The sequence below is a fragment of the Perognathus longimembris genome, chromosome 3, assembly GCF_023159225.1.
Source record: "Perognathus longimembris pacificus isolate PPM17 chromosome 3, ASM2315922v1, whole genome shotgun sequence".
Classification (NCBI taxonomy): Eukaryota; Metazoa; Chordata; class Mammalia; order Rodentia; family Heteromyidae; genus Perognathus; species Perognathus longimembris.
Window position 1 is genome coordinate 120431688 of NC_063163.1, and position 72089 is coordinate 120503776.

At 43.4% G+C, this 72089-nt stretch overlaps 3 protein-coding genes across 3 annotated transcripts; all 3 read left to right on the forward strand.

The window, feature by feature from the left end:
- Positions 1-3428: 3428 nt before the first annotated feature.
- LOC125348066 (olfactory receptor 145-like) lies at positions 3429-4361 on the forward strand. Its single transcript, XM_048341011.1, has one exon. The coding sequence runs from the start codon at positions 3429-3431 to the stop codon at positions 4359-4361; it is 933 nt and encodes a 310-aa protein (XP_048196968.1).
- A 4729-nt stretch (positions 4362-9090) lies between these two features.
- On the forward strand, positions 9091-10044 carry LOC125347825 (olfactory receptor 143-like). The gene has a single exon (XM_048340780.1). The coding sequence runs from the start codon at positions 9112-9114 to the stop codon at positions 10042-10044; it is 933 nt and encodes a 310-aa protein (XP_048196737.1). The 5' UTR covers positions 9091-9111.
- Positions 10045-42317: 32273 nt separating this feature from the next.
- Positions 42318-50242, forward strand: Mmp13 (matrix metallopeptidase 13). Its single transcript, XM_048341013.1, has 10 exons — positions 42318-42452; positions 42539-42780; positions 43587-43735; positions 43901-44026; positions 44422-44583; positions 45734-45851; positions 46752-46885; positions 47925-48084; positions 49286-49389; positions 50028-50242. The coding sequence occupies exons 1-10, from the start codon at positions 42333-42335 to the stop codon at positions 50126-50128; spliced, it is 1416 nt and encodes a 471-aa protein (XP_048196970.1). The 5' UTR covers positions 42318-42332; the 3' UTR covers positions 50129-50242.
- The last annotated feature ends 21847 nt before the right edge of the window (positions 50243-72089 follow it).

Genomic DNA, 72089 nt, shown 5'->3' on the forward strand with positions numbered 1-72089 from the left:
GGAGGAGGTGACAAGTTGAACTCACTGCCTTACATATGAAACTGTAACCCCTCTGAACTTTACTTTGACCATAAAGGGGAAAAAGTGGAAATACGCACTCTAGGGGACATGGCCATGTTGCACGCACAGGGTTGCAGATGGCCATGTAGCGGTTGTAGGCCATCGGTGTCAGCACATAGCACTCCAAAGTAGAAAAAAAGCTTAAGAAGGAAAGCTGGGCCACACAGACTTCTTTCCTGTGAAGTTCACCGGCTGTTTCCTGATTCTTGTCTAAAAGCTGAAGGCAATGGAGAGGAATGTTTGCCGCTCTGATTTCTTTGGCTTTTGCTTCTTGGTTGTATTTTAATATTTATTGTTTTTATTTTCTCTGTTACCTCAAGACTACTACAGGTATTGAAGTACATAGGATACGTGGCGAATGGGGATAAAAGGAGTGAATAAGATGAAAGTACATTGTATGCATTTATGGCAATGGCATGGTGATCTCTCTACTACATGTAATTAATATGAACAAAGTAGTTGATAGTTATTGGTGTCCTTTGTTTTTTCATTTCTGGAGATCCCAATGTCAAGGAAAACCAGTAATGATGGGGAAGAAAAGTACCACAGCTTTCTACCCTGATAACTGGAAAGTCATTAATCAGTGTGTATGAAGAGGCCTCCATCGGTACTTTCTAGCTGTAACACTTGGAAAAGGCATGACATCAATAACACTTCGCTCCTTTCAAAAGCTTGTATACAAAATTGTAAGGCGTATCCATCTCCAAAGATGGAAAGATGGGATAACTAGATACCATGTCACCTCAGAAGTCCTAGTGATCAATCTACAGGATACGATCTACAGAATATGACCCTGAGTCCACCCAATGCTATGGTGGTGCAAGTCTCATTCTCTATGGCAGGTAGTATTCGTTTTCTGAACTTGAAATATAGCAACATTAATTTATTACTACTTATAATAATATTTCTTGAAGCACTGGCTTCATAAATGTGTCCCACTTAAGGGCCCAACAGGACAATCAGGTATGAACTTCTAGTAACTTAAAAATGAACTCTATGAGGAATACAGCCCATTAGAAGTGATTGTGGTGATATCTCTGGAGAGAAAAATATCTGATGTGAGTTGCTGCCCTACTTGAGAACATTTCACATGAAGAAATGAAGGGGTGAGAACCAAAGAAGATAAATAAAACAACAGATTTCCCTCACGAGCTCATGATGATAAGGATAGGAGTGTAATATTGCTTTGAGCATAAAGGATGTACAATCCCTAATGAGAACGGAATATATGAGTAGAATATTGATCCCCAAGGAACTACAGATTCAGGAAGGTATCCTGTGTGTACAGGATCAATTCATTTTTATACCTGGAGTCTGTTCACTGGAATGAGACTGAGAAAGCTTCTACCTTGCATAGAGGCCAGAGCATTATGTCATTAAGCTCAAATAAAACTTCTGGTGTCTCATCAAGTGGTATAGGTGATAACAACAGCTGTTTGTTTTTCACTGCTGCTTTAGAAGACTCAGTAATTATTACAATTTATCAACTGTTGTGAATAATTATTCTAAAGTTATCATGCTACAATGATGACAAATCACCAAGATTTTCTCTCCTAAGAAGGGTAAGTTTTGAAGTCTCTTTATTAATCATCTTCACTTCACTAAGTTACAATTTGCATGTAAAAATGAATTCATGAGGTATGAAATTTGTTCTTGGGGTCAATATAGACATCATGAAATCACCCAACTGTGAAACCAAGCAAAAAAATGCACGTTTAACTTGGTGTATGAATTTGTAGTGTACTCGATTGGAGTGTAACCCAGTGGAAATGATTTTGGTAATATCTCGAGAGAAAATACCTGGCGTGAGTTTCTGTCCCACTTGAAGAGTTCACACGAAGCAAAGAAAGAGGTTTAGGCAGTACATGTGCATATGTAAGATACATACATTTTACAGAGATAACTTAATATGTACCCTGTTAATAAATACCAAGTAAACAATACAGTGATTTTTTTAAACAATACTATATTCGTATTCCAGATCTCCATAAATTATTCATGTGGTTTTTTGGGGGTCTTTTTTTACATTTTAGTCCAAATTCCCTGTCTTTTTCTCCTGTTGGCCCTGGACTTCTTATGCAAATACAATTCTTATGTAAATAAGAGTTCTTCTTATGTAATTATAACTCCTCAATGGATATCACATGAGCAATCATGCAGTGTTGCTTGTCCAGTGTCTTATTTCCTAGACTTAGAAGAATGTCTTCAGTGCCCTGGGGATATGTCATTGTATTTATTTCACTGTTGTGTGTCACTACCAGCACCTGGACTCTGGATCTTGCATCCTCACTTGGGTTTCTTGCTTACAACTGGTGCTCTGCCACTTGAACCATGCCTCCCGTCTAGCACTTTTTGCTAGTTTATTGGGTATACCTCTCAGATATTGCTGCCCCGACTGGCAGTCTCAAACTGCAAGATTCTGGGTCTCAGCCTCCTGAAGAGCTAGGATTACAGGCACAAGCCACCAGTTCCTAGCTTTCTTTATATTTTATGCAACCCTATGATTCAAACAAAATTGATAGAACAATCTCTTTGAAAGGTGAGCAGATGCTGTTCACAGATTGAGTGGGTTCCTGTGTGTCAGTGATATAATCAGTCGAGTCTGTCACCATGGACAGCTCTCCGGTGGATAGCACTTCCTGTGACTTGGGCCACCCATTCAACCATTGCCACATTCGACTTCTTTTGTTTTAAATAAGACTGTTCATGTTTCCTACCCCACCCGAGTACGATCATAATGGGAAGTTATCCTGAGGTAGGTGGGTTCTGCCTCCAAATTCACTAGAGAAAAGAAGGCTGCAGCAAGGCAGCAATGCCTCCACGCACGCCTGCTCTGCTCTAGCCACTTCTGGTTTCCAGCTTTCCCAACAGTCATGTTTGCATGTGTCAGCAGTAGCTCTTAACTGTTGTTTTTAAGAGTCTACTGGGAAGGCCAGGGGCTGCTAGTTCGCATTTGCAATCCTTGGACTCAGCAGGCTGAGATTGGAGGACTGTAATTCAAAGCCAGCCAGGGCAGGAACATCTGTGCAACTCTATCTCCAGTTAATCACCAAAAAGCCAGAAGTGGAACTGTGGCTCAAATGGTGGAGAACTAGCCTTGAGTAAAAAGCTCAGGGACAGCGCCCAGGCCCTGAGTTCAAACTACAGTACTGGTGCGTGTGTGCGCACACGCGCACACACACAATTTTACCAAGAGGAAAGCGTTTTTGACTGTTATAGTGGCAGCATAGAAGCAAGTGGTCTGGGTTAGGCAAGTTACCTCCTGGCATCTCAGTGCAGATCACACATGGCTATGTGGTTGAAAGACCTTGAGTCATGTGACCCCAACATGCCACTTTCCCTGTACCCACAGATGACCTCACGGAAGAATGAGTCCTGCAAACGGCTCTCTGGTGACCGAATTCATTCTGATGGGCCTGACAGACCAGCCTGACCTCCAGATGCCCCTCTTCTTCCTGTTTCTAGGCATGTACACGGTCACTGCGCTGGGAAATTTAGGTTTGATCATGCTAGTTGTGTTGACACCACACCTTCACACCCCCATGTACTTTTTCCTTTTTAACTTATCCTTCATAGACCTCTGCTACTCTTCGGTAATTACACCCAAAATGCTTGCGAACTTCATATTGAGGAAGAATGTTATTTCTTACAAGGGCTGCATGACACAGCTCTACTTTTTTTGTTTCTTTGCCATTTCTGAATGTTACGTGCTGACATCCATGGCGTATGATCGCTATGTGGCCATCTGCAATCCCCTCCTGTACAGCACCACCATGTCTCCGAAAGTCTGCTCCTACCTTGTACTTGCTTCCTACCTGGTGGCATTTTTTTGTGCCATGGCTCACACTGGGTGTGTCCTGAGACTGACTTTCTGTGATGCAAACACCATTCACCACTTTTTCTGTGATCTCCTTCCTTTGCTACAACTCTCCTGTACCAACACCTATGTCAACCAGATAGAGATTTTCATTGTCGGGGGCAAAGACATCGTTGTACCCAGTCTCGTCATCTTTACCTCTTATGGTTTCATCCTCTCCAGCATCCTCAAAATCAGGTCCACGGAGGGCAGGTCCAAAGCCTTCAGCACCTGCAGCTCCCACATCCTTGCCATCTCTCTATTCTTTGGATCCTGTGCCTTTGTGTATCTCAAACCCTCCACTACTGGGCCCATGAATGAATCAAAAATCTCTTCTGTGTTCTATACCATTGTGGTACCCATGATGAACCCCTTAATCTACAGCTTGAGGAACAAAGATGTCAAACTTGCCTTGAGTAAAACCCTGAGTAGGAGAAAGTTTTGACTGAAGCGGTATCACTCTCTGTAGCTATAGAAATGAGAGGTTCTTGTTCAACTAATATGCTTCTAATGGAAATAATAAGATTAAGAAAAAAATTTATTTCCACGGTCATCATCAAATTATCCTTAAAAACTATTCTTTCACTGCTTTAATAAAGAAATACCAGTTTGGGGCTGGGGCTATGGCCTAGTGGCAAGAGTGCCTGCCTCATATACATGAGGCCCTGGGTTCGATTCCCCAGCACCACATATACAGAAGATGGCCAGAAGGGGCGCTGTGGCTCAAGTGGCAGAGTGCTAGCCTTGAGCAAAAAGAAGCCAGGGACAGTGCTCAGGCCCGGAGTCCAAGGCCCAGGACTGGCAAAAAAAAAAAAAAAAAAGAAATACCAGTTCGACTACAGCATTGAGCAAGATCGCCATTTGATGCTTTTAATGAAGTGTGAATCAAACTCTGCCTTTGCCTTTACATCTCCACTCACCAAGCAGGAAAATGCCACCTTCAAATGCCAGTGTTTCATAGTTCAGATGTTTCTGCATAGATTATTCAATGCAACCCATCTTGTACTATAAACACAATGTATTAAAATTTCTTCTGTGAGCTGTGTTCTATTTGTCTTGTAGAAATCAAACAGCACCAGCTATTGTGTGTGTGTGTGTGTACGTGCGCAGAGAGAGAAAAAGAGCATGATTCTAAAGCTCAAATAAATTTATCTAGTTAAGTCTCACAAAAGCTCAAATACAGTGACTAAACTCATCTTCTATGAACAGCTGTGGAACCACAGTGAAAGATGTAGACAGATTTGTGGGGAGAGATTAGCAGACAATATCAGGAGACAATCTAATGGGCAGTAGTCAAAACTCAAGTGAGATAGAAGCCATGTAGAAAGTAGTATACTAGGAAATGGAAACACATGACTTGTAAGGTAAGTTAGAAATAAATTTATAAGATTTCCCTGGATATAACCTTGTCTTGTGATATTGGATTATAAGTAAGCAAGGGCAGGAGGATCCTAAAACAAGTTAGTCACTCCTGTTTTTCTTGGTTTCCAGATGCTGTTTTCATTTGAGTTTTAAGAAATTAAAATGATATATCTCTGCTAGAAAAGCAGAGAGAATTTGAAAGGTATACTTGGTGAATAAAACACATTGCCATAAAGACTTTTTGAGAGTAAAATCATGATTGATTTTCTTTTTAGAAAGCAGTAAAAAAAAAAAAAAACTGGCAAGCTAAAAATTTATAATCTGTTGCCAAGAGTCAATTTACTTTTTTTCTAACATAACTGTAAATATATGCACTATTCTAAACTCATTCTAAGATTTGGCACTGTTTAATAAAAGTGGTTTTCTGGCTTATTTGCGCACATGTACACACACATATAGTATATAAATATATATATATATATACATAGTATATATAGTGTATGGATATATATTCTTTTTAAATTAATTTATTAATTAATTGTCAAAGTGATGTACAGAGGGGTTACTATTTCATATGTAAGGAAGGCCTAAGTACATTTCTTATCAAAGTTGTTACCTCCTCTCTCATTTTTTTCTCCCACCTTCCATATATATATATATGTATATGTATATATATATATATATATATATTCTTGATTTCTAGTTTAAAGTGATCATTTGTTCCCCATCTGGTCTCCAATGTCAACATCCTTGATTTCTACTAACTGGAATTTACTTACATCAAGGAGTTGAACGTGGTTATTGTTCCTTTGTTTCCCTTTCATATAAAGTTATTCTTCATAAATTTTTGTTCTTATTTAAGAAAATATATTCAAAAAATAATATTTATGATTTTAGAAATTTCAGGTTGGGTTCAGTCTTATGGGTTTCATTTCTATTAAAGTCAACAAGAGTGGATGATACCCAATCACTTTTCTTTAACCACAAAATTCAAAGCAAGTCTGTCTCATTTTCATATGAAATTCAGCTTCCTTGAAAATCTAGTTCCATACTTTTAGTCATTTTTAAAGCAAGCTACAAAATGTGATGTGCTTACCCTAAGACATGAACCACTCACTGACCCAACTTTCAGAGGCACAATCCGTTATATTCTATCCATGGTAGGCATCGGCATTTTTGAAGTTACATACTGTCAAAAATGTACAACTAAAACGTTTGTTTTAGGAAAAATGACGGCAGATTTGTTAATGACCCTTTCTAGAATGCATTTCTGTCTTTGGAATACACAACACCCATATGTTATGTAACTATCTCCTTAAAGTATGAGAAGAACTTTCATTTTTTGAAGACATAGCAATACTAGCAAAAAATGCTAATCTACTTCCCCCAAATTCAGACCCTGATACTCTTATTTTAATATAAATGATTTACATTTGAATTCTCATATGTCTGACATGCTCTCTCTCCCTCAACTTTCTTGCCCTGGTGCCCCTGTCCCTGAGGTATTCATTGTGAACACTAACATGGTCTCCAGTTCTGCCACCCCAATACCTTACATCTTTACCATCATTCACATTCATCACAGAAAATCCCCTCAAATAAGATGAAAAACACTCTGTACCTGTCACTTTTATTCTTATATCACTGCTTCTTCACTCTATGGGGACTAGGGTATTTGTACATCTTAAATCTTTCCCCAAACACGTGGACCAGAGAAAAGTTTCTACATGATAGTGATGCCCACCTTTGATCCTCTGATCTACAGTGGGCTAAACAAGGAAGTCAATGTGGTACTAGGAAAGTTGTGACTACAGATTGGAGCAAAGTCCCATTTAATTAGAAGCATTAATAATGAAAGGAAATTGAAGGACCAGAAAGCATACCAGGGTTGTTGCACTGATGTATTTAAAGATTGGGGGGGGGGGGGGTGGTGAGGGGAGGAGAATTAACCAAAAGACAAAGAAAATGACCTCTTATTGTTAAGAGTCTAAAGGAGATAACACTTTTAAACCCAAGTGCAACAAACGTTGGTTTTCCAAATGTCATAAAAGAAGCACTCAGGGCATAAAAGTACAAATGGATCTCAGAACATAAATACTAGGAAACAAAACCAGGTTTTGTCAGAAGGGAGTGAGGTCAAGAGGAGCAGGGGCAGACGATGGGAGACAGGAAGGGTAAGAGAACGCAGTCGTGAAATTCAATGTGCCTATATGAAAATGGCACCCAGTAGCTTGAAGAGCGAAGTGAGGCTGGAATTGATGAGGGAGGAGGGAGGTGGCGACATGGATCAAGATGCGCTGTATTCATAAACTGACATGTTGGGTTGAAGCCCTTGTTTTTGTTTTTTTTTTGCCAGTCCTGGGCCTTGGACTCAGGGCCTGAGCACTGTCCCTGGCTTCTTCCTGCTCAAGGCTAGCACTCTGCCACTTGAGTCACAGCACCGCTTCTGGCCGTTTTCTGTATATGTGGTGCTGGGGAATCGAACCTAGGGCCTCGTGCATCCGAGGCAGGCACTCTTGCCACTAGGCTATATCCCCAGCCCCGGGTTGAAGCCCTTTTGTACGACTACTTAAAGATAATAAAAAAGTAAATAAAAAATATAAAAATAACATTCTAGAATTACAAAAACTGAACAAATGCAAATGCATACAAAGAGAAATGGGTCAGAGCGTATTTCTTTCCCATACTTTGGATTTTTTCCCAAGGTCTGGATTTAAAAATACCGTCTCCATATTTAAAAATAAATGTAATTCCACAAACAACAGCAAAAAAAAAGAAAAGAAAACAAAAATATATTTACAGTGGCACCAAACCCCACACATCTAAGCATAAATAATATAAAAGCTATGTAAGACAAAACCAAAACAATTCCAGCTGGTTCTGTGGGGGAGGGGGGCTAAAGGAGAAGGATGGAAGGGGTGAGTCTACTCAAGATGCACTGGAAACATTCAGGGAAATGTCATAATGAATGCCTGGACTTCCCTCTTGCGGAGCCACATTGGTGATGATGAGGAAGGTGACAAACGCAGCTCGTGCTGCTCTGTGCTGGGAATTGAGGATCCCAGTGGGAAATGAGGAACCGAGCACAGCGTAAGTCCCAGGAGGTTAATTTCTACTCTCAAAGGGGCCAGCTAACCTGGGAGGCGCTCATAAAGGAGACAGCCATGTTCCTCATTACAGCCCACGTTCCCAGAATGGTGGGGCATGCCATCCATCCTCTTCTCCAGCGAGACGGTGCTCTAGAGGTCCCTGTTCCTTTCTTGCACGTGAAGAGAGAGTCCTGGAGATACGATTGCCCCTCCAGCATGTCAGCAGCAGGTATGCTCTTAGTGTGTTGTCTTATTGTCTTATTGGTATGTTCTTAGTCATCATCATCAGAAAATAAAACAAAACAAAACCCTTGGGCACCTCAGGACAGTAAAGGAGGCTCTAGAATCTCAGCGACAGCAAGGCTCCCACGAGAACAAAGGTGAGCATCAAATAATCTTTGCCTTGATAATTTTCCTTCAAAATCAACGTTAATGTAAGCTAGAGTTTCTAGAGAACACCACTAACTTTTTTTTTTTCCATTTTAACCCTTAGTAAAAATGAAGGATCAGGGAAGGGTGATGCTCAAAGACCTGGGGTGTTATATCCACTCTTTTTCTGGACAGAGACACAAGGCATAGGGAGAGGAATAAATGGAAATTCCTCACGAATCTACATGGAAGGCCTTGTTGGCTGTTGACTAAGTGTGGGAATCAGCAACTCCGGCTCTTCCCCTGGGGTCAAAACGAAGACCTCATGGTCAATGTCGCCTTCACTGGCTCCTCCAGATCCCATCTCCAAAGCAAATGGCTGTGGAAAACGACTCTTCAGTGACAGAGTTCATTCTTAAGGGACTGACAGACCACCCCGGGCTCCAACTGCCCCTATTCTTCTTATTCTTGCTGAACTACATGGTAACCGTGGTGGGAAACTTGAGCTTACTGAGCCTTATTTGCCTGGACTCGCACCTTCACAACCCCATGTACTTCCTCCTTTTTAATCTGTCCTGCATCGATTTCTGCTATTCATTTGTCTTTACCCCCAAAATGCTGATGGGCTTCATGTCAGCGAGGAACACCATCTCCTACCCCGGGTGTATGACCCAGCTGTTCTTCTTCTGCTTTTTCGTCAATTCGGAGTGCTACGTGCTGACGGCCATGGCGTATGACCGCTACGCGGCCATCTGCCAGCCCCTGCAGTACACGGTGCTCATGTCCCCCAGGACCTGTGCTGTGCTGATGGCGGGGTCCCACCTGCTGGGGTTATCTGGCGCCATGGCTCACACGGGGTGCATGGTCAGGCTCCACTTTTGCAATTCCAGCCCCATCGACCACTACATGTGTGACATCTTCCCCCTCCTCCAGCTCTCCTGCAGCAGCACCTACGTCGACGAGCTCATGACTTCCGTTGTGGTTGGTACGATTGTCATTTTATCCAGTCTGGTCATCTTGATCTCCTATGCCTTGATTCTCTATAATGTTATCCACATGTCCTCAGGGAAGGGCTGGTCCAAAGCACTGGGCACCTGTGGCTCTCACATTGTCACAGTTGGCCTCTTCTATGGCTCCGGAATCCTCACTTACGTTAGGCCAACATCTACCGAGTCGGTGGGCCATGGGAAATTTTTCTCCGTGTTTCATACCCTTGTGGTACCCATGCTGAACCCCCTCATTTATAGCCTGAGGAACAAGGATGTCCAACTTGCTCTGAAGAGAACCCTGAGGAAGATCACAGGATGAGTGAAGGGTGGAGCCGGGCTGCCTGTCTGGAGTCTCCATCACTTGAGCCTTCTCTCCTCTCCTCCCATGATCCTCTTCAACACGTCCTCCCTATTCTGCTCTTCTCTTCATCTGTCTACACCCTGGTAGCATTTCTACTCAGACATCTTGTTCTTCTCACCATTCAATGTGGCTGTACAAGACTACAGAGGGTCTTAAGACTCGGTGTCAGTCTCAAGTTGGCTCTGACCTGATCTTTAGTCTCTCCTCTCTACTTGATGGAGAGCTTAGAAAGAAAGCTGTTCATATCTGAAGATAGCAGAAGCTGCTTTGTCTTGCTTGTTTCTTTCCTTCAGTGCTAGACAAGGACGTGAGTACTTTCAGAAAAGTTCACTTATTTATTGCTGTTCTAAAGGAAGTTCTTAAGTCCTATTTCAGTTTTATTTTTAAAATTGCCATGAAGCAAGAAAAAGAAAAGTAGGTTGTATAATGTTGGTGTTTTTATACTCAATATATTTTGAGGTGATTATAAATTTGGTGCAAATCACGTGCAAGGCAGGAACACACTTGAGAGGGGAGGGAAGTGGTGTGTGGAGTGATTGCGCACATCCACTTGGTGACCACAGGCCATTGTCAGCATGAAATATTCAGAAACCAGAGAGCAAAAGCCTGCTAGGACTGGTCATACATCCCACATGAGAGATGACTTTCTTCTTCAGTAGAAGAAAAAGAATGGGTGAAATCACAATAGGACAACAGATATCTATGAAGGACAAATTAAAGAGGAAAAAGTACATGGGGTCATGAAAGTGTGAATTCATGTAATTAGGATTGTCATAGCCAAATTTCCCAAGGAAGTAAGTGTATGATGCCCGTCTCTATCTCTATACACATTTGTATCTATATTACCAAAACAGAAAGAATGGGACGTGGCAGAGAAGACCAGTCTGTTAAACCCACCAGAATCAATTCAGCCACAAAAGAGCCATTTGTGAGACCTATCCTTTTGTAAGAGAATCTTGTGGACACAGGAAAAGGGGTGTCATGAGCGAGCAGCCTGGACTTTCCTAGCAAACATTAACCCCCAAGTCTCAGGTCCATGCTGCCAATGTCTGAAACTCTAATTCATCTGGTGCACAAGACCAGTTTCAACACTAGAGGGCAGGCTCGCTTCCAGATTGTGAATTTTGGTAAGTGAATTAATTTAACCAGGTACAGTATTGACATTAAACACCAATTAATGCACTTGTTTCTCAAATGCCAAGTCTGCCGTCTAAGTTTTTATTTTCAATTAATTTCTAGTATGTCTGGGACCGGCAGGGGATATTAATTACATTTATATATAAAGTCCAAAGAAATATAGTCTACAACTGTTTATTCAGATCTGATGCTGAATCAAACAAACACATAGGAAGGTAAGAGAGTCTGAAGCCAGTTAGAAAAGAATCCTGGACACAAAAAGTATCTCCAGGGAATGTAATGAGCTTCTATGTTCTGGACACTGTGATAACAGTGAAGGCTCACAAATTTTAAAAAGTCAGATCTACCCCGACTACCATATGAGGCATCCGGGCACTTACTACGCCGTGTCGTGTCTAAATGCCCCTTTCCCTTTGATCATGGAAATCTTGACTCGTTTCTCTTTGGTGCCTCCCAGGACTCATCAGAAAACCGATTCGTTTGAGTAAATAAATGAAAAGTGCACTGAATCAGAAAGTTACAAAAATCTACTTTTATACTTTGTCTTTTATCGGAAGACACTGAACCAAGATCCAGATGAAACAGAGATAAAGATAGGGGTTTATAGAGAGGAGTGATGAAGAAAGTCAATGCTACTGACAATTGCTGTAAGTGCCAACGGTTGTGGTTGTCTAGTTTGTTTTGGTAATTGGGAAGAAGTCACAAAGAAACCAGGAAGGTTAATGAAAAACAAGCAGTTCATTCAAATGTTGCCCATCTGCAAATAGAATGGAAAAACAGCAAAACAGGAAGTACTTCAGAAATGTAAGCAAATACTTACATTGTTACCTTACTGGAAAATCCCCATGCTCTCCTTCAACCAAGTAAAGAGTAATTACATGGAAACAATGACAACTGGAAAGAGCCAAACCTAAGACCCAGACTAGTCACTACCCAGCCTCCCTGTGGCTTAACATGAATTTAGAAAAGCACTCCATTATTCAAATAGAAACAGGCAAGGAAAATTTTAATAATAGCTTAACATCAACGAGAGGTCAAGCAAACTAACATTTTAATCAATCAATGCACCCAAAGAAAAGAAAAAAACAACACTGTACACTTCCGGAAGAATGTTGGGTCCCACGTTTTCATAGCACTGAGGTCCACGTGAGAATTTGCGTCTCACCTGTGGAGTGATTGTGGTCTGTTAATTAATCAGCGTGTTCACGTGCCCTTTACCCTCTGTGAACTCTTACTGTTGAGACGTTTAGAAGCTGATCTTCACAGCAGCTGCACTAAAATTCTCATCCATAGCCTATAGGGTTCTTCACCCCAGGTGTTTGTGATCTGTGTGACTGCCATTCTAACAGGATAATTCTAACAATAATTAAGATTGTTTTGATTTGCACTCACTTCATAGCTAAAGCAGTTACACATATTTTCATGGGTTTATTAACCCTTGTACTTGTTTTGAGAGCTGCTTCATTTTTTTGAGCTCTTTATATATTCTGGACATTAATTCTTTGTCTAATGAATAACTGGAAACCATTTCCTCACTTTCCTACCTCTTACTTCTGGAAATCGTTTGATGTGCAGAAGTGTTTTAGTTTGAAGTAATCACATAGGTCAATTTGAAGAGTTTCCTGAGCCCAATTCCAGCAGTCTTATTGGGAAAGTTGTTGCTTATGCCTGTACTTTCTAGTGTCTGGCCCCTCTTGTCACTGAAGACCCTCCTTTCATCTAGAGAGTCATGCATTGCTGGGAACAGTGTCCGTTATTTGTGATAGCACTGCTTCTGGCTGATAGAGTCCACAGCTGGCGTCCTTAGTGTCCCAAAGTCTCAGCCTCTGCTTCCTCTGGCTGCATTTCATTTCCCCCCTAGCTATGTCTTTCTTTATCTGGACCAAAGTTGAATAGAACAGACTAATAATTTATGCTGGGTAATACCTTATGTTCCAAGATCTTGCTTTATAAAAATCTGAAAGGCGACACTATTCAACAAGAAATATACTCATTACCTGACTTATGTAACCATGACCCCTCTGTACATCACCTTTACAATAACAATAAAATATTTCTTAGTGAATATCCACATTATCTTTCCTTTTGTGTGTTGGAACAATTGAACAGTTATCTCTCTGCCAGTAAATAAAAATAAAATTACAATCTTAGCAAAAATCTGAAAGAAGCCAGGTGCTGGTGGCTCACACCTGTAATCCTAGCTACTCAGGAGGCTGAGATCAGAAGTTCAAAGCCAGCCCAGGCAGGAATGTCCCATGAGACTCTTATCTCCAATAAACCATTCAAAAACCAGAAGTGGCACTGGGGCTCAAGTGGTAGACTGCTAGCCTTGAGCACAAAAAGGTTCACAGACAGCACCCATGCCCCCAGTTCAAGCCCCACAACTGACCAAAAAAAAAAAAAAAAAACTAAAAGAAAGAAACAAAATAACACAAAACCCTTCAGGCCAATATAATCACATTGTACTCTAATTCCATTGACTAATCAGTGGGTCAGTGCTCCTGAAAGGCAGAATCGTTTTTCTTCTGGAGGATTTGTAACAATCTGGGTGATCACTAAAGATGCAAGTAAAGACTTTTCTGGGTAAATATTATCTCTGATAATATATATGGCTAGCCCCATTTCCTCTAGAAGGCCTAGTCAAATGGATGCATTGTGAACTTTGTCTTATTTACCATTGGCGTTTATTGGTGAGTCACAGTATGTTTCTTCATAGGACAGGGCAGATTTGGCTTTGGCTAGATTTCTGGGAATGGAACTAAATGAGGCCACTGGTCAACATTTGTGTTTACATCACTATGTTAGGCCTCTGGGATTCTAAGACACTGACATCATCCTCTTGTTTGCTGAAACCATATGCACAATCCTCTGCTACTTCCTGTATTTCATTAACTAGTAATATTTTCTGGGGTGGAAAATATATGCCATTCTCTTAATAGCTCCTTTGAATTGGGTTGTGTCCCTGCAAAACTCATATATCGAAGCCTTAACTCTCTGTATGATATTATAGTAGAGTTGATGGTTCAGACCCTGATGCCATGGAAATGATTCATATATCAAAAGAAGCAAAAGAAGAACGACATGAGAGGGCTCAAAAATGTCAATTTCACTATAATCCTCAGGAGGCTGAGATCTGAGGATCGCAGTTCAAAGCCAGCCCGGGCAGGAAAGTCCGTGAAACTATTATCTCCAGTAACCTACTCAGAAAAAGCCAGAAGTGGCACCTGTGGTTCAAGTGGTAGAACCCCAGCCTTGATCACAAAGAGCTTGGGGACAGCGCCCAGGCCCTGAGTTCAAGCCCCAGTACTGGGGGGAAAAAAGTCAATGTCAAAACCTAATACAATCTACAGTAAGCAAAACAGCATGATTATGGCAATAAGATTAGACTATAGACAATGGAAGGGGATAGACTGGAATGAAGCCACGCGTCTCTACTCAATTGCCTTTTGCCCAAGCAACAAGTCCATCCGGCAGAAAAGGAGTGGTGTCTTCAACAGGGGGTGCCAGGACCCCGGTGTTGAGCAGCGGTGGGATAGGTGGGCATCGTCTTTGTTCCCGACCTTAGACAAGGGACCGCTTTCAGCCATCTGCCACTGGTGCGGTGTGAGCTGTGGAGTTTTACACGTGCCCTTTACCGTGCCAAGGAAATTACCTCCATAGTTAGTCTTCCAAGAAGTTTTTGGCATAAAAGGAGGTTGGATTCTTTCGAAAGCCATTCCTGTCAACGAAGATGACCGTGTGCTCCGTGTGTTTTTTTTCCCTCTGTTCTGTTACATGTAACATGTTACATGGATTCCCTTCCTTCTTCTCCTCCATCCTTCCCTTCTCATTCTGCGCTTGGTGCTGACTCACAGATCAGGTGGCTCACTTGGGGTGCTGTGAGCCTGAAGGAATCCTTCCATTTCCCGCCCAGGTGGTCGACCAGGGACCATCTTAGCAGACAGCACCCCAAGTGAGGGAAGGGCAAACCATTCTGCCACTGCCGTGGAAACGGCTGGCCTTCTAACCTCCAAGGTCATTATTGTGCTTTGGGGGTTCAGCCTGGGGCCTCCCTCACCACCCCCCCCCCATGTCTTCTTTCTGGATTAGAAGTGGTATTTTATTTGGGCCGCAATGAACAGACTCCTTTTTGTGTTTTCTCGGCCAAGCGTGAAACCACTCCCGGCTCTGCTGTTCCCGGGAAGTCCAGGGAAGTTCAGGCAAGGCACCGCAGGGCTGTCAGCTCCCGGGTCACCCAGCCACCGGGCTGGACGGCAGCGGCCCCCTCGGCCCCCTCGGCCCCCTCGGCCCCGGGCCCTGCAGCTGGGGCGGCCGTGGGGAGGCCTTGTCCTCCTTGCTTCAGGGACAGAGTTATTTCTACCAGCGTGGCTTCCCCTCGTGATCTTTTTTTGTTTTTCTTCCTAATTAATGGTGGACTCTCTTTTCTCATGGAAACATAACGCCTTGTTTCGGGTTATACATTTGTTACCTTGGAAATCCTGAGGTTCAGGGCCAATCATCTTGCTAGGATGAGGAGATGCGAAACGGATGTCGTTCTCATCCAGTTCTCATACACAACAGGCGCATGCCAAGAGACTGCAACAGCAGTGTGACAATGTGATAAATAGCAAAATGGACAAGGTATGCAACGGCAACCCAAATTTAAAATAAAAAAATGAAGAGGCAGACGGATGAAGAGAAAAGGGGGAGAATGCAGACAAGAACTCAATGCATATCCTACAAAGTTAAGAAGGATGAAGGAAGGGGTGGGGGGAAGGATGGGGGAGGGTAACATTGACCAAGGTGCATGGTATTCATAAACTGCTTTGTTCAATGGCTTTATACAACTACTTAAAGATAATAACACAAAACAAAAACAGTAAATTGTTGCATCTGTAAATTAACTTGGAGTGAGGAGAAATAGTCAACAGTTCTGTCAAAACAGCAGGGTGTGTTGGACACACAGAGAAGAGGAGGCCAAGGCGAAGATTGACATAATAACCAAACTAGAGATCAGTTAAGACAAAGAGGTAACAGGAGCTAGTGGTTAAGGGATTCCGAGGTTGATACAAAAGAAGCTAAATTCCCCAAGGAGGCTTGGAGATGGCCGGAAGAGCACTGTAAAAGCGAGACCAAGAGACTAATGCAATGGCCACGGCTCCATCAGCACAGTCCAGAGCACCCATGATCTTTTCTGAGACCTGTGAACAACTTCGTGAATTTTAAAGAAAATACTAAAAATCTAGAAACAAACATTGACTGATTTCATCAAAATGTATGTAGTATCAATTTAATTATCAATTATAACACTGACAAAAGTCGGATTGCATGAAGAAAGTATTCATGGGCTCATTTTTCTCACTTCAAGAGTTGCACAGATTGCAAAATTATTGCTGAGAAATCACAAGCAACTGAAAATTGTTATTCTAAGTGAAAAATCTCAAAAGGAAAGAGGAAAAAAAAGAAAAATCCCTTGTAGGTGGGAGGAAGTGTATTTTGTGGAGTCAGGTGTAATTCTCACGAGTTACGTGGAGTGGGAGGGAATCTTGAAAGTTAGAAGGCTTCCATGCTCAAAGAACTGCCTTACCCTCTGGCAGAAGAGCCTTTTAGGCTAGCGATATTTTGAATTCAGTTTCCTGGTGAGACTGTGTAGTTCAACTTTATTGGTATTCTCTTTCTAAGGCATCATCTAGAAACATAGTTATAGGAAACACATGTCACGTGTCAATTTTTCTCTTTCTCAGTGGTGTCCTCTTCCCTTCTCCATATTTGACTATCTTTCTACCATTTTCTATGCTGGACTGCATTTCACTTGATGTCAGCAGTGCAGAAACAGGCCAACCAGGTGTTGCTCCTTTAGGATGCTCTTCTGCACTAGAGGGATACTCTAACCTAGAAACTCCGTAAGGAACAGGTTCCATGTCCCAGAACCCACTGCACACCTCCCCCTCCACCTTTTTGTCTCTGACCTGTAGCAAGCCTTTTCAGTTATCTTTTGCATTTGGAGTGCTGAAGATAGAAAACAGAAGCCCATGAAGTCTGTCTCCATGTGTCAAGAGAGATATGGAATGTGTGTGTGTGTGTGTGTGCACACTTGTATCAATACTGGGGTGTGAACTCAGGGCTTCGTGCTACCTCTTAGCTTTTTCACTCAAGGATGGCACTCTGCCATGTGAGCCACAACTCCACTGCCATTCATGAAACTTTGAAAGTGCATTCTGGGGTTGTATGAGTAGTAGATTTCCTGTCTATACTCAAAGATTGGTGTCATCGTCATTCCCTAGGACTAAAAAGACAGGCATGGTATGAGCTTAGTGAGCAGGAAACTCATTGGAACTTTTCCAGCAGGGAAATTCTGAGATTTCAGGTGGGTCATGCAATCAATCTCCTTCCTCTAATGTTTCTCTTAATCGCCAGCTGGTTATGTCTCCTGTCTAAAACTGCCGTAGTAGACCCCAGACTGTATCACATGTGACATTTGAGCACTTGAACTACATCTAGACTAAATCAAGATATTCTGCAGGTGTAAAAGTAATACACTAAAAAACAAAATGGACGTTAAATACCACATCGTGACCTGTCGCAAGCTTAGAATTGTCTATGTGAATCTCAGCAGATCGTATTTGATTTCTGCTGGGCAGACTTGCCCTAGGCAGTGCCCAGCACTGTCCCTGCCCCCCCCCCGCCAGCTTTTCAGTTCTTGGCTCTAAATGTTCTCTACATACGTTGAATTCACAGAACACCTAAAATTATTTTTACTTCAGGAAGCTCAGAATCTCACGAGAGCGACCGGTGCGTTTCAAGTTCTCAAGTGTACGCTTGAGTCATTAGCATCTGGCACCAAGTCTGACCTAATGTCTGTCTCTGAAAACAAACACGAAGCAATTGGAGCATAGTTTGAGCCCTTTCAAGCTAACGGGGTGTAAGGAAAATCAGCCCCAGGTGAGCTCAGCATTTCATTTCAGGGGAATTCCTGGTGTACATAGAATTCTCATGCATTTTTCTACTAAAGGTATGGGCCATAATTTCTCTCACTGCCTTTCAAGACTGTAAGGCCTTTGCCTGCTATCCTAAGAAGAGAAAGCAAAAGAATAAATAGAAAGGAAAGAAAAAAGAAAAAATAGAGGCAAAACACCAGTCACTTGATGATATATAGTGGATCAATGAATTTTAACCCTTAAAGCATTACCAATATCAGAAACACACCATGAATTTGGAAATTTTCTATGCCATCATCATACTCACTGCCAATACTCAAATTCCCAATGACCTGATTTATATGGGGGTAGGAAGTGACATAGCATCTCAAAATAATTAGTTCTAATATTAATGTAATATTAGCTCTAATACATGGAAGAGGTTGGAATGTAGGCCACTGGTAGCATACACATAGCATAGATTTGTTCCCTAGTACCACATAACACATACACATACACCCATGCACACACACACACACACACACACACACACACACACGATTTTTTAAAATGTACAGCATATTCAATTTCTGAACTAATTTCCTGGCAACCTTTTAGATTTGCTGTTGCAATTTCAGACACATTTTGTTGATCTAGAAGATTCCCCCAGTTTGAGCTGTCTCTTTGGAAGGTAAGGAACACAAAGTCATTCTCCTGTAATGGAAAGACTGAGCCACATTCTTTTGCATAAAAGCAGAAATGCATTTGCTTCTTTGGATGGTGACAGTCAGACCACTTCATTCCCTTCACAAAAATCTTCATATTCGCTTCTTTAGATCAAGCCATACTTGGTTTCACAACTGTGAGAGAAAATGTTCATTGGATCCACTCCAAAGTGAGAAACCCCAGGACTAGAGTGTAGAGAAGCCCCCCTTGCATTCTGGCGGAGGAATTACGGCATCATGGAGTCCTTGCTCTATTCCTATGGAGGAATCACTGCATCCCGAAGCCCTGATTTCCACCGTGGTCCACTTCCCACTTCCTGACCCTCAGGACCAGCTAATTTGGGGAGGAGTAATTCTGTGCAGTGTCCCTTATTCTGCGGATGTCCCCCGAGTCCTCCTCAGTCCTCTGTGCTGAGCTGAGCTGGGACTCCACAAAGCTACACATCCACGCATGGATTCTGCAACTTCCCCCTCGGGAGGGAAGAGCACAGCTTCCCAACAGCGGTGGGAACTCTGTGGCCAGGAAATCATTCATCTTGTCAGGAACCAGCATAGAGGTTTGGCCCACCGGATGGTGAATGGATGGAGAATTCCATTTGGGGGAGATTTCCGGCTAAAGCTCGAGTTCCCTTCAATAAAGATCAGTGTTGCGTAGTAATAATTCGTTGACACAAAGACCAAGCGTGAACGGATAATGGTGCAGTTTCCCCCTAATGCTCCAAGAAGCTTCTAGGGATAGCTGGCAAGCTGTCCGATGGTTCCCAGCAGCACGCAAACAGGAAGGAAGCATCCGCCGCACTGGCCCAGGGAGCAAGGCACCGGCATCACCCAGGAAAACAACAACTGCAAGGATTCTTCTCACTAAGCAGAGAGGGAGGTGGAGGAAAGCTTCTGGAAGCATTTCCTTTGGGAAATGCTTCCTCAATTTTCCCAACCTTGGAGATTTTAAGAGAAATGTTTTATGTGGTCATTAGCTTCCGCATATAAAATACAGTGACATCCTCTTGAAGCATCTGTTGGGATGTCTGGGAAGTGGACAGTGGTTTGTTGCCTCAATTCTTTGAAATATGTAAGCCAAGCTGGCCAGCACCTGTCTGGGTTCTCAGGGGTCACTGATGGACTATTCCTTATTCTCCTCTCTGGTTTCCATTCCTACTTATCCCATAAAGACATTTATTTGGGACAGGGTCTCCATCCCAGGCTAATCTGGTGTTCATGACCCTCCTGTTTCCATCTCCCCTGTCCTGAAATTACAGATATGCACCACCACACCTGATCATGTTATAAAAGTCTAAGGGTTCCTATGTGCTTCTGTATTGAGTGAATAAATTGGAAAGAAGACAAGGGCTACGTTTGGTAAACCAGTTGGAAGCTTCTTTAATTTATAATCTAGGCTAGAGAAACAATGGAGACATAGTAGCAATGACACTATGTATTCTAAGATAGACCATTGCCCCAATTCTCTGATCTTCAATAACAAGCAAATTAGGAAGTGCAATTGAATTTGTTCTCAATAGCCAAGCAAATTTTCCTTCCCTATTTTAAAAACATTTCTAATGATACCGAAGAATTGTTTTTAACAACAAATAGGAGCCCCTTTCTCTATCTCTGATTATCAAGACAAGGGACAGTCAGTAGTATTACTGTCATACTGACAGAGTAGATATGGCTTTGGCATTCTGTTGACCTGCTCGCCCTGCCTTTACCTATAGCTGACTAGTCTCATTCAGGCGAGCAACTCAAAGGCTCTTTGTATTCCTGCTTGGGGGTGGTGTGGTGATGAAATACAATGTGCATAGTACCTGCCACATCGTATGTGCATGCTTACCGTTTCTGTCCACTTCCCAAAATAGCCTTCCAGCTTTGGTGAGAAATATTTTCTATAAGCACATGGGAAAGTGGAAATCATAACTCTAACTTTTGTCACTTTTATAATGATAGCAAATGCACTTCAGAAACAGGAAGAAATGAAATCATTTATTTTCATGATGTACTTTCCTAGGAAAATGTTTAGGGTTTGATAGGAACTCTCTTGTCTAGTTTAGTGTGAAAATATATAATTTGACTGATGATTTTAAGTGGAAACAGCCATACTGTTTCCTTAAAGACTCAGAAATGGAGTTATCTCTAAAAACAGAATTCATAAAGATCTCTTTCCTGAATACTAAGATTTCATAAAGGTGAAATAAAGTTAAAGGGACTTGTGGTACATTTGGAAAATTAGACTAAGTCATTTTATATTCTGGGAATAAATTAAGGAAATATGCCAGCCATCACTTTTAAAGAGCCAGCCACAAAACACAAAAAACCTCAACAATTTCCCCTTACATTTAGGCTCATACCACATTTAGACCTCTGTCTTCCTTGGTCCCCCAATACCTACACTCGATGCGGGCTCTGAGGAAATGTGGCTTTTATGTCCCTAAACATTTTTATTTGGCTCTGGTGGTTTTTAGATTGTCATGCCGAAACAACTTCTTATTCTTTTTCAGAATTTCCTGTGAGATAGCTATATTTCTATCTACTCAGATACCAAATTAGTGAATGAAATCAATTAATTAGCTAATAAATTAATTGTTTTGTCCAGGCATTTTGGTCTGTATACACTATGGAAATGTATTGTATTGTGCCCAGTTACTCCTTTTGGAATGAGTTGCTCACTACCTGGTCCTTTCTTGACTGATTGGACTCACTCTCTTTGGGGAAGGTACTTCCCACTGCTTCTAGAATGTGCTACTGATCCAGCACACGTGATTCACCTCCCCTTTCAGTTTAGTCATTTTCTCAACCATAGCCTAGCCTGGATTTTTTCCCTCCTGTCTCTTCATGCTAGTTCCCTTTTTAACTTCAAAGAACTCCTGGAAATTCCACAAGACCTGCCAGGCTACCCTGCCCCTGATAATCTCCTTAGAGTGCATGCCCCGACATTAAAAGTGATTTCACTAAGGCTTCTTGTCACATCAAGAAATAGACAAAGTGCCTAGCACCGAATTTGGCTCTAGAATATAGCTTGGAGATTATCTAGTGCGGTCTCTTCATTTTCCAGACAAAACAGGCTCAGAAATCGACCTTCACTTGGGATCAGAGCCCCTCGCCCAGCGGCCTTCCCGACACCTGCTGAGCTAGGCCGTTTCCTCCCCCAGTCCAGCTTTTAAAATATAGCCATGGCTTATTAGACTTTCTAGCCTGGTGGTCCCCTGGTTCTCCTAACTCCTGGAAACTTCCGCTCTTCCTCCCGAGGGTCGCACAAATGGCGGTTTCAGCCTTATTCCTATTTGTTACAAGAAGAAAGGAAACCATCAACATCAGGTTGGCCACGGATGCAAGGAGTCAGCATGGATGGACTACTTGGTGGAAAGGATGTTCACGAACCAGGGAAGGCTTGGTTCTTGCTTTCAGAGAACAAGAAAATTAGAGGCAGACAGGTCTAAGGCCCAGCAATAAAATATAATTAAGTACCCAGACTCGATGTGACCTGGAGTGCAGCAGCTGGATGGAAAAAGAGGAGCTAAGCCTAGGAGTGACTGATCAGGGAAGATGTCTACTGACAGGAACCAAGTCAAGCTCTGGAGTTTCATGTGCTATAGAAGAGGAGAGTTCCTACTTCAGAGAGAGTCCAGGCTGGGTAGAATTTTCTGGTAGCATTTTCTGGTGGCACAAGGCAAAGCATGACATCACCGTTCATTTTTCTCATATACTGCAATGAATAGCTTTTACTTCCTCCCACATTCTTCTACTTCTTTACATGCTTATCTAAACAGCTACCACACCCTCTCCTCGACAGGTACTTTGCCTCCTTCCCACATCCACTGTCCACTACTGCTTCCTGCATTCGGGTTTTCATCTATTATTATTATTATTATTATTATTATTATTATTATTCTGGAGATAATGGAGAGACAGCAAAGCAGAAAATGGTTCAGATGGAGAGAGGACAGGTGATGATGCCAACATGACCTAAGTGATGGAAGTTAGACGCACAATGGACCATCTCTTATTCCCACTCTAAGGTCAGAATGCATTGCCTGCACCATAGGACCTACACTGCACCAGATGAAGCAAACTCTGCCGATTCATGGCTTGCTCACCTCACCCTCTGCCTCTTATCCTCCCACATTCCTTGCTATTGCTTACCCCTGAACCAAAACCCAGGCCCTTTTCCCAAATCACACGCCACCCATACATGCATGTACACATATGTGTGTGCACCCACACCATCCATGTGTAAACCAAGTAGTTTACAAGCTTAAGATGAGAACAGTTTAGCTAGCGTTACTAAGGGTTTCCTAGAAATACCAACTTAAGACTTCCTGTTCTCTTTATTTCAGCTCCCAATGCTTATTATCTACCATAATCTCAATTCTGGATCAACAAGGCATTTTCTCTTGCCCTGCACAGAGCAATGTTCCCCACACTCGGGCCACAAAGCGGCCCGTGCTTCAACCCCCAAGAGGAATGCTGGTGAAGGGCATTTTCTCCCTCTTCCTATGTCAGGAAGAACAGACCACCCCATAACCTTGAGGTTATTGCTTTACAGATAGAGTTACAAGTGGAAAGACACATCCGGCGTTGGTCTAAATTGCACTGGCTTGCTGTGCTTGGAAACCCTTATCTTTAAATCCATGTATTTGGAAACTGCAACCGGGAATGGGTTAGAGGCTGCTTATCTTCTGGGGGAGACGCTCCTACCAGCAGACAATTGGGGTTTGTGTCCAGCATCAGGAGATACAGGAAGAAGAACACGTGAACTAACATGAGAGGCAGATTTCTTCGAAGAGCTTGGTACCCAAGTTGAGCTTGAAAGTTATCTAGGAGAAGCAGTCAGACAGAGTGGCACTAGGAGAGGCGAGGAGGAGTGGGGAAGCCAGCATGTGCAAGGAAGGACCGGAGAACCTGGAAGGCATCGGGTCTCTGAGAGCCTGGTTTGCAGGGGTGACATCTTGGAGATAATGGAGAGACAGCGAAACAGGCAAAGCCGGGGGATGGTATGCTCAGATCCATAATTTAGGAAGATGAGGTTCAGTCAGGGTCTGTGGTGTGGAGGCTCAGCTTGGGACAGGGTGGGGGACTAGTGCCGTTGGCAGATTGCAGTGGACAACACAGAGCAGTGCTGAGGAGGTACGAGGGACCAGGATTAGTGACAAGATGAACGCAGGGGTTGATGAAGAAGGATAGATCATTATGACTTGAGAGATCAGAGCATGCTAGGTCCTCAGTACCCAGGAACCCCGGTGCTCCCAGAGTCTCATAACTGAGAAGGAAGATGTTGAATGGTTTGGAACGTGCAGAATCTTCGCTGCCCTTGAGCCATTCTCCTACAGATGGAGAAAATGCGGCTTCGTTCTCTCATTTCCTTCAGGTCGGTTTTGAACTCAGGGCCTTACGCTTGCTTGGAGGGAGCTCTACCACGTGAGCCATCCCTTGTTATTTTTGAATTCGTTTTCCAGATAGCACCTTGCTAGCTATTTTCCCTGAACTTCCCTTTAACTTCAATCCTCCCATTTCTGTCTTTCAAGGAGCTGGGCTTGAACGTGTGTCCTAGCGTAGCCAGCCTTCCTTCAGGTCTTTACTAAACCATCAGGCTCTCCACGAGGCCTTCTCTGCACAACCCTGCCCCCAGCAGCCGCGGTGGCTTCCCGCCGTCCGTCCGCGTTTCCTCCATAGCCTACCTCACCATCTAGCACACTTGTTTATTTTTGTCTATTCTAAAATGTAACCTCCTTGAGGCTATGAACATTTTATCTATTATGTGTCTTACTTTATCCTTAGGACCTACAAAAATGACTAGCTCACTGTGGGCTTTCGTTAACTAGCTGAGGAAGGAGTGAGAGAATGGCGCATGAAGACAGCAGGATCCATGAGCCTTTGGGAGGGAGCTCCCAGGCTGCCTGCAGAGGAACTCCTGTCACTCAAGCCAGCCCGTCCCGCTTGCTTCCCTGTCTGCTTACTTTCACAATTTCACAACGACTGTGGTTCTGATTCCTGGCAACATCAAAACCTCTGGGAGTCTAGCCTATAGTTTTCTACCACACAAACAGGCACCCTGGTCAACTTTTGGTGACCATTTTTCTACAGCTGTACAAATTGGAGTTAAGTAAATAAATTTGTTTAAATCTCCCACTTGTTTGGAACCTGAGTGGTTGCTCTCCAGATTTTTCTGTCACCAGCCGTGAAAGAGAACGTGTGGAATTAAAATGTGAAAACGATGTTCTGATCTGAAAGGTGATGTGATCTCTCTTTACTTTTGCTTGATTCTCTCATGTTCCAGAAGTTAAATTGCCTTTTCCAAAATGAATACCTGCGCATGGGCGCTGGGTTCCAGTCCCTCCTGGGCAGCCTGGGACCCTCGGGGCCTTGTGCCTGGACTCTGTGATCCTCCAGAGCCTTTGCCTGGACTGTGGTCACCCATTTCTACCCGGAGTCCTTCCTCCAGGCTCCATCCAGCTGAGTCACACCCATTCCTGACACGTCTGTGATTACCACACACGCTTCCTTGTTCACTGGCCGGGGAATCGTCTGTATACATGTTAGGCTTTCTGAGTAGAAGGTGAATCCTTGGAAGGCCGGAAGGACTATAGTACAAACTTACTTAAAAGTGTCCTCTCTGGGCTGGGGATATGGCCTAGTGGCAAGAGTGCTTGCCTTGTATACATGAGGCCCTGGGTTCGATTCCCCAGCACCACATATGCAGAAAACGGCCAGAAGTGGCGCTGTGGCTCAAGTGGCAGAGTGCTAGCCTTGAGCAAGAAGCAGCCAGGGACAGTGCTCAGGCCCTGAGTCCAAGGCCCAGGACTGGCAAAAAAAAAAAAAAAAAGTGTCCTCTCTGAGCTCACCCGATTTGCTTAAATTGCCGTCTCCTGCCAGTACAGGAAGCAGGGGAGTCCGAATAAATCTATTTTCAAATTGGCCACGTCAGCATCTCGATCACTATTATTTTAGTTACCAGGAAAGCTGAACAGCACATAAGCATGCCGGGCCCCTGTCTGGGATTCGTGTTGGTAACTGAGAGTACTCCAGCCTAGACTGTCACCCAGCCTGCTCCCGGCAGAAGTGCATTCTTGAGCATCCAAAAAGTTGAGTTTGCTTACATTATGAGGTCACGCATTTGGCCTTGTTTTTATTCTCATTCCACTCGGAGCAGAGAGAGGAGAGGCAGGCCCGAAGTAAGCACATCTACTTCTAAGACCCCTGCTGTCCCTCCACTGGCTCATGCCAAGTTCCAGAATACAGAACACGGGGAAGGGAGAGAAAGCCATGCGGCTCTCATGCAATGTCGGCTTGGCAGTCCAGTCTTCATCCAGGGCCAGGAGCTGGGAGACTGTGGGAACACCGTGAAGGAAGAGGAAGAGGACCAGTGGTGGGCAGCAAGCAGAAACATTGCCAGACCCGCTTTCAACATGTCTAAACTCCCCCCCCCCCTATATCTGTTTTTAAGGAGCTCTTCAGACACATTTGTGCATATGGATGTTTATTCCAACCGTGTTTATATGAGTCACTTCCAGAGTGCCGTTTTGGTCAAGTGGGAAAGACAAGAGTCAGGGCTCAGTGGTGAGTGGAGAGGAAATGGAGGAAGTGAAGTTGAGGAGAGAAGTGTGGCAGAGGTTTAACAGCAGCAGCGAAGACCCCCAGTCAGCCAGTGTGTCTGTGGGGGCAGAGCCGGAGCCAGGTGGACGGAAACGGGGTTTGGAGGTGTAAGGGGGGAGGAGGAGGGGGAGGAACGGATGAAACTGGGCTCTAGGGACCAGGAATGAGGAACTGGGTTTTATTTTGAGTGGCATAGGAAAGAGTTGAAGGACTGTGTTTAGTTTGTTCTCCATTCTTGCATTTTGAAACAGAGTCTCACTATGGATCTCAGGCTGGTCTTGAACTTGTGATCCTACTGCCTCAGCCTGTCGAGCCGCTAGGACTACAAGTGTTGGCTACCATAGTGTCCTTAGTTGGAGTTTACCTAGAAATTAAGATGATCTGATTTTCTGTTGAAAAATATTTTCTTGGACTAATTTCTTTTCTTTTTAATTTAGGCCGGAGACTGGGACTTGAACTCAGTTACCTGATGTTTTTGTTCACTGGCTGCCTGCCACTCTACAAACTCAGCCATACCTTCAACCCTTGCTTGGGCTAACTTTAGAGAAATAAATTTTAGCAGAAAAAGGGAAATCAGTGTGGACAGGTTATTACAAAAGACTGAATATTCAACAGTGTTTGGTTTCACTACAGCTGCAATCTCCCCTCCCCCCAATTGCCCTAATATTGCAATGAACATAAGATATAAATGTTCACTTTTTAGGTTACTCATTCCAGAGACAATTTCTGCATTAAAATAATGGGATAAAAGAGACAATCACTATTTTCCTTTAAAGGTAGTTTATAGCAACACTCATTCATCACAACAGTTAAACGATGGGAGTGACCTAGTGACCTATCAATGGATGAATAAATTAATAAGCCATGGTACTTGTATACCGTGGAATATTACTCAGCCCTAACAAAGAACAACGTACTGACACTGCCTCAAGAGGATGAACTTTAAAACATTATTCTAAGTTTTTTCTTTTTTTTTTTTTATAGCCAACCAGGGAAGATGTTATGTTGTGCGACTTTGGTCACGTGAGCTGGCCAGAATGGATAAAGCCACGGTGAAGGAGCACAGGGCTGCCAGGACTGGCAGAGGGGAGGCTTTCCTGGAACTTGGGGTGGGTGTGGTTGTGCAGCATTGTGAATTTGTGGGATGTCATAGCCATGCACATTGAAACGCTTAATTTTACCCGAGTCTTCTCTCAGTAAAGAGTGTTTCTGAAGCGGCCTGTGCACCCCGTGACTTTAAGAACCCATACCTGCAGTCTTTCCAGGAGCGCCTGTCCACAGTGCGCTGTCCCCAGCCGTTTCCGCGCTCCAGCGAGTCCTGGTAATCCCCGCTCATTGGTAATTTAGCCACATTTCTTTTGTCTAAAAAAACCCAACTTTCTATTTTTTCCCCCTTTTTCCTATTTACCTTTTGAGACCTTACACTTCTGTTAAAGAACCTTTGCTTCTTCAGTTGTCTCCAAGCAAAACACCTGCCTGCAGAACGCCAACCCCGAATTCGAAATGAGCTACAGCAAGTTCGTGTGACAGGCGGGGCGGTCCTGGGGGGGGGTCTTGGGGCAGCTCCCCATGCCTGTGGGTCTCACGCAATTCTCCCTCCCTTCCTCCCCACACATTGCCCAGGACATCACTCAGCTTTTCCCGAGCATATTCACTTCTTTTTCAAGTTCTCCAAATAACTCGTGAATGGCAAACACGGGCTCTGGGATCCGGCTGCCCCTCCTCTTGGCCGTTTGGCCGCCCTAATAATCCCCAATCTACCTATGTGGGCTGCGTCCCGATGAGCGTTACCATGAGAATGTGCAAGAAACATCTTCCCAAGGAGACCTGGACGACTTCTAGGACCACGTGACCAAACAACCACGCCCATCCTGAGGGGCTCCTGTAGTTGGTGGGTGTCCCCCTGAACCCCTCTCTCTCTAGCCATTGCGCTTGGGTTAATGAACTCGATCCTTGTGATAGCTGCTTTCCCTCTGGTTTGCTTTTCTGTGCCATGGCTGCCTTTGTCTCGGAGAATGATGGCTATCGAAAGCCAGCTTCCTTGCTGCCCCTAGCACTGAAAACGGGAGCTGGCAATCCCCAATGTTCTCATGACCTTGTACAAAAGCTTGTACAAAAAAAAAAAACACTTCACTGTAGCCAAAAACAAGAGCTGAAAACAAACTAGTCAAAGAGCAGCAACAGGAAAGGATGGGATTTGCATAAGTCTTGGCTGAAAAGAAAAATGCCAGCAATGTAAATGAAGACCGCTGTGGTTTTGCTTCCCAAAAGGTCCACAGGAGAAACCGGAAAGCCAGCAAACCACTTCTCACGGTCTATAATTTGGGAGAGAAGAGGACTTGATTTCACAGTGTTTGGACACCTTTACTCAATTATATTAGAAGCACATTAAAAAAAAATTCTGGGAAAGCTAGCATTCTTCTAAAATGAAATGAAAGATTATGCCCAAACATGAACCAAACAGTAATAATAACAATTAATAATAAATCATCTAAGGCTTATTATGGAAAGAAATATCACAACCACGAAAACATACTGTCCATTCTGCCAGTGCTTGGGAGCAGAATAAAGAGACACAGTACTTGACTTGTTCCTTAGTGCCTTACCCTGCCATCGCTGGGACCGGGAACAGAAGTGATGTCAGCCAGCCAGGGGGCATTTAGCTGAGCTCTTTCCAAGGCCTCTCGAAAGTCAAGCTGACCCAACCAACCCCATAGCTCTGTGCATATCCTGGAGAGGACATGTTGTGTCAAGACAGAAGAGTAAATTGAAATCCCAGAACACCTGAGATAGACAAGTTATGAAATTTTCTCCTTCCTGGTTTTTACTTATGTAAGTTGAAGACACTGGCTTCCTGTTTAGGATACTGTAAACACGAATGGAAATTAAATACGCAAAGTGCTTCTGCCTGCCATCCGCACTCACAAAGCAATACTTAAACGTACACACCAATATTAGGCTGACCTATTTGAACATGTCGACAGTGAGCATTTTTGGCATACAAAAATGGCAGTTTCATCTGGCATGACCTCATCTGCATATAGAGAATTGTGGGTAGCTGTGCAAATTAAAGAGGCATCGCTTTTCTGAGTTAAAGAAAAGACACGATGTTCACGACACATGGAAGGACATTCTGTGAGTGACGGCGGGAGACACCAGAGGACACGCAGACCATACAGTAGAAAAAGAGGTGAACTGTCAGCACAGTCTCCGTGTGCCTGTCCCCCGTGCACAGGGGAAAGGGGACAACACGGGACTCGACCACGGCACAAAGCCCACGTACACTGTTCTTCACAAAGAGTCATCTAAGAGCTAAATGAAAATGAAAAGCCCAACTTTCCAAAGCCTAAGAGAAATTCCTCTTTGGTGGTACGGTGGCTGATACACCTGTAACCCCAGAACTTAAGAGGTCGAGAAAGGAGGATTATGAGATCTTGGCTCAAAATAACAACAATGACAGCAGCAGCAACAAAATACACCTTGATATCTTGGGGTTTTTTTTTTTCTTCTTTTTCTTTGAATTCTGAGGTACTGTCTAATGATGATGCATGCCAGTTCCAGGATATGAGTCAGATTATTTTCTTCCTTAGCTTTTTTCCCCCTATCATAATGGAATGGACTAACCCTGAGAGGTGCAAGATTGCAGTTGTTTTTCAGTTTTTCAGGCTTGGAATGAGCAATGCTTTATCAATCTTCCCCACCCCACCCCCAGTAGTCTCCTGGAAATGATTTCCACCCCCTGGTTTTGTCTCTGAGGAATGGTTCAGAACTTGACTTTTCAAATAATTGATTTTCCTACCTGGTGGCTAGATGGGCCCCTCCTTTGTCCAGTGAGGAGACAACTTGACCATAATAAGGACTGGGTCAAAGTAGTGAGGACTCGGGTCAGGAGTCATTTATCTATGACAACAGCAGGTCTAGGATGAGGTCAGCCCAGTGTAGTGGCTGTATTGGATTCTTACCTTTGGCTTAAAAAGAAAGAAAGAAAAATACAAACACGTGGCTTCCCAGGTTGTGATGGGGGAAGGGTAGCTAGGGAGATGAACTCTAGGGTGGTTGAGATTCCTATGTTGGTTAAATGCATGAATTCTTCTGGAACTGAGTTCGGGGAAAGCTTTCAGTAGTCCCGCAGAGAAATTCTGCCAGGCTTCCTAACAAACTACAGGCTCAGGGTGCTGCTCAATTTCTGCATGATTAAATTACACATTGTGGTAGAGGCGACAGAGAAGAGGCCCTCAGAGCGGGACATTTCACCCCACAGTGCACGCGTGCCAATTTTACTTGGTAGCTTCACCGTGGCTTCCAGGAACCAAAAGACATATTATTTTACGCTGCTTCTCTAATGTGACACCAATTTCTTCAAAGTACAAACAGCTAAATGTTTGGCTCAGTACTGATTTTCTAATGGGCCTTCTAATGGGATCTTGTTGAACCTTTAATTATTTTTGATTGTTGTTCATCTCTGGGGTTTTCTTGTTTTCCTACATGACTTATTGAAATTTATTTTATGAAGAATGAGATCTCAGGAGCAATCTCTACTTAGGCTCGGGATTTGTTCTGCTCAGGGTCTGAGTACTTTGTGCTCTTGTGTCTTTCATTATCTGAAGGTGGGAATGGACTCGAATTCACTCTTGATTATTTCTGCTGCCCTAGATTAAAATGGGGTAAGAGAAATCGCTGCCTTGTCCAAAGGGCTCTGTCAATTGGTTCTTCTGCTTCTTGCATGCCTCCTAAAACCTTACCCTTTTACTTGTATAACTGATGCTCAGTAAATCTTCACCAACCCTCAACAATAACAAAGTAGCAGTAATGGAAACTGACATTAGTTACTCAGCAGCTGTTCAGTGTCTGCTAAGGTGCTGTCACTTCACTAATTCTCTTTTTCTCAGATTGGCAGGAAGAGTGAACACATTCTGTTTCCGGTTAACAGGTGAGGAGATGGTCATTCAGCAAGGTCGCCGAGTCACACTGGTTTTTAAGCCATACCATGAAAACCAGAGGTCTGCATCTCCAATATCACTGCTGGATTTAGCATTGTACGAACTAAAATGTTTCTGTCTTATATGGTTTCCAAAGAAATAAGCAGTCATTACTTTCTGTTGTTGCGATCTACAGGTATTTTTGTGAGTGGTTTTGGAAATCCCAGGGTGTGATTCATAGCTTCAAAATCAATTTCAAAGCTTTTCCTGAAGATATGCCGCCCCCACCTCCCTGCCCAAGGACAGGCTTTGTAAACTCTTCCTAACGTTTGTATTTTTATTCAATATAAGCCACAAATATTGTCTAGGATTGAAGCCAGGGAACATGACTCATGGTATCTAGTGACTCTTTGCACCTTAAAACCTTATCAACTCTAGAAATAGATTAAAAAAAAACTGTTTTGATAAATGGATGCATTAATGTTACTAATAAAAATCATCCATTTAGATGGATAAGATGTTAACTGAACAAGGCTTATTATAATTTAAATTTGATCTGGGTTTGAGTAATTTTTCTGTTTCATCTCTCAAGTCAGTTTTTTGTTTGTTTGTTTGTTTTTTGGCCAGTCCTGGGCCTTGGAGTCAGGGCCTGAGCTCTGTCCCTGGCTTCCTTTTGCTCAAGGCTAGCACTCTGCCACTTGAGCCACAGCGCCACTTCTGGCCGTTTTCTGTATATGTGGTGCTGGGGAATCGAACCCAGGGCCTCATGTATACGAGGCAAGCACTCTTGCCACTAGGCCATATCCCCAGCCCCTCAAGTCAGTTTTTGAATACAGAAAAATTAAGTGAAAGTGTTACAGTGAGTGTGTTGCTTTTTTAAGCTAAATATACTCGTTGTAATTATTTAGGCTCATAGGACAGTCTGGAGACTGTCCCAAACTTCCTCCTGATTAACTACATCCTGCTTGAGAAATACCTGGTGCCATATTGTGCCATACTCTTTTTCCTGAACAGCAGTGTGAATACAGCACAAAGGTAATTTCATGCATATTGGAAAGCAAAGAGCAGATCAGTGCTCGGTATAGCAGGTTCCTGGGTTAGTGTGAACAGCTGTGAGCGGGGAGTTACAGATACACAAGGTCCCATCATTTCTCTTCTTACCTCTCTACTGCTCTTACATCTGCAACCTAGCAATCATCTGTAGTTCAAGGTAATTTAATTCAGGCCAGAGCTATTTGTAACCAACTGGCAAATCAGTATTCCAATGATAAATAGATGAAGAAACAAACTTCTGGACAAAAAAATATGATTACTAGAAAATCATGTTAAGAATCTGTATATTGGGGCTGGGGATATGGCCTAGTGGCAAGAGTGTTTGCCTCGTATACATGAGGCCCTGGGTTCAATTCCCCAGCACCACATATACAGAAAACGGCCAGAAGTGGCACTGTGGCTCAAGTGGCAGAGTGCTAGCCTTGAGCAAAAAGAAGCCAGGGACAGTGCTCAGGCCCTGAGTCCAAGCCCCAGGACTGGCCAAAAAAAAAAAAAAAAAAGAATCTGTATATTGTGTCCACTGAGAGACATATAAGTTAGGAATACAGTCAAGAGCAGAGTTTTTCTTAGAGTCACAGCAAAGGTCCCTACACGCCTGTAGAAGATGACTCCCACCAGCCTGCTTCTTTTCCCCCTATCATCACAGGATGCCACGTGTCCCACCAACCAATCTGTCTACATGTCAGTGCTCAACCGTGCCAAAGCTAACTATAGAAGATAAATAAAGTTTCTAACACCTTACCAGAAAACAGCAAGAAGAAGGAAGGATTTGTTATCACTTGAGAGATTTCAATAAAGCGTTGAAAAATAAAAATACTGATATTTCTGTATTATTTCCTAGCTTATTTCTACAGTCTATGCATAATATCAACCTCTTACTTTCAAAGTACATTCAGAATTTATATTTTCAAAAACCATTGAAATTTAAAACATAAAAAGATAACATATGACTAGCATGGCCTTGTGCAAGGATGACACACAAAGCATTCCATATTTTTTAAAATAATAAAATGAAAGTATGTATGTGTGCTGTATCTCTATATGTATATTTGATATAGAGTATCATATATATGGAGAGTATTTTCAAATAGGTATTCTTTCTAAGATTACCAAAATACATTATTTAGGAAGATACTATTAGAATAAGATGAATAAAATATAACTAATTATGAAAAATTAAAAATGATATTACTAAATAATATTATTAAAATTAAAAATAATAGTACTACTACATCTTTATTGTTGTTCAGTGCTGGGGCTTAGCCCAGACCTAGTGCATAGTAAGCAGCGCTCTACCACTGAGCTATGTCTTAAGTCATTTTAGAAGGTTTCACTTAAGCAAGTTGCTTCCAAGGAATCATGTCTGACTCATGAAAGGTGATATATTTTCCTCTGCCCAAAGAGCTCTTTCTGACCCTACACTAGTTTGAGGTTAATTGAGCAGTTGCTAAAGCTAACTTCAAATATTTCCCTCTCACTCTATATCTTTAAAATACCCCTGGTACTTATTTCATAACTAAGGAGATACCTTTTCGATTGAATTACTCCAACTTGGGTGGTAATCTGTTCATGGTAGATTCTATCCATGTTCATGCTCATAATCCTTAGTCCATGGCTAGATGAATATTTACAGTTTAATTTCCAATACTGTCAATGTCCACGTCCCAATCGCTGAGAGGCACGCCCCCCTCTGGGGTTATAATTACATAACTTATTGCCATTGTGTAATGTCATACATAAGGAATAGAAATAAGGAGCTAATTTTTAATGGCTTACATTTGGAACGCCTTCTTCCAGAATGCATGAGTTGTTAGTTATGATAATAACAGCACTGTCGTGCTTTCCTAGGACACGTTTTCCAGTGGAACCGCGGGCCATGACCACGTAGCTGCCATGAAGGGGAGTCGGCACCTGGGACAGCAGACGAGTGGGTGGAAGAGGGATGACCTTCCCAAGAGCTCACCAGGAAACCATCTTTGGTCACCTCTGGAAAGCATTCCTTGACTTATTGCTTACGTATTGAGGAGCACTGTGATAGACTCCGCACTTCATCAACGGACTAGATGCTACACTGAGGAAATGATTAATGGTGAAACGAACTTGGTTTGAAGTTACAAGCTTAATTTGCCTAAGGTCAAATGCACTGGGGCAGAGGAAAGATGAGGGTGGATGTCTCTGCTTTGACTGGTTTCGCAATGCGCCGAGCATGCTGGGGTCCGTCAGGATCTGGCAGGTGGAGGACTTTCCGAAATGTGTCAAGTGTTCACCATAGGAAGAGGAATGGACAAACTTAGCCCCTGGCTCCATCAGTTCCTTCAGTTTGCATACTTGTACAAGAAGAGGTCCAATCTGCCCAACCATTTATGTTTGCCAATATTTGGAAAGTTGGGAAAGAACTTTGGTTTTGGAAAAAATTAGCACATATCCTCCGTGGTGTTTTACCAGGCAGATGGCTCATTTCCTACATGTGGACTTGATTACTACCCCACTCAGCATGGTCCTGGAACACTCACATCGACACAAGCTGAGAGGGAGGGTCCTTGGGGTATGGTTTGTTGGGGGAAATTCCTTGGGCAGTTTGTGCGCAGCTTCATCAAAGTACCTGTGATGGACTCGATTGGTTCATGGCCACTCCCCAACCAATGAGCCAGAAAACACAAGGACGGTGTCTGGCCCTTTATTCTTAAAAGATAAATGCCTTGATTTCTGAAGGACCATTGAGAGTCTGTAAGTGTAATTTATCCCCAATGAATATTCTTACATATACCAAAGCAAATGTTATCTCTATTACTTTAACCGTTAGTTGGTAAATCTTTCCAAATTGGTTTGATATAGTCAAAAATAAAAAACTTTAAAACTACAATGGACAACCAACAATTTCATTTTTCCTTGTGTAATAATTACCGATGATGATTATAATCTTGGCAGTGGTGAGGTTCAGACTCAAGGCCTCCCATTTGCTGGGCTAACCACCTACTGCTGACCCACACCTCCAAACCTGCTTTTTGCTAATTGTCCTTAGGATGAGCCTGGACTGCCATCTGCCTGCGTCAGGGTCCCTGCCATGGCTGAGGTCAGAGGGGCTCTGTGCAGAGTCTAGCTTCCTTCGGTAGAAATGGAGTAACTCAGACTGTGCTGCCTGGGCTCCCTAGGACCCATGATCCCTCTGATCTCAGTTTCCCGCGTCGTTTAGAATGATAGGAGCACACCCCTATGCCCAGCTAGGGACTGAGAAGGGATCTTGAGAACTGTTCTGCCTGAGCTGTTCTCAAACCTCAGTCCTTCTCCTCTCAGCCTTTCAAAAAGATAGGATTGCAGACAAGAGCCACCAGTGCCCAGCTGACAATGGAATTTTAAGGAATAGCTTAGAAAATGGGTTGTTGTCTCTTAACTACAATAGCTGATAATGCAAATCACTTTCCTGCAAATTTAGAGGTCAGTATCAACAAATATTACAGTAAGTCTTTGGATGATCACCTTGAGTCTGTCCTATATTTTTATCCATTCATTCATTTATTTGTTTGCTCATTTAGCACATTTAATACAGTGCCCATATGAGGCAGACATGGATCTAATCTCTAGAGATATAAGAATGAATAAAACCTATTTGGATCAATGTGCTGGTGGCTCACGCCTGTCATCCTAGCTACTTAGGAGGCTCTGATCTGAGGATTGTAGTTCGTAGCCTGCCTGGGCAGGAAAGTCCATGAGACTCTTATCTCCAATTAACCACCGGAAAACCAGGAGTGGTGCTATGACTCAAAGTGGTAGAGTGGTAGCCTTGAGCACAAAGAGGCTCAGAGACAGTGCCCAGGCCCTGAGTTTAAGCCACAAGATTGACAAAAAAACAAACAAACAAACAAACAAAAAGGACCTTTTGTGCTCAACCTCAAAAACATTGGAAAGCTATTTCTCTACCAAGGAATGATTTTTTAAAGTAAAACTTCATTAATTTAAAAGCTATTTGTATAGCTAAATATTTTATAGAGGGTATATAAAACTCATTTAGCAAAGTGTTGGAGTAAAAGATATTGTAATGCTTTTCTGGGTTCCTGCTTAATTTCCTCTGAAAGACAAATTTAAAGTAGCAACAGCTAATTCTTCCTGAGTTTATGAGTGTAAAGATTCCTTAATATCATGTTATAAAATGCTGGAACCACCAATTCAAACTTTCAGTGTATTACTGGTTGAATATAGCATAGGCTGAATGTCAGCTTAACTAATTATCTTTTGCACCAGCACAGTTTAGATACTTTTAACATCAAGAAATCATAGAAACCCACATAAGTAAATATCAAGAGATGTGCCTTGTATTTCTGTTTCTCTAAGGAATATGTTTAAAAGCATTGGGTACTATTTTAAATGGTGTGTGTGTGCATGTGTGTGTGAGTGTGCACGTGTGTGTGTGCTCTCACACAGGGAGTTGCACACCAGATCTGCCCTGTGTCCCACACTGTCCAATCAGCGTCAAGGTCTGGGCTGACGCACCGTGATTCCCTAGCTTCTTCATATGGCAATCTTCAGAAGCAGAGTCGCTCGCGCAGAAAAGAGCCGGCCTCGCTGAGGACTTAGCAGTTTTAGACACCCGCCACCAGAAGCGAAAGGCTCTGTCACTGTCTGGACAATTCTCCCAGTCATTTTCTGAGTTGTTTCTCTGTGGTAACAGGAGCATTCCTCCTACCTGCTTGGTCCTTTAGGCAGCTGGTCCCCCACTTTCCTCCTGGAGTGGATCTGGAAGGCGAGGGTCACTTGGATGATGATACAGTCTGAACAAATTCCTAAGGAAAAGATAAATATTTTCCCTTAAAGAGTTGTGTAATAATTGACCTGGAAAAGCTGTCAAAGTTACATAGAAACCTCCCAGTTGGGAGAAGATTGCGTTGTTCGTTTTATATACATAAATGACCAAAACATTGAGCTATCCACTTTATATCCCCAGACAGTAATTAAGGCAGCAAGACAAAACCATCCCAAATTCTCCTAGGGGTCTCGGAGGGTTAAGCTAACACTGAATGGGTAGTGTGGTTAGACTGTAAATAAGCTCTGACCTGACCCAGTTCCCTCACACACAAACAGTCTTTATAGAAATGGTGACAGTTTACCAATTGGTCATCTAAACCACAGTGTGGAGAACATAGCTCCAGTGACTCACAAATAGGACATGTGGTTATATGTTGAGATACAAAGTGAATTATTTCATGTTTTGCTCCTTTATTATATAATCTTATACCTAATAGTTTGACCAGATATTCTGCTAAGAGGTAGGAAGACAGTCCTTGATGTCTATGTACAATCTCTCTACCTTTGTATAAGAAAAAGAATCTCGGCCAGGAGATGTCTAGAAAATACATTTTTCGTAGAAACCTAAGGATCATTGGAGAAGCCAACTGTAAAAACCTCCCTAAATTGGGAAAATAGGAACTAGGAGGTGTGCGTATACATATCAAGTGCTTGCTCGTATTTGCCAAGTATCTCCTTTCAGACTTCACTGGGTCGCTAAGGATGGTTGTGCTTGCTATGTTTGCTATCTCTATGCCAAGACGCTAAGTGCGTTGCCATAACTCACCACTTGAGATTTGAGCTTCAGTCTCCCTTACCCCGCGTCTATTGTTGCTTGTGGCTCAGCAATGTTTTCATGGTGCCAAAGTAATAATGTCCGGGCCATATATGTAAATGGAACACTTCTCCCCTGATCTTCCTACTCCTTTTCTTGTTCTATTCTTGGTGTTTTCCTCATAATTATCTCTCTTCCGGCTAGAGTGTTAAGCACCATGAGGATCCAGATTCTATTGTTTTACGGTTTGGAGTCCCTAATGCCTAAAGCAATGCCAGGCATGACTGACTCTTGGGTGATGGAATGAATGAATGAATGAATGAAGTCATTCAGCTTGTTAAATGATAGAGCCTGAAAGTGAATGCAAGTCTATCTGACACAGAAACCACACATTTGTCCAGTGTTGTTATCCACAGACACTAATTGGTGCTCTTGGAATCCTAGACCCATTTGTAATTCTATTATTCATTACCACTAAATTCAGATTTTTTATCCTTTCCAAAGAAACATGAGTGGCTGCCCTGGAATGGAATGTGTGCTCTATTTCTAGTTGTTTTCTCTTATAGTAGTGGATGGAGGAGACACTATTCTTTCTAAAGTAATACAATACAAACTAAAATTCACTAAGAATAGCCCAGGAAATGAAATCTTGACTTTCAGATATTATAATTCCAGCAGAAACTAAAAGAAAATGTCCTTAATGTCTTATAGATTTTGTTAACTCCTTCTGTGGATCAACCCAGCATAAATATAGCATCTCTAAAGAGCATGTGAACAGGTAAGTGACCTTCTGAGTCTCTGGCCTGCTTCACACCTGAAACAAGCCCCTCATTCTTAGCTACAGATTGGCAGCTAAGAAAGAAGCCAGGATTTTGCATAAGCAGAATGGAGCAGTACACTCTCACACCTTATTCTAGGATGCAAACATGATTCAGCATCAAATTCAAATTTGCTTCTCAGTGTTAAGAGCCCTTAAGCCCCTTCTATGGATTTATGGACAAAACAGAATCAGGACTAGAGGGGAGGAGGGTGAGGGGAATGAGGGAGGAGGTAACAAATTGTATAAGAAATGTACCCACTGCCTTATGTATGAAACTGTAACCCCTCTGTACATCATTTTGACAATAAATAAGTAATTATTTTTAAAAAAATAAAATAAGAGGCAGAGGTAAGTACCAGGGAAGAGCATCATTAAACCAATGGATATAAAAAAAATCAGGACTAGAATAAAGCAATTCCAAGAGTGTTGGTGTTGCTGTTGTTATTTTTAAATCATACAGGGTATCATTATTTTTTTTTTGGTTAGTCGTGGGGCTTGAACTCTGGGCCTGGTAGCTGTCCCTGAGTTGTTCAGTTCAAGGCTAGTGCTCTACCACTTGAGCCACAGTGCCACTTCCAGTTTTCTAGTGGTTAATTGGAGATAAGAGTCTCACAGACTTCCCTGCCCAGGCTGGCTTTGAACTGTGATCCTCAGATCCCAGCCTGCTAAGTAGCTAGGATTACAGGTGTGAGCCACCAGCGCTGGGTTAAATCATGCAGTTTGAAAGCCAAACACTTACTTTTGAGAAATAAGGATACTACTCCACTGTCAACATAGACAATGTATGTTGGCGATATTCTAAGCAGAAGTCAAAAATCTCACCTTGTAAGAAGAGTCTTTGTCTTACAGGATTTTCCCTGTTGTAATCCAACACAAATGCTCACCTGTCTGTGTGAACCCTCACCTGGGGCACCCGTTACCTGTGCACCCCTCACCCGGGCCTTCCTACGTGGTTGTTTTTAGTTACTTGTGGTTTTCTCTTGGATGATATTTGGAGCTTAGAGACTGACGATGACCCAGGCTGTAGAAAGTCCCCCATTGCCCATGTCTGAATCAGACATACTCCTGTTTAGTCTACGCCCTGGTTTTTTTTGGTTGTTGTTGTTCATTCTATTGGTTTTTCAGACTTCCCAGTGCTTTTTCAGACTTGTTAAAAATATTTTTAGTACCAACTCATGCTCATTGTTTTAAAGGAGGTGGGATGAACCCGCAAAGCATTTCCATAGTGATAACCAGAAGGCCTGGCTTCCATGTTAGCCGTGCACACCCCCAGATAAGGCTTGTGTTGACAAGCCGTTTCCAATTCATCGCTGTGATGACTGTGATCTCTGTGTCAGGGGGCTGTCTGAAATCACCTCCGTGAGCAATGCTCCCCACACAGTTCAGTTATTCTCTGAAGGGATCAATGTCTATTTTAATCTTGGAATTTTTCTTGTTCTTCATTGAAGAAAATAACACAACATGTAGTAGCATGTTCTCATGAGCTTGTCTGTGTGTGTTTTTTCTTTTGTGCTGTTTACACTTCCATGTGGAATGAGAAACAACAAAGCTGTTGTGGTAATAAGCATTATTTTTTTAAGTTGAAAAACAGTGGCATTTGTTTTTGCCTCTCATTGAAGTCTTTCTTTTATGGAGAGATTAAGTGCATATAATGATCCTATGAAAAAGAGTCTTCTCTTACCCTGTCGTCTATTTCCATAAGGACTGCCATGGTATCCTGCGTAGCTGATGCTCAGGTAGTGCTTATTGACTTGGGAAATAAAAAGATCCCGTATTTTTTAGATATCTTGGGTTGGCTTTGAACTCATGATCTTCCTGCTTTAGCTCCCAAGTGTTGAGTGCTAAGATTATAAACATGTCATTATGCCAATCTCAATGTTAAAAAGGCAACACTGTTTTCAGATACAGGAAAATCTTTTAGAAGTTAGCTTGCTTGATTTTTTTGTTAGTCTTGAAGGGAGTAAACGCTTCACATTTCTACATGTTTACACTATATAATCAACAATCTCAACCCCTCTATCCTTCTCCCTTCCTCTCTTCCTCTCTTCTCAAAACAATTTCAACAAGTTTTACTGTTCTGCTTCCAATATATTTCCACCATATTTATCTCTTAGACCTAGTTGATTCTTTCCCCTACTTTCAAACATCAAATCAAATATTATTCAAGAAGCTTGTCTTTAAACATCAATGGCTTTTTGTTTATTATTTAATAAGACTTTGGAAGAGTACAAAAACTTATCGGTAGAAACAAATGCTTTCCAGTAAACTACATCCTGTAAGCTTAAGAGATGAATCAAACTTTTGGATCATTTTATTTAATATCAAAATCAAATATTATTTCACATAGAAGAAGCTTAAAATAAGTTGCTGTTTTGCATTGCTGATTGAGACCAAATCTAACTTTGAACTCACTATAACCAATCAGTTATAAGAATATATTGCTTGGCACATCACCTTTGTAATAACAATAAAAAATTTTTAAAAGAGAATATATTGGCTATATTTTGGATAAAAGAATAATAAATTTCCTTAGCTTATTGCTTCTGTTTCATAGGCGTCTCTGGTTTTCTCTAAGATCTTAGCCATGCTAGATTGTATTATTTGATCCAAGTTTGGGATGTTCTTTTTCTATTCAAAGTCTGTAATCATGCTCTTTTTCTTTGCCTTAGTACATTCTTGACCCAGATAAATTTCCTTTTTGAGACTTAATCACTTAAACTAGTTTACATTTCCAAACAGTTATTTAAACCAGTCCATTAAATTTGCAGATCCTGGACAATATTGCTCTAGCTACTTACATCAACAGAGGGCCAAAGATAGCAGTTTGATTTTATGATATTGAGTGCATCGAATTCCAAAACGAATATTGGTCCTGCAGTGAAGGGCTCTAAAACTAGTTAACGAGGTTGGTGGCCCAATGGCACCCCTGCACTGGATGAGGGAAGTAAGGGGACCTTCAGCCTTTTGGTCACAAGACCTTGAGATCCATAATGGAAAACATTTCCAGGAGGCTGTCAAACATCCACCCCGGGGTTCCATCCCCCAGGGCACATCTAAGACTTGAAGCTTGGTTCTGTGCTGTTCCACGGTCCTCTGCAAAGGTAGCATTTCCCTCTGGAGCTGCTCTGTCCTAGAAGCAAGGCCTGTGGGCTTTTTATGGGAATAGATACATCATCTTGATATTCGTATTATGAAAAGGCCCGAGGAGCTGCTCTCTCGCAAAAAGAACAACAAATACCTTGCCCAGTGCAATGAAAAATCCACTGCTCTCTGCTTCCCACGGAACCCATAAATATGCTGACTCTGTTTATTTTGCCAGATGGGTTAAAAGACCCTGTTGAAACCAGAGATGCCCTCATTCTGCATTTCCCTAAAATTCTGCCACAAAACCACACTTGGGAGGAAAGAGAAAAAAAAGAAGTCGCCATGTAAGCATATTTACCTTCAGCTGCCTAGGGAGTTGAAAGCCATCCATACATAATGACTCACCAGCACAGGCCTATAAAAGTGAAGGAATTTGGCTATGGAAAGGCAAGTCTCCAGGCTCAGACGTGGAAGATGCATGCAGGTGTCCTGGCCGCCCTGGTCCTCCTGAGCTGGACTCAGGGTGGGTCCCTGCCCCTTCCCAATGGTGACGATGACGAGGACTTGTCGGAGGAAGACCTCCAGTTCGCAGAGGTAGAGTATCCTGCACCCCAGTAAGGAAGAGCATCTCTCCCAGTCCTTTCTCTTTTCAAAGCAGGTGACCTGGGTCTCTTTTCTAGCACTACCTGAAAACCTACTACCACCCTCGGAATCTCGCGGGAATCCTGAAGAAGTCGTCCGCCGGTTCCATGGTTGAGAGGCTCCGGGAAATGCAGTCTTTCTTTGGGTTGGAGGTGACAGGGCAACTTGATGATAACACCTTAGATGTCATGAAAAAACCAAGATGCGGGGTCCCCGATGTGGGTGAATACAATGTTTTTCCTCGAACTCTCAAGTGGCCCAACATGAACTTAACCTACAGGTAAATCACAGACTGTCTTTCCTTAGTGTGTGTTGGTTTTGTTCTTCCAGTTAGAAATACCCAATAGTATGCACTATGTAATTGGAAGTTAAGTCTAGTTTCAACACTGTTGTTGAGGTGGCCTGATAACATCTATTAGTGTAACACAAACCCAGTAGTATCTGTCAGTGAACATATCAAAAATTTCCTTTAGAAATAAGTCAATAGAAGTAAAAGTAGACTCAAGAAAATCTGAAACTACATCAGTCATATTTAGCATATAAGTGCTGAAGAGGAAGTACTTTTTCTAGAATGTTTACAGCACTCTTTCACTTAATTTGGCTGTATCAATATAATTTTAAATTTTTAGCATGCAAAACAGCACGCATCTGAATGTTGGGTTTTTTTTTGCCAGTTCTGGGGCTTGAACTCAGGGCCTGAGCACTGTCCCTGGCTTCCTTTTGCTCAAGGCTAGTGTTCTACCACTTGAGCCACAGCACCACTTACAGCTTTTTCTGTATATGTGGTGCTGAGAATCGAACCCAGGACTTCATGCATGCTAGGCAAGCACTCTACCACTAGGTCACATTCCCAGCCCTGCATCTGAATATTTTAAATTTAAGGTGCCATATGGACAGGTACTTGCAGATGCTTAAGTATTGTATTGAATTGTAGATCTTTTTATCCTAGAATGGCAGTATAATTAATTAACCCAACCTAACAAAGAAGCTATGAGTTTTTCACTTATAAAGTAATACTCCAGGAAAGCATATTCTAAAGTCGCTTTAATCTTCCCAAGTTTAATTGAGACTTTCTCTGCTGAACAGAATTGTGAATTATACACCAGATATGACTCATTCCGAAGTGGAAAAGGCCTTCAGAAAAGCCTTCAAGGTGTGGTCTGATGTGACCCCTCTGAATTTCACCAGAATCCACGATGGCACAGCTGATATCATGATCTCTTTTGGAACTAAAGGTAATCATGAAGAATCATTTTACAAACATTTTAACTGGTTCCATTTCTATACTTTCTCTCAGTCATTCTTTACTTTCATAGCATTCAGCAAAACTCTTACCAAGCCCTTGTGACAGATGCCACTTACTAAGTACATCAGACTCTAATTTTTTCTTTTACGTATAGAACACGGCGACTTCTACCCATTTGATGGGCCCTCTGGTCTTCTGGCTCACGCTTTTCCTCCTGGACCAAATTATGGAGGAGATGCCCATTTTGACGATGATGAAACCTGGACAAGTAGTTCCAAAGGTAACGTAATAATTTTATCTATACCATAGCTACTTATGACCTTGTGTGATTTCACGTAAGGTCATTTTTGTCACCCAGCCTGGGAATATAAAGAGGAGAATCAGGATTCCCATTCTCTTCACAATAAAGCCTTACCTACTAATTAGATGAGAGCTATCTATTGACATCACTGTCTGCAAGTGATTAATGGTATAAGCAATTATAATCAGAGAGTGATGAAATATTGATAAGTATTGGATCGACCCTTTGACCCTTCCTTTAGCAACTGATTATCAATTTTAAAAACTGAGTAAGAGAATGAGAAAGAGAAAAGCGAGTTGCAAAAACATAATCTTTCTTCCATTGTCTGTCCTTGAAGCACACGGTTTGCTCATTGTTGCTCGGTTCCCTTACAGGCTACAACCTGTTCCTGGTTGCTGCCCATGAGTTTGGCCACTCCTTAGGTCTTGACCACTCCAAAGACCCCGGGGCGCTCATGTTTCCCATCTACACCTACACTGGCAAAAGCCACTTCATGCTGCCCGAGGACGACGTACAAGGAATCCAGTCTCTCTACGGTAACGCTTCACTTACCACGTGAGAAATAACATGAACACCAGAACACAGAGGCTTGAAAGGGTGGGACAGGCTCAAGGGGACTGGGGTGGACACGTGAGAGGAGAAAGGGGGAATGCAGCCAAGAATCCAAAGCATTTCCTACAAGGTTAAGCAGAGCGGGGGATGGGTGAGGATGCCAAAAGGGACGACATGGACCAAGATGCACGATATTCATCAACTGCTTTGTTGAATGGCAATTCCTTTGCACAACTACTTGAAAATAATAATGAAGATAGTAGGATACGCAGAATAGATGTTTACATTTACTTCCTAAATTACTTCTGAAGTTAACATTCCCAATAATGCTGTCGTTGACAATCTCTCTTTTTTTCTTTCCACATCAAACTACTTATTCAAGTAGAAAAACCCAACTTTTCAAGATGTAACCCTTCCTACTTGTATCTTATACATTGCAGTATATCCTCCAAATATCCTTCTCATAAGAAAGGAAAACATTTCATCCCTCCTTTAACCAATGAAGCAAATGCACCCCGTTTAGGTAGAGTACACTATTTAGTAGTGAACTCTCTAATGCTATTTAAACTCAGGCAACACTGTTTATGGAAACAGTGGATCTTGAGCAGCTTTTGTAAACTCTGAGGATTCTTTCACCACTCCAGTTGGCCCTAGAAATCACCCATGTGGCTTTTGCATGTTCACACACCATCTACAGTGACAGTGTAAGAAATTGTTTTCACTTTCTTCCAGATTTTAATAATAGTTTCAAAACAATTCAACCTCAGAGCAGACATTACTTGTGGCCCACTTGTCATAAACCGCAGAGAGGGGCCCTGTCCCAGCGTGAACACGTCTGGAGGAATGTGGCCAGCCTTCTCGCTTGTCACCTCAATCCAGCGCTTCTCCCTCTGATTTCAAGCCATGATCAGAGCTGCTCTAAGTGAGGGCAGGAATGGCCAGGCAACCTCGGGGTTAGCATCCAGAGGCGTAGGCCCCCCTGGGGCACGGGTACCCCGAGGAAGGACTAGAAGGTGTCTGCATGTCCTGTGGGAGCCTCGGGCTCCACGCCCCGCCTGGCGATCACCCTTCCCGTGGTGACTCAGCCTCCAGGAAGGCTGCCCTCAGTAACCTCCCCAACCTTCATCACTACAGGCCCAGGAGACGAGGACCCCAACCCTAAACACCCCAAAACACCCGACAAGTGTGACCCTGCCTTGTCCCTGGACGCAATCACCAGCCTCCGAGGAGAAACAATGATCTTCAAGGACAGGTACCGAGACACCTTTGTCAAGTTTGCACACGACAGCATTAGCTCTGTCTGAACATGTCCAAACTTTAAGAGACTTCTTGCAGAGTTTATTTGCACATTTCAGACCCCCATCCTGATGGGCTGACATTCTGCCACACAGCGGCTGTTCTTAACACTGTGCAGCTCATTTTACATCTTATAGGTTGGGTGTTTTTTGTATAATAAACAAAATAAAAATAGCGAATTAAAATTAGGAATCCCATTCTTCTGAGAAACAAATACAGAAAGAAACCACTAAATTACTGATCTGCTGCTCATAAATACCTTTATGAGTTCTTTTGGTACGGAGAGTCTTTGAGCCTGGATACACATGTTAGAATTTGAACAAAAGGGAGTGCTTTCAACCTAAATTTGAAGATAAGGAAAAATTAAGTAGTAATTTTCAATTAATATTTGTTCCATTTGTTTCCTTTATGTGTCAGTTCGTGCACTCGGTCATTTGTTGTTCCCTTATTTGTGACCCAAGAGCACCTCGCTTATTCGACGGCACAGTTTACACCGCTGCTTCCTTGTGTCTCCTTTGCCCTGGGCATGGGCTCATGGAAGACACTCTTTGTGAAACTTGTCTTTTCTTCCTAGAGTTCATCACAGAGCCTAGTACCTTTGCTTGCCACATGCAAGATAGCAAAATTGAACAAAGCCTGCTCTCAGCCTAGAGAGGATTGGGAGCCTTCCCTTAGCCCTGTGATATTTCTCATGTGAATGCCCCCCCGTGAGAGCTCCAGCTCCAGCTCATAGCTGGCACTTCAGAGGAGAGACAATGCCCCCTTCCTGTGCTGAGGTGGCTGAGCCCCTGTCTGGCAGGGCAGACGTAGCGCACTAAATGTGATAACAAGCTGGACGTGTTTACTCTTGCACTAGGTTCTTTTGGCGTCTACACCCTCAGCAGGTCGATGCAGAGCTGTTTCTGACGAAGTCTTTTTGGCCAGAACTTCCTAACCGTATCGACGCTGCGTATGAACATCCCTCTCGGGACCTTATCTTCATCTTTCGAGGTAAGCCTTCCCCCGGTGAGACCTCACGCATCCCCGGGGTAGAGAGCCACAAAGTTGGGTTTCTGGAGACTTAGCAAAAGAATCGACACTAAAAAATACCTGCATGCATTAAGATACAAGTGCAACCGGTGAAGAACAGAAAGCATCGGAAACCATTCTACAGAGGCTCCTGAATTTGTGATGTAAGCACCACAGGTTCTTAGCCATCAAATCCATTCTTTGCTTAGAGCCAACAGTTAAGTTCTGTTCTCCTAGATCCTCTCAGAAATGGCTGCGAAATTTTAACAATGTGCACTCTGAATAAAAGGGCTAAATATTTATTGTAACTTCCTCGCTGTACATACATTTATTTCATTTCGGACTTTTTCTCCTAGTTCTTCACTGTATTTTACATACGTAAAAGGATAGGTACAGTCTCATACTTTTTTTGTCCACATGACACAAAATTATGGAACATTTCCAAATCATTGCTCGAAACTCATGGCCATAATTTAATGCTAGGTTTGCATAACATTCTACTGATGCTATTTCTATTGACTATTAATTAATATTACAACAAAGTTACCTTTGAATGAAGGAAATAACATTCTGATTGGTATAATGTTTGAGTTTTAATCTAATTTATTCTTCCTGCAGTGCTGTTTCACCAGGTATTTTTGGCCCAGCTTCAAACTTAATATTCAGAGGCAATAAGTTGTGAAATTAATTATCATATTTGTTTGTATACATTCATAATTAGAAAGCTTATTTTTTTAAGTTTTTATTATCAAACTGATGTACAGAGAGGTTACAGTTTCATACGTTAGGCATTGGATACATTTCTTGTACTGTTTGTTACCTTGTCCCTCATGAAAGCTTATATCTTATTCTTCTTGGTGCTTGAAGAATGGTTACATTTCTATGTTTCATAAATATGGAAATTTTAAGTGGATACTAAATAGTCAGTTTCTTAGAAATAGTCTCCTTTCTTCAAGTAAATACCTACATACATGAACCCTAAGCCTCTAGGATCATAAACATGTTCTTTCCCTTATCCTAGGTAGAAAATTTTGGGCTCTTAATGGTTATGACATTCTGGAAGGCTATCCCCAAAAAATATCAGAACTGGGGTTTCCAAAAGAGGTTAAGAAGATAAGTGCTGCTGTTCATTTTGAGGATACAGGCAAAACTCTCTTCTTCTCTGGAAACCAGGTCTGGAGGTATGGCAGTGGTTCTATTCTAAATTAATAGCTACTCTAAATAATCGTATCACATGTTATTTCAAATGTTCTCTGTCCACTCCTTCAGCAACCTTTCAGGCATGCATTATTCTAAAGAAATCTCAAGCCCTCTTGAACACATGCGCACACACACACACACACACACACACACACACACACTTGTATATATAATCCTTGCCTATTGGGTTTTCATTTATGTTAGTGACATGACTCTGTCTAAAGATGACTGAGAACTCTATCCGGTACTGTGCTCTATGAGTAGTATATGCTGTATCACCATAGCTCACGTGATATAGCTCAAACACACAGTGCTTCTACAGCCCTTCACTTTCTCTGAGGCCCTTTTCTTTGTTGCCTTTCCATGCATCTCTCGAAAGTCTACCTGCTTCAGTTACCACTTCAAAGACACAGTCTTTCCTAACGACCCCATTCAGAAGTTATTTCCCTGTGTTCTGTACCGCCATGACATTTTCTGTCTACTCTCCCATGATGCTTAGCTTCTATTGCCTGGAGTTGCAGTTGTGTACATACTTGTCCAAGTTATTACCTCTAACCTATTAAAATACAGCTCAAGGATACTGGAAGCTTTCATCAGTGACTCTAGAAGCTTAGGGAAGAGAGACGCTTCTCCTGGGTTAATTTCAGGATGTGTTTGGTTGACCAGGAGTGATATGAGTGGGGAGAAGAAATATGAGATAGACTGTCATAGAAATATATAAATACATGCTCTTTTGACTTTTGGTACAGAAATTAAGCCTTGAACATTTTTATATCCATTACTATATGTAGCAAGTTGGAGAGCAACGGATAAGCGTTGAATGCATGAGTACACTTATTACACCATAAGAACAACTTCCTAATGATATATTTTGGTAAAAGATACATAATTGGTGAACTGGAAATGACCTTATAACTATAGTTATGCACATGGCCTTTAAATGGGGTATTATTTTTCATTATTATGTACTAGGTGTACAAAGGCGTTTCCTTGTGGCATTTCTATACATCTATATGCTGTTTGTGGAAAGCTCACCTCCTCTATTGTACATATTACTTACAACATTCCCCAAACTGGCCTCAAACTCCTAATCCCAAGTAGTCCCCCTTCAGCCTCCCCAGTAGCTGGGATTACAAGGTAAGCACTGCTATGGCTTAATAATTTCTTTTTCTTACTAAACAGATATGATGACATTCATGATATTATGGATAAAAACTATCCCAGACTGATAGAAGAAGAGTTCCCAGGAATCGGCGATAATGTAGATGCTGTTTATGAGAAAAATGGTAACTAGTTACATTGCATTGATTCTCAAAAAGAGGTTCTTTGGCCTCAAAAATTTGTCCCTATACATAGGATCTTAGTAATGTATTTAGAATGTACTTAAAATTATAGGGCAGCTAAGGGACTAATCATTCAGTATGATTGGATAATATCCAACATACAAACATCATGCTTAAAATAACCTGCTTAGAATTCACGAGAATTGTACTTGGTTATTACTACTTCTGTGAATAAGAGATGCTAGATGTTACATGGTAGCTTAAATTATTCATAAATATGTCAGGTTACAAAGGATATTGCCAGAATCCAAACTAAAGTCAAATACAGTGCAATTTACATATAACCAAGTACCATGACTATATAAAAAGGTCTCACTCATAACTTACAACAAATAATTAAGATCAATATTTTTAGCTTCAAAACTGTAATGTAAGGCAAGACAATTCTAAGCAACTTAAGAGCTCTCAGAATCTTTATCCCTCTTCTTTCAAACTATAAACAGTATATTTAAGCTTTAGTAGGGCAACGGTTGGAGTGTTAAGAATAAATGAAACCTAACAGACTGGATGCTTAGTGTTTGCTGTAGGGAAACCACATGATCTTCCAGCTCTGATGTGTTCTCGTGTCCTTTTTCCTTTAGGTTATATCTATTTTTTCAATGGACCCATACAGTTTGAATACAGCATCTGGAGTAACCGCGTGGTCCGTGTCATGCCAACCAATTCCCTGCTGTGGTGTTAAATGTCTTTTAACATTGTTATTTAAACTCTGGAGAGCATTGGGGTGGGGTGGGGGAGGGGGAGGGGGGCTGGGGGAGGCTTAGCTCTGTGAGCAAGCTGCAGTAAGTTATCTTTGGGCATGTGTTACCTCTGTGGCTGGAACCACAGTGAGGCGTTCGACAATGATGAAGCAGCCCGCGCAAGCCTCACCTGACTCTTGCGTGCCATGTCCCCGCAGGTACTGGCGATGTTGCCCACACCGGAAGGGGCATACACAGTCAATGGATGAAGGCACACTTTAAAAATAGGTGTATAAGGAAAGTTAGGAAGAAATGAATGTAAATCCCCTTTATCTCATTCTGAATTGTCTTTGCTAAAAATGCATACATTCACATAAACATGGGCACCTATGGTAATGATGCGTGACTATAAAGTGAAGGGAAATATGTGACATAACTAGGTTCCGGACAACTTCCCTAAGAAGCACTTTGGGTCTTGTACTGAGACTATTTGCACGTGTATATGCCCCACTTCACACAAATACTAAGAAAATACCAACTCACCAAAGAAAGGAAATAAACTGATGAGAAGAGGGAGATACGGGTTTGGAGCCTGATTATTACTTTCAAAGGCTGCCTTCCAATAAGAGCAATATTTCCTTTGCATATCAACAGAAGATAAGGAAAACCATTCTTTTTCTTAAAATATCTCAGGTGTTTGAAAAGTCATACAGTAGGAAAAAGTGTTATAAAAATCTAGCAGAGAGCATCACTTTTTTTCCTAAGCCATTGATTTTTTCACAGTAATGTTTCAACACTATTTTATGGACCTAATCATTGTAATTGTCCAGCTTACCCTTGATAGATAAACTATTTTCCAAATATTTGTTTTTATCTTTTTTTCTTCTTCTTCTTGCCAGTCCTGGGGTTGGACTCAGGGCCTGAGCGCTGTCCCTGGCTTCTTTTTGCTCAAGGCTAGCACTCTGCCACTTGAGCCACAGCGCCCCTTCTGGCCATTTTCTATATATGTGGTGCTGGGGAATCGAACCCAGGGCCTCATGTATACGAGGCAAGCACTCTTGCCACCAGGCCATATCCCCAGCCCTTTTCCAAAGATTTGTTTTAGCAGGAAATAAAAGGTAGTTTATAAATTGGAAGTATATGTGTTAAAACAGACAGGCAAAAGGAAGAAAGTCTACCAGATTGCAGTCCTCTTGAGATAAGAGGCAATGCCTTTTTCTCTGCTTTTAAGAAAAAAAAATCCCCAGCCTTTTCACAGTGCGTGGCATTTGGATGGACTCTTGACATTTACTGGATCTGTGAATGGAAACCAAAGGAAGAGCTCTTGCGCTGAGGGATCTTAGCCTTAAAAACTCAGGCAAAGAAAACTAAGTGTAGATTTGCACAATATACTACTTCTATTTCTAATAAAAGATATTTTCAACAGACATTGTCACATGGTACATTTTATCTTTATGCATAATTTCAAATTCTCTTCATACACAAAAGATTTATTTACCAGTATTTCTTGATAAATGTAATCCCTTTCCTTCCTTTCTTCCTTCTTTCCTTCTTTCGCTTATTCTTTCTTTCCTTTCTTCTTTTCTTCTTCCCTTCCTCCCTCCTTTTTTCCATTCCTTCCTGCCTTTCTTCTTTCCCCCTTCCCCTTTCCCTTCCTCTCTTCTTCTTCTTCTTCTTCTTCTTCTTCTTCTTCTTCTTCTTCTTCTTCTTCTTCTTCTTCTTCTTCTTCTTCTTCTTCTTCCTCTTCCTCTTCCTCCTCTTCCTCCTCTTCTTCCTCCTCCTCTTCCTCCTCCTCCTCCTCCTCCTCCTCCTTCTCCTCCTCCTCCTCCTCCTCCTCCTCCTCCTCCTCCTCCTCCTCCTCCTCCTCCTCCTCCTCCTCCTCCTCCTCCTCCTCCTTCTTCTTCTTCTTCTTCTTCTTCTTCTTCTTCTTCTTCCTCTTCCTCCTCTTCCTCCTCTTCCTCCTCTTCCTCCTCCTCTTCCTCCTCCTCTTCCTCCTCCTCTTCTTCCTCCTCCTCCTCTTCCTCCTCCTCGTTCTTCTCCTTCTCCTTCTCCTCCTTCTCCTCCTTCTCCTCCTTCTCCTCCTTCTCCTCCTTCTCCTCCTTCTCCTCCTTCTCCTCCTTCTCCTCCTCCTTCTTCTTCTTCTCCTTCTCCTTCTTCTTCTTCCCTCTCCTCTAAATTTAGCACTCATCATACAAAGTAATATCAACTAGTACTGACAAGACCTTCCTTCTGGGACAGCTCCATATATGGAGCTGCTTCCTCAGAATCCTTCCTTCAGAAAGTACTATTTGCTAATAAGGGGAATGAGCAATAGACCTAGAATCAGGAAGAATGAATTCTAGTTTTTATTCTTCATTGCTCTCTGTGTCAGATACACACCTATATAGATGAAGATATAATATGTAAACACACAGAGTCAGGATTCATTCCTGAGCCCTGTCTCTGCTGCCATCTCAATTCCACATTTCCAACTGAATTAATCTTGCCTGGACTCCTGCCCTACAGCTATGGCTGAAACACCAGATTGAAATCAGGCCAAGATGTCTATTTGGAAGTTTACGTTGGAAGATGGCGCATTTAAAGGGCACGTCACATGAGTTGAGTAGATGATCCTAATAGAATGGTCTATGAAAAAAAAAATCACAGATAAAATACAGATGGCATGTTCCCACAAGTACTCCCGAATGGAGTTTGGGGTCCTTTCATAGATACTGAGGGTTCAGAGTTTTAAAACTCATCAAAATTTACCAATAGCCCAGATGAATTTGAAACAGGAGAAACTGACAAGATCTTATATGCTATGGCAATTTTTTCCCATTGGAATGATATTATGCTGATCTCTTAATTCTCGGATAGAACTAAAACAACAAATCATAAGGAACAGACCTTCCAGAAAGACAGCTTCCACACAGGCTATCAAATTTAAACCTTGGGCACAGAAAACATTGATTTTTCAGGATTCATCATGAGGCTGTAGGTTGGAAATTCCGCTAGGGGGCAGCAGAAACGCCCTTTTAGAAGTTCCGGGAATTTGTGCTTTGTTTCTTAATACACGAAAGAGGAACTTGGCCAGATTGCTTGCTGTGATTTGTGACTTTCTGTCCTTGACTGTCAATAAGACATAACAGGTGTCATGAATTCAAGGACAGTTTGTTCCAGTTTTGCTAATCACGCATGTGTTCCTGTCACTTACGCCAGTGAGGAGGACATGTCATGAGAAGCCACCAAGAGCCATACTGCACCCCTGAAATGAGGACGCCGAGAGCCGTGCTGCACCCCTGACGTGGGGCTTTGAGTCATCACAGCCCCAGGGGCAACAGAGTTCAAAGTGAATCACAAACCACCCCAAGAACACACACACACACACACACACACACACACACACACACACACACACACACAGTGTCCCCAAAAGCAAACGAAACCAGGACTTTTCCAGCCACAAGAGGAAGGAAGACGATTCCAATTACCAGGCATGATAAATCTTGTTTCCCAAATTTAAAAAGAAAATGAATTGTTGCCCCATTAACTGGAGACCATGTGGAGTTTCCAGGAAGAGGATGGTTAGAGTTTCTGACGTCCCTTTCTCACATGACTTAGATTTTCTAATTTGCAGGACAAGGGGACTTTACAACTGCATGATATCCTAAAGTGTGTGAAATGTGAACAAGTCATGTATGAATGGGAACAAGTCAAACCCTACTGCACAAATGTTATTTCCATTACACATATGCATATTCACAATTCGTTATAAGGCTGAGCACTGGTGGCTCATGTCTGTAACTCAGGAGGCTGAGATCTAAGGACCACAGTTCGAAACTATCCCAGGCAGGAAAGTCTTTGAAAATTGTATCTCCTAATAACCATCAAAGGCTGGAAGTGGCACTGTGGCTCAAGAAGTAGAATACTAGCGTTGAGAAAAAAAAGCTCAGGGACAGTGCCCATCTTCTGAGTTTAAGCCCCAGGACTGGCACACACGCACATGCATGTGTGCGTTCACGCACACACACACACACACACACAATGAATCATTTACGTCCATTAATTTCCTAAACACTAGTGTATAATGATAACAATAAAATAGAATGAGGTCTGTCACACATGGTGAACACAGACAGGAGTCTTTGGGGCCTGTGAAGACAGAAGGTAGGTGCTCCAGAGGAAAGTGCAAAAGATAACACCCAAATGTGCAGTGATCACTGGTGGTGGCAGTGGTGGGGGTGCCTGGTGATAGCTGATAAACCCAGGGCTTTGTGTGTGCTGAGTGTGCTCCCACACTAAGCTAGTGAACTCTGTGTGTGCTGAGCGTGCTCCCACACTAAGCTAGTGAACTCTGTGTGCTGAGCGTGCTCCCACACTAAGCTAGTGAACTCTGTGTGTGCTGAGCGTGCTCCAACACTAGGCTAGTGAACTCTGTGTGTGCTGAGCGTGCTCCCACACTAAGCTAGTGAACTCTGTGTGTGCTGAGCGTGCTCCCACACTAAGCTAGTGAACTCTGTGTGTGCTGAGCGTGCTCCAACACTAGGCTAGTGAACTCTGTGTGTGCTAGCGTGCTCCCACACTGAGCTAGTGAACTCTGTGTGTGCTAGCGTGCGCTCCCACACTAAGCTAGTGAACTCTGTGTGTGCTAGCGTGCTCCCACACTAAGCTAGTGAACTCTGTGTGTGCTGAGCGTGCTCCAACACTCAGCTAGTGAACTCTGTGTGTGCTGAGCGTGCTCCAACACTAAGCTAGTGAACTCTGTGTGTGCTGAGCGTGCTCCAACACTCAGCTAGTGAACTCTGTGTGTGCTGAGCGTGCTCCAACACTCAGCTAGTGAACTCTGTGTGTGCTGAGCGTGCTCCCACACTAAGCTAGTGAACTCTGTGTGTGCTGAGCGTGCTCCCACACTCAGCTAGTGAACTCTGTGTGTGCTGAGCGTGCTCCCACACTAAGCTAGTGAACTCTGTGTGTGCTAGCGTGTGCTCCCACACTGAGCTAGTGAACTCTGTGTGTGCTGAGCGTGCTCCCACACTGAGCTAGTGAACTCTGTGTGTGCTGAGCGTGCTCCAACACTAAGCTAGTGAACTCTGTGTGTGCTGAGCGTGCTCCCACACTAAGCTAGTGAACTCTGTGTGTGCTGAGCGTGCTCCCACACTAAGCTAGTGAACTCTGTGTGTGCTGAGCGTGCTCCAACACTAGGCTAGTAAACTCTGTGTGTGCTGAGCGTGCTCCCACACTAAGCTAGTGAACTCTGTGTGTTCTGAGCGTGCTCCCACACTGAGCTAGTGAACTCTGTGTGTGCTAGCGTGCTCCCACACTGAGCTAGTGAACTCTGTGTGTGCTAGCGTGCTCCCACACTAAGCTAGTGAACTCTGTGTGTGCTAGCGTGCTCCCACACTAAGCTAGTGAACTCTGTGTGTGCTGAGCGTGCTCCAACACTCAGCTAGTGAACTCTGTGTGTGCTGAGCGTGCTCCCACACTCAGCTAGTGAACTCTGTGTGTGCTGAGCGTGCTCCCACACTAAGCTAGTGAACTCTGTGTGTGCTGAGCGTGTGCTCCCACACTCAGCTAGTGAACTCTGTGTGTGCTGAGCGTGCTCCCACACTAAGCTAGTGAACTCTGTGTGTGCTGAGCATGCTCCAACACTCAGCTAGTGAACTCTATGTGTGCTAGCGTGCTCCCACACTAAGCTAGTGAACTCTGTGTGTGCTGAGCGTGCTCCCACACTAAACTAGTGAACTCTGTGTGCTGAGCGTGCTCCCACACTAAGCTAGTGAACTCTATGTGTGCTGAGCGTGCTCCAACACTAGGCTAGTGAACTCTGTGTGTGCTGAGCGTGCTCCCACACTAAGCTAGTGAACTCTGTGTGTGCTGAGCGTGCTCCCACACTAAGCTAGTGAACTCTGTGTGTGCTGAGCGTGCTCCACTAGGCTAGTGAACTCTGTGTGTGCTAGCGTGCTCCCACACTGAGCTAGTGAACTCTGTGTGTGCTAGCGTGCGCTCCCACACTCAGCTAGTGAACTCTGTGTGTGCTGAGCGTGCTCCAACACTCAGCTAGTGAACTCTGTGTGTGCTGAGCGTGCTCCCACACTAAACTAGTGAACTCTGTGTGTGCTGAGCGTGCTCCCACACTAAGCTAGTGAATTCTGTGTGTGCTGAGCGTGCTCCCACACTGAGCTAGTGAACTCTGTGTGTGCTGAGTGTGCTCCCACACTAAGCTAGTGAATTCTGTGTGTGCTGAGCGTGCTCCCACACTAAGCTAGTGAATTCTGTGTGTGCTGAGCGTGCTCCCACACTAAGCTAGTGAATTCTGTGTGTGCTGAGCGTGCTCCAACACTCAGCTAGTGAACTCTGTGTGTGCTGAGTGTGCTCCCACACTAAGCTAGTGAACTCTGTGTGTGCTGAGCGTGCTCCCACACTAAGCTAGTGAATTCTGTGTGCTAGCGTGCTCCAACACTAAGCTAGTGAACTCTGTGTGTGCTGAGCGTGCTCCAACACTCAGCTAGTGAACTCTGTGTGTGCTGAGCGTGCTCCAACACTAGGCTAGTGAACTCTGTGTGTGCTGAGCGTGTGCTCCAACACTCAGCTAGTGAACTCTGTGTGTGCTGAGTGTGCTCCCACACTAAGCTAGTGAACTCTGTGTGTGCTGAGCGTGCTCCCACACTAAGCTAGTGAATTCTGTGTGCTAGCGTGCTCCCACACTCAGCTAGTGAACTCTGTGTGTGCTGAGCGTGCTCCAACACTAGGCTAGTGAACTCTGTGTGTGCTGAGCGTGTGCTCCCACACTCAGCTAGTGAACTCTGTGTGTGCTAGCGTGCTCCCACACTAAGCTAGTGAACTCTGTGTGTGCTGAGCGTGCTCCAACACTCAGCTAGTGAACTCTGTGTGTGCTGAGCGTGCTCCCACACTAAGCTAGTGAACTCTATGTGTGCTAGCGTGCTCCAACACTCAGCTAGTGAACTCTGTGTGTGCTGAGCGTGCTCCAACACTAATTAAGCTAGTGAACTCTGTGTGTGCTGAGTGTGCTCCCACACTAAGCTAGTGAACTCTGTGTGTGCTGAGTGTGCTCCCACACTAAGCTAGTGAATTCTGTGTGTGCTAGTGTGCTCCAACACTAAGCTAGTGAACTCTGTGTGTGCTGAGCGTGCTCCAACACTCAGCTAGTGAACTCTGTGTGTGCTAGCGTGCTCCCACACTAAGCTAGTGAACTCTGTGTGTGCTAGCATGCTCCCACACTAAGCTAGTGAACTCTGTGTGTGCTGAGCGTGCTCCCACACTAAGCTAGTGAACTCTGTGTGTGCTAGCGTGTGCTCCCACACTGAGCTAGTGAACTTCCTAGCCCTGGAGGATTATATTGACAGTGTGAAGCTCCCTAGGAAGAAATGAGACTACAGTGAAGAACTCAGTGCCTCTATTATGATAGAGACGTGGAATCATCTATGAAACATTGTGAAAACAGTCTGTTATTAAGTGTTGAGAAAAATCATATAATCTTTCTGAACTGTAACCTCAAGAAATTGCTGGAGCACAGTAAGAATGACAAACATCTCTACTTTTCGCTAGGCCAGAGCTGAGTGTTTCCCATGTCCGCCCTTTGTGAAACTCATCTACTAAACCATCCACACCAAAACTAATCCTGGCATGGGGAGATAGAACCTTACAAACCAGGAGCAAGTGCTTAAGAAATGATTCGTATTATATATTTTATATGGTCGTGGGCTACAGTTGAAGGGAATAGTTTATCCGCAATCAATACCTTATTTGGCATTGTGTAAAACTATATACTTCCTGAGAAGATAAGAAGCCAAGGAGAAAAGCCCACAGCCTCTTGGTGATGAGGAAGACTAGCGCACCAGGTGCATTGACAGACGCCCTGTCCTGGGCGGGGGTGGGGGGGGGGGAATGAGAGGATGGTGATGCAGAAATCCTGCTGGTTGCTCAGGTGAGCAGAGCCCAGCCCTCTCCTAAGCCTGCTTTTTCCTGTGATTGCACAACTGGACCAGGCCTTAGGATCCAGTCAGCGGAAACATAAAATAGTCATTTTTTTCCAGTCATAGGACTGACTTTATTTCTACATCAGTATGAGGTGTCATGTAGTACTGAACACACCGGATCCTCTGAGCCTTCCTCCATTGTTTCCAAACCACGCAGAGTGAACAGAGCCATTCCAGTGGCCAGGCAGGGACAGACTCACACCCTTGGGTGACAGAATTCCAGGTGCGTCTCATGTCACCTCGAGGAGACACTGGCCTCTCTGCCCAACTCTAACCTCTTGAGTGGCAGTGTCGCCTACGGATTCCCAATCCCAACCCCTCTGCCTTTCACAAGGAAGAAGGTAATGTAAGGCATTACCTCCAGAGGTATAATCATTGATGATGATTACTTAGTGAAGAATAATTAAGCGTTTGGACCCAGAGGGTAAAAACACACCCTGTAGAAGCATGTTTTTAACGCAGCTGAAGGCCTGTTACTGAACATGAAATCATGATAATCGGGTTGAGTCAAGCTTGAGGAGGCTCTCGGTTTATGCCCTAGAGACTAATTCCCAGAGTTGCAGTTCTTCGGAGTCTGGCAAGCAAGCTAATATGGACAAAGCTGTTATCCAGATATCTTAAAATCAAATTTGGGTTTTCACTCATTGTGTCTTCATTTGCTCAGCAGAGGAATACTGTATAAAGCAGAATATTTCTGCTTTTCCAACTCGTTGGTCCAGGACTTCAGGGTGGAGTCATAATTAAGTTTAAGTTTAAAACTGGGTCAAGCCACCCAAGTGGGAAGTTCAAGTAAAAAGTGCTGAGACAAATGGGGTTGTAGATTAGAGGTATGAGGTAGCTGATGATTTGGTGTAGGTAGTTTTATAACTTCCAGTAGAACAATAGCAGAATAGGTAAATACACATAATCCCTAGTCACTGGAAGCAGGACTGATAGCCCAGGCCAGAGTTGTTTAGGGATAGCAGGTCCCAAAATTCCTCAGGCCTCCCTCTGGTCTCGCTGGTAGGTACAGACATTCTAACGGCTCCCTATACAGCCCCTCCCTGAGATAGCATGGCTCTACTGGAATCTCTACCAATGGACTAGGAAAAGTGGACAGGTGCTCCCTTTGTCTTATGGCAATGAAGAGTTCCAGTGTCTCCTGGAAGCATATGACAAAGGACCATGACTTCAATGTGGGTCCCTGGGTGGTGGTGCCCCTGTAGTCTTGGCCACGGTGGAGAGGTGGCCAGGATCATTAGTCGTCACTCAAGCCAGGGCCAGCTGTCTAACCTGGAATGACCCTGGCAGCCATTCTGCTTCAGAGGTAGTCCCATTGTCCCAAAGCCCCCTGGGTCTGTGGTCTTCCGCTGACTCCGAATCACTCTTGTGCGTGAAGTGATTCTCACCAGCCTGGGAAAGGGTTGGACAGATCTGGGAACTGAAAAGGGAAAGAAGAATAGGAAGGGGGATTGGATGGAAGAAGGAGATGTGGATCCAAGGAAAGGAAGGAAAAGACTATGTCCTCCGCCGTGTTTACCTGCTGCAATTGTTGTGTCCCTGATGACAACTGGAAAGCACACCTGCCCACGGGACGGTGTGTGTGTGTGTGTGTGTGTGTGTGTGTGTGTGTGTGTGGTCTTGGGGCGGAATGCCTGGAAGATCCACAACCCAAGACCAGATATGGTGTTGAAGCCTCTGCATATGCCAAAATAGATATTGAAATTCGCTCCTTGGAGACACCCAGAATTTGTTTCGGTGTTTTGTCCACAGCAGCACAGCCACTGAACACCATCATGCAGCTCAGAGTGTGCACTGGAGCACAAGCCGCCTCGTGGCTCTGTGGCTCACGTTCCTTTGCACTAGCATGAGGAGAACAGTACTTACCATGCCTTCCTCCGGGGTTGTTACAAAAATCACACGAAACGGTGTCTTTGGCCTATGTAAATGAGCAAATGATGTTTTAATATGACCATTGTAGAGTTTCCAGCTCCCTTCCGTCATCTTTCCTGCGTTCTTTCCTATAAGCATTTCTATAATTTAAGGTCTCTAAGCGCTAAGCCCTGGACAATAGGGAGTTTGGCTCCTGTCACTGAAAATATTGCTTTAAGTTATTTCATTCTGAATAATTTAGCTTGGTCAGGTTCCATCGTGTAATGGTTAGCACTCTGGACTCTGAATAATTTAGCTTGTATCTCTGCACACTGAAACCCAAGGAACTCCCAGCTAGCACAGACTATAAGGAAAGAGAGAGGCACAGTAGACTCCATATACTACACAGATTTGTTATGCAGGAAAATAGCATTTGGATTTTACAAACCAAGAAACATGTTGTTTTCTGTAGCGTTGGGCAGTTGTTGTTGTTTTTTTCCAAGTCCTGGGCCTTGGACTCAGGGCCTGAGCACCGTCCCTGGCTTCTTTTTGCTCAAGGCTAGCACTCTGCCACTTGAGCCACAGCGCCACTTCTGGCCATTTTCTATATATGTGGTGCTGGGGAATCGAACCCAGGGCTTCAAGTATACAAGGCAAGCGCTCTTGCCACTAGGCCATATCCCCAGCCCCAACATTGGGCAGTTTTTAAACCCTATTTCTTTCAAATCTGTTGACTTTTGATCTGAGATGGCCTAAGTAGTTGTCCCAGTAAACTCAAAGCAAGTGCTCTGCTATTACATGCTGGCTGAGCCAGTGTGAATTTGACAGGAAAAAAAAACATATTCTGGGAACAAACTGGAGCTTGCATTTCATTGTGGTTCTAAAAATGACTAATTTGTAGAAAAAGGAAAACCAACTATAGTTTAATCATATTACAGAGAAGAGCTTTAGAACAGATGCAAGCTTAGTTAATAACCCAGACATTATTGCTCAACTCACAGACTTTTTGTCATGTGGTAAAATACGTGGTTTATCTGCTACCTTGAGAGATTCACCATGACGCTCTGCTTCCAGGAAATATGATATGATATAGACTTAAGTTTATGTACCCCAATTCCACTGTCACTCCAGGATACTGTTCTTTGTCAGTGGACAAATGACTTGTTGAGTGTTCTCTAATCCGTCCTTAAGCTTAGTTGAGTGAAAGAGGTACATGAGCAGATCACCCGACCTGGAAGGAATTGGTTTATTGTTAATAATCATAGAGTCCGTGAGCAAGAAAATAAAAGTGTGTGGCTGAGCTGGATCCCATGATGCTTGCTTGTAAATCCAGCCCTCTGCAGGCTGAAGGAGGATCATGAATTCATGCCAACTTGGACTACATGGTATCTTAAAAAAAAAAAAAAAAGGAGGTATAGTTTATCAGTACATGGTTGCAATTTGTCCTTAAAAGTTCCTGAAATAAACTTGTAACTAATGTCTTCAAAAAAAAAAAAAAAAGAAAGAGGTACATGAGGACTCTTCTAACCTGTCAGCAGCTATGGAGTGGTGCTCTGGTTTTAATGACTGAGCAAGATGCTCAGTAGGAAGACCTAGCCTCCCCACGCCGCTCAAATGCAGTACCCATCTGCTTACCAGAGACTGGGAAGGAGACAGCATGACTAGTGGGTTCGGGAGCACAATTGGACCCATTAAATTCCAAATTAGCCACAACCTTCTAATGTTCTTTAGAAATGGGGTTCACAGTGTGCTTCAAAATAGCTAGAAGAATTTTTAATGCTTCCTGCATAAAGTAATGGCAAATATTCTGGCAAAAGATACACCAATTGTCCCAATCTACCCATTGCATAAGGCTTACGTGTATTGAAAGGTCACGCTATATCTCACAATTGCATACACTATGGGCCAATTAAAACTTTTCAATATAGAGAGAATTATTTTAATATTTCCTGTAGTCCTGAATATCGCTATAACCTAGAGCTGGAGAAGACCTGGGAAATGCTGCTGAGAAACAGTGAGATCGCAGAGAAAGGGCAAAGAAAGACAGCCTGAGATGGAAATCCAGGCCCCCAGTGTGGAGAACCCTAAGCTGCAGGGTCAACCAATCCCCTGTGCATGGCCTAAGGCACCGGAGGCACTGTGTGGAGTGTGATACGGCCTGCCTGTGTACTCAATGACAGAACCCTTGTCCAGCTTGCCCAAGGCCCTGACTTCAAGCACAGCCTAGAAAGAGGCAGACAGACAGACAGACGGGCATGCAGTCATGCATGCAGGCAGGCAGAATATGGGGGGTTCAACCACAGCTCATAGAATAGACTGAAAAGTACGTAAGGCCAACAAGTTTTAAAGTGACTGTTCACAGGAGGGCTAAGGCTCTCCGGAGCCTCTTCTGCCATGGCAGGTTAAGGTGGGTGACGTTCAGTGCCACCCTGGGCCTCCCCCCCCCCTTGAGGCAGGAAGTGATTACAGCTCCCATTGTTTGTTCCACTCTCATATTCTTAGAATCTGACTTCCCCCTGGAGAAGTCAACGGCTAGACTTTTCCAGTTCCTGCAGTCTTCAACCTCTGTCCAGACCGCTTTGCTCAATGAGTCCTTCCTGTTCCTAGGATGCTGCCTCACCAGGCAAGAGGACAGCCCTGGCAAAACTGACCTGAAATAAAGGGGTGCAGCTACTCTGGGGGACACAGGTGCTGTGCACTGACCTTCCCAACCAAAAGTCTCATTAGTTGGACTCGTGGGTCTCAGAAAGGAAGCCTGAGCCAAGGACACGCGGAGAAGGGTGTTGGTTCCACAGAAGTCTGTGATTTCCTCCACACTGCGGTTTATCCACCCAGGTCCTGACTGAAGGCCTGCGGGGTCTTCTTGGATGATAGGAAATGAGATCGCCGTTCCTTACTTGTCGCTCGCTCTCTCTCTTCCTCCCCCACGCTCCCTTCCTCTCCTTCTTTCTCTCTTCCTCTTCCTCTCCCTCCCTCCACTCACATGTTTTGGAGACAAGGCCTCACTAATGTAGCCTTGCATGTTGGCCTTGGATTTCTGGATGTGGGGTCCTTCTTCCTCCGCTTCCCAAGTATTGGGGTGCCTTTTCTTTATTATCTTATCAGCTTTCAAATTTTCAGTGTACTTCTTAAGAGGAACCCTTTTAAAATGCAGTTTCTCGGCCACAGCCGGAGGTTCTGGCCCAGTGGTAGGCTGCCATTGCGGCCACTGTCAAACGCAAATCCCCCGTGCGTGGCAGCGATGAGAGGCCACGGCTGCGTCCACGGCTGTGTCCACGGCTGCGTCCATGGCTGCGTCCACGGCTGCGTCCACGGAGCCTTGCCGTCCTCAGCACCCATCATGTCACTTCCTCTGTCTCTCCGATGAGATCATAACTATGTGAGGTCAAGAGAGACATCTTTTCTCTCTCCAGCACTTCCAGAGGTAGCCCCCATGAGTGACAGCGGTGACCCACAGGAAACAGCACTTAGTCCTGGAGAACGGCAGGGCTGGGTTTGAGTGGGAAAGACTGGCTCTCCAGGCAAGGGCAGTTAGCCGGACAAGAAGTACACAAGGACGCAGGCTTCCCAGTGCAAGCGGAAGCAAGAGACTGGCAACGCGCTGGAACGCAGAGCCCAGAGTAGAATTTTAAGATGGATTTGTTTTTCAAGAGGTATTTTTAACCGGTTCATTTTACGTAGAACGTTATCCATACAAGGTCAAAATCATTGCTCCTCTTTACATGTAAGACAAAGCCCTTAATTATTATGATGATTAATTATTACTATTACTATGGATAGTGGAGATGGATCTCAGGGCCTCCTGCCGGTCGACAAACGCTCTATGGCTTGAGCTGCGTCTACAGTCCTTTTGCTTTAGCTTTGTCAGACGGGGCTTGTGCGCTTTGTCCTGGACGGACTTTAGGCAGGGGTCTTCCTATCTCTAGCTATGTTTAGGGACGCTCATCACCTGGTTGGTTTTCAAGAGAGAAGTTTGCTAACTGAACAAGTCTGACCTTGAACTGTGATCCTCCTGTTTTCCACTTCCAGAGAAACTGTACCATACCTGGTCCCACTGTTTTATTAATAATTCACTGAAAAATTCTAAATTAGAAGCAAAAATATACATAGGAGGCCAAAGTCATCTAACAGTCATAGGCAGTTTTTCAGGGAGGAGAGAGCGGGAGGATCTGGTGACTTCCTCCTTATTTAACAATATATCATTCTCTTGCTTAAAACTTGCCAAAAAAGGGCTGGGGATATGGCCTAGTGGCAGGAGTGCCTGCCTCGGATACACGAGGCCCTAGGTTCGATTCCCCAGCACCACATATACAGAAAACGGCCAGAAGCGGCGCTGTGGCTCAAGTGGCAGAGTGCTAGCCTTGAGCGGGAAGAAGCCAGGGACGGTGCTCAGGCCCTGAGTTCACGGCCCAGGACTGGCCAAAAAAAAAAAAAAAAAAAACTTGCCAAAAGGGCTGGGGATATGGCCTAGTGGCAAGAGTGCTCGCCTCGTATACATGAGGCCCTGGGTTCGATTCCCCAGCACCACATATACAGAAAACGGCCAGAAGTGGCGCTGTGGCTCAAGTGGTAGAGTGCTAGCCTTGAGCAAAGAGAAGCCAGGGACAGCGCTCAGGCCCTGAGTTCAAGGCCCAGGACTGGCAAAAAAAAAAAAAACCCAAAAACTTGCCAAAGGTTTAAGTTCACTTGTAAATATGATTCAAACTCCCAAGGGTAGATTACCAGCATCAACCCAGACTGCATCCAAGCACCCATTCCCCATGCAGCCCTGTCCCTGGACACGGCCTCTAGCCGTGCCCCACCAATGCACACCCAGTCACTAGACAAGGCCTCCAGTGTGCCCCATCAATGCACACCCAGCCCAGTCACTGGACACGGCCTCCAGTGTGACCCATCAATGCACACCCAGCCCAGTCACTGGACACGGCCTCCAGCCGTGCCCCACCAAGGCCCACTCGGCCCCCATCGTCTCCCTTTCAGTGCCTAGAAGAGATCAAGCACTGTCCTTTCTGACCTTTGTATGTGCCATTCTTTCTACCCCAGCTAACTCCCTCTGCAGCATTCAACTCAATTTAATAATCACTTCATTTCAGGCCTGACTCTACTATAAAAGAGGAAGAGAAAAAAAGGAACTCTTCCTACTTTAGCGAATGACTTAAGAGTTTTTAACCATTATTCAGGAAGATGTGGGAAGCTTATCTTGCTGTAAATTTACTGTGGTTTCAGCAGTATTTCATCTGTCTGGGGAATGATTCTATTTCCTTTACAATGATCACAGTTATAGTCACAATAAAATTAAGACAGTGGAAAAAATAAACTCTCTCTATATACATAGCAAGTAAACTTGCACGACAGTCTAAGGAAACTTACCTAGGTAAGTTACAGAACCTGTATGGTCTAGTTATTAATCTGTCTCAGATACTGGACTGGCCATTTGTAGCTGAGCATTTTGATCAAATAGATTCAGTTTATCACCCACTCACAATGTTATGTGGCATACTACACTGTGTCTAAAAGTGAATTGGGGGCTTCTGTTAATTTCCTGAACAGCTGTGTATAAGGATAACAGTGACGCATGGTCAGGGCTGGGGGGTGGGAGAATAACTTCTCTGACCAGTGGAAAACTTAGCCTCCACACACAAGTTCTGATGCCTTATTAGCAAACTAATAGGCCTATGGGGAAACGTCTCCATTCAGGGTCTCCTGTGCTTGCTGGCCAAAGGAAACCACTCTTGGTTATGGGAATCTCCCCTTTCCCTGTATCAAGCCTCCCTTGGGAGACTTGCTTGACCAGCTGCCATTAAGGAAAGTTTCTTCACAGTAAATAGGAAAGTCTCTTCACCGTTAATAGAGTCTTGGTCAAAGTCCTGAGCAAATAGTAGCTAGGTGGTAAAGTTTTGCCTTGACTGGTTTATTCCTCTGTCAACAATCTGTGATGTAGCTGAGCCCTTAATAGTAAACACTCTTGGAAGTAGCAATCCTTTGTAGTAGGTAAACTTTTGTATTAGTCTCCTTCCTCCCAGTAGTAGCATCCTCAATTTTTGTATTTGAGATGGATATCTTGCTGTATTAACTTTTACCCTGGAAGTTGTCAGTTGATTTCTAACCATGTATAAACCCTGGCCCTCCTGAAATAAAGTGTGCATTGGTCCAGTGGCCTGCATGCCCCGTGTCCTGACTACGGTTGCAGTTACCCAGGTCCAACACTGGGGTCTGGAGCCAATGAGGAAAACAGATAGTTGTTCCAGAGGAAGGAGCAAAAAAACCACCCAAACTCTAATTAGACAATGGCTGGTGTTCAGTTGTGGTGCCAGATGTAGACATGGGCAGAATTCCTTCTTGATGAAAACTGGGAATTTGTTCCTCTCCTAAGAGACATCCCCTAATAAAAATTTCAAAATTCTACTAGTAGCCAATCGTTTGGAAAACCACAGAAAACTTAAGAAATTCCTGAAGAAAATCACTAAATAAATAAAATGGTTGTGGTTATGGTTGCATGGTTATACAGGGTTCACTGTGAGAAGTCATTGAGACAAACACTTAGGATTTGTATACTTTCCCCATGGGCATCTCATATATCAATAACAATTAGCTAAGAGTATTCCAGTTCCTTAGCTACAGCAAATTGTTAAGACCCTGAGGTTCAGTTTCCTCACTTGAGAATGAAAATAGCAGCAACAGCATAGGGTTGTTCTGAGTTTACATGAAATAAGGTTCGTAAAACATCCAGCCTAATGCCTGCCTGCCAAATTATGCTCTCATTCATGCTGGGTACTTATCTTCTCCAACGTCCCTTCACAAGCTTTTGTGGGTTTGAGTTCTCAAAAAAAAAAAAAAAGCCAGAGAAAATCCACTGGACCAGACATGCCAAAGGCCAAAGAGCCAATGAGACTGAGGAGCCCTGGTACTCTTGGGTAAAAGGGAAAATGTGAACAAGTGAAGGCTCCTTGTCATAGTAACTACGACCAAGCCAAACATGAGCACTTCAGACTCACAGCTGAAATCACAGTATTTGCTCACTGCCAAAGATTCTTCCCACCAAAAATACAGGGCTGAGTCTCCAAAATATGAAATATCAAAACAGTGGGGTTCCCCAGGAATGGTCATAGCAGGAGATCTGAGTTTGCTTTTGGGACCAGTCTTACAGGAATGCTCAACTGACTCACGAAAACCCAATTGATGGATACTTTCATATCTGCCATCTTCCACGCCAGGAGTTGGGGAATGGAGCTGCTCTGTTGTGAGCCGCATACATCACTGACTTGGTCCTATTCAACTGGTTTCCCTTGAGCTTTTCAGTTCCCCAGGTTTGGAGTCCATAATGACCTGGCCAATGTTCATCAAGCAGAAATATCTGCATGGTCATGATCTCTAAAAGCTTTGACAGTGAGCTTCCCTCTCTCCATGTCTCAGCAGCCTAGTAAGGCCTGAAGTGTGTATTAGGATGAACAAATTCATTCGACACTAATTAATTCAGAGCACTTCCCCTGATGCAATTATTGAAAGAAAGCAATAAGCAGAGAAATGTGTATAGGGAAATTCCATATTTACTGAGAAAATCATGACAAACCTCCAGAAGACTATGTATCAGATGGGTAAGGAAGAAGAGCCAGAGAGAAGGAGAAAACGAGTTATTAATGATGGGACAAAGGGGGGAAAAGGGACATTTATAAACCAAGCAAACAACAAGAGACCCGCCCTAATGAAAGGAAGCGTCTGCATAAGCATTGCATGCATGATACAAACTTATTTATATAAATTCAGCCATATGTGCATGAATGCATAAAGGCATGCGAGAATTGTGATCTCATGAGTACAGTATCAATTGATATTTTATCCTCATCCTTATGCTTTATAAGTTGATTCTTTAACTCTTTTTTGTACTTTAAATATTTTATGGCTGGCACTTATCATTTGTATGATCAGAGATGGCTTTTAAATATTCTTATTTGTGGGGCTGGGAGTATGGCCTAGTGGCAAGAGTGCTTGCCTCCTACACATGAAGCTCTCAGTTCGATTCCCCAGCACCCCATATATGGAAAACGGCCAGAGGGGGCGCTGTGGCTCAAGTGGCAGAGTGCTAGCCTTGAGCAAGAAGAGGCCAGGGACGGTGCTCAGGCCCTGAGTCCAAGGCCCAGGACTGGCCAAAAAAAAAAATAATATATATATATATATATATTCTTATTTGTAGTTCAGGTGACAATCCGCATTCTCCATGCATACGTCTAGTAGCCCATAAATTAGCTGTCCACAAGAAGGCAGCAGGAAAAGCACTCAAATCTTAGTACCTGTGTCCCACACTGTAATTGTACAGACTCAACAAGTCTACCACATGCATATGAATATGGACTTGGAAGCAGATAAAACAATCCCAATAGCCCTGGGAAAAAGTGAGAATATAAACATTCTGCACAGAGTGACCAGTGTTAAGTGGATCCACTTAACTCATCGAGTTAGCTGAACAGAACTGGACACTGGCACAGGATTTGTCTCAGGAAAACCAGGAGCAGTCTTTCCTGAGGCAGACAAAAATGTGTCTAGAACAATGGAGGCCTCCCTCAAACTTCCTTCAGTTATGTCTAGGACACAGCGGTTTAGACACAGTTGCCACTCACTGTGAGCTAGTTTTCACTTATAAAATGGATTTGAAACATGATTCATTCTTCTTTGAAAAGCTTGTTAATCATCTCATGGACCTGGTATTCAATAGAAGTTCCGTGTTCTCTCCACAGAGGAGATCTTCTCAGAGCTGACTTGGGTTGGAAAATCCCAAGATATTTTTTTATTCATAATGAAACTAAGATGTGAAACTTGAGCTCACAAAATGGCTGGGTGCTAAGGAAGGGCCTCTGTGTCCTAACTGGGTTTATCCGAGGTAAGGTAGGGAGCTATCCTAGGCAGAGAGCATTCCACTTCCTGTTTAGTGGAACTCTGCTCAAGTGGCTGCTATTTCTCCATGTGGTGTGGGGTTTTTTCTCTTTCCTTTCCTACCTCAGGTCATCCGCTTTCTCTTCTTCTCAGTGGTTCTATGTGATTCTCATGAATGGTTTTGCTTTTCAACATACTGTCAAGGTGAGATAAGCTAGGCTAAGAAGAAGACTTCACAGACTGACTGACTGACTGACAGATGTAGGTACATAAAAAAAAAACCATTCCTTCAAGCACTGTTTCCCTCACAAACTATTCAGAATGTCCCTGAGTTTTTTGTTAGGCACTATGTGGGTATCCACGTGTCCAGTAGGTCTCACTGCAAGATGTTGAAGTCTGTCTTTCAAGGTTCTCCATATCAGTAAAATGCTCAGGCCACAGGTAGCTCTTCAAGAAGCCATTAGACAATACATGAAGGGAGGATTCATTAAAGGCAGCCTGGAGAAAGACATTTTGGAAGGCCCCAGTATGTTTAGATGAGGATGGGTCAGGGATTAGGGCAAGAAAACATTAAGTATTTCAGAAGTTTGCCCCAAATCCTACTAGTTTGCTTGCATTCATGGAAGATGGACTAGCCACCCGCTATAGAGATGGACTAGCCACCCGCTATAGAGATGGACTAGCCACTCGCTATAGAGATGGACTAGCCACCCGCGGCAGAGATGGACTAGCCACCCGCTGCAGAGATGGACTAGCCGCCCGCTATAGAGATGGACTAGCCGCCCGCTATAGAGATGGACTAGCCGCCCGCTATAGAGATGGACTAGCCGCCCGCTATAGAGATGGACTAGCCACCCGCTGCAGAGATGGACTAGCCGCCCGCTATAGAGATGGACTAGCCACCCGCTGCAGAGATGGACTAGCCACCCGCTGCAGAGATGGACTAGCCACCCGCTATAGAGATGGACTAGCTGCTGCTGCAGAGATGGACTAGCCACCCGCTATAGAGATGGACTAGCCGCCCGCTGCAGAGATGGACTAGCCACCTGCTATAGAGATGGACTAGCCACCCGCGGCAGAGATGGACTAGCCACCCGCTGCAGAGATGGACTAGCCGCCCGCTGTGGAGATGGACTAGCCGCCCGCTATAGAGATGGACTAGCCACCGCTGCGGAGATGGACTAGCCGCCCGCTATAGAGATGGACTAGCCGCCCGCTGCGGAAACGTGAGCTGTGCCTGTGCTGGTTCAGTTATCACACCTCCAGGACTGCATTTCAGCTCATGGTTACGCATCTCTTTATTAAACTACCTAATGATATTATTCCCTTGTGTTGTTGAAAGCTTAAAATAAGAGGTCCACAGTTATATAAATCACAGAAGTTCATAAAGTTTATACTTTCTTGACAAATAGGGCAATGCATTTAGAAAGTGTATGACTAACAATAAAGATGCTAGTGCTAGAACAGCACACCCACCAAGTAGGAAGGCCCGTGTTAAGTATTCTGGATAAGTGTCACATAGAATCGCTATCTAGATGTGTCACATATTTTGTATTCTTTCCCAGGAAAATGTAATTGCAGCTCTACTCTGCCGCACCACGGGGCCAGCAGGAAATTCAACCTCAGTGTTCCTGGAGTCCCATCTTCCCAGACCGCCTCTCAGTTCTACCGACTGCTGCTTCTATGCCAGACTGGCTTTGGGGATGTCACCTACCTGCGGCCTGGGATCTCCCTTCCCTGTAGCCTCGTGTGGCCCTCCACATCCTTAGGGTTCTTCTGTGTAATGGGGCTCAGTTCTTCATGGTACCCAGAATCCCTGGACTCTTCCCACACTTGCAGTATCAGTTTAGGAAAACATTACCTTCCATCCTTGCTGATTGAGATGCATTGATGCATTGTATACAAAAATAACCGTGTCAAAATGAAATTCCCTACACAACTAATTGATACTAATAAAAAGTATATGTCAATAAAAATAAAACAATGGTACTGTGCAAACTGATTTATTCTTCTCGCTCTCGTCCCTGAGTTGTCTTCTTTTTTATTCTATCTGGTCAACAATTATGGGTGATCAGTCTCTTTTGAGAATGTTACTTTGGGGGGGGATTCTTTAAAACAATCAATTTTAAAGAAATAAAACTGCTCAAGGTCCTAAAATAATGGAATTAAGATTCTAAAGCAGATCAGAATCTTGATTCCAGGACCTACGTTTATAGCCATTCTCCACCATGTCCAGTGGTTGCTCAAGTGGCTGACACCTCCTCATTTCTCCCATTTTGGGGCATGAGGTGAGTCACAACTCAGATGGAAGTAAAGTATTTTTATTTTTGTGAGGACCTTCTATCACTTCTTTGCATCTTTAGCAGGGTCCTCTTATATCTCATACCCTATGCTTACAACATATTTCCTGTTTTTCTTCCAAAAACCAATTCCTTCCTGCCCTAGATAAGAACAATTCTTGAATGAAGGCTCTCAGTAGGGAAGTTTACTCCTACATTCATGCACACATGCTTTTTGAGTACTTGCTAACTTCACGGTACTTTTTTTCAGCATGAGGAACCCAGTGGTGGGAAGCAATCTTCTTAAATCTTATTTTGCTATCTTTCAGTAGTTGTGCAGAAGGCTTTGATTTCACAATGTCCGTTGATGAGTACCATGCATCTGGCTCGATGTCATTCCTTCCATCCTTCTCCCCATCTCAGCAATATTTCTCATTTTTTTCTGCTTTCTAGTCTGTATCTGCTGTTCCACAACACTTGAACTAAATTCCATATATGAAAGGGTCACTATCTTTTTCCCCCATGCCCTCCCTCTTTGTGAATCCTAGAGCCACATCTGGTTGCAAATTCAATACATGTTCTTTCCCCTAAGGTCAGACACAAGGGAGTAAGGAAATGAGTGAGTGAGCAACTATCATATTGCTAGAATTCATAAATCTGTCTCATCGGACCATCACCAAAGCCTACGGAGGCAAAGGCTGACAGCTTCCTTTCAAAGCAGACACCTGAGAATTCTAACGAGGGTCTAACTATAGACCTTGTAAGAGTCAGAACTTAGATGTGAAAGTCCAGAGACACTGTGGAGAGCCTCCTTTTCTCCCTACTTGAGAAGGGAATTCATGCCCTGGAGTCCTGGCCTCCGGAAAATGCTAGGAAGTAACCAGTATTTCCCAGGCCAGGGATGTGGGCGAGAGCAATGATCACCTTATTACCTAGTATTGTGCATCTCTCACCCCACCCGCCTGCTGTTCATATGAAGCAAACTGCGT

Excerpts from the sequence above, each read along its gene's own strand:
- LOC125348066 (XM_048341011.1), top strand. The coding sequence starts at position 3,429 with ATGAGTCCTGCAAACGGCTCTCTGGTGACCGAATTCATTCTGATGGGC.
- Mmp13 (XM_048341013.1), top strand. The coding sequence starts at position 42,333 with ATGCATGCAGGTGTCCTGGCCGCCCTGGTCCTCCTGAGCTGGACTCAG. Across the intron at positions 44,027-44,421 it reads CTGGACAAGTAGTTCCAAAG|GCTACAACCTGTTCCTGGTT; the intron begins GTAACGTAATAA and ends GTTCCCTTACAG. Across the intron at positions 46,886-47,924 it reads CCTTATCTTCATCTTTCGAG|GTAGAAAATTTTGGGCTCTT; the intron begins GTAAGCCTTCCC and ends CCCTTATCCTAG.
- LOC125347825 (XM_048340780.1), top strand. The coding sequence starts at position 9,112 with ATGGCTGTGGAAAACGACTCTTCAGTGACAGAGTTCATTCTTAAGGGA.